Source organism: Meriones unguiculatus (genome assembly GCF_030254825.1).
Source record: "Meriones unguiculatus strain TT.TT164.6M chromosome 13 unlocalized genomic scaffold, Bangor_MerUng_6.1 Chr13_unordered_Scaffold_33, whole genome shotgun sequence".
Lineage (NCBI taxonomy): Eukaryota > Metazoa > Chordata > Mammalia > Rodentia > Muridae > Meriones > Meriones unguiculatus.
In genome coordinates, this window is record NW_026843645.1 from 9,010,108 (window position 1) to 9,082,196 (window position 72,089).

The 72,089-nt window shown below is 38.9% G+C and overlaps 1 protein-coding gene across 1 annotated transcript; it reads left to right on the top strand.

Annotated features, from left to right (window-relative positions):
* Positions 1–35,465: 35,465 nt before the first annotated feature.
* On the top strand, positions 35,466–36,755 carry LOC132650799 (zinc finger protein 84-like; the record flags this gene model as incomplete). Its single annotated transcript, XM_060376119.1, has 2 exons — positions 35,466–36,498; positions 36,628–36,755. Coding segments are annotated over 2 exons (1,161 nt in total), but the record flags the coding sequence as incomplete, so codon positions are not given.
* Positions 36,756–72,089: the final 35,334 nt, after the last annotated feature.

Sequence of the window (72,089 nt, forward strand, 5' to 3'; positions counted from 1 at the left end):
AATCCTGCTTCTGGAAATACCTGTCTTCTCTCTATTAATTCCGTGTCAACTGCATCAATTTCGATATAACAGACACTATAGCATGCATTGAGGAAAACAGGAATCATAGGTTCATATTTTAACTCTTCTTTCAAATAAACATTCAAATGTAAAATATAAATTGGTAGAGTTCTACATGTATAAAATCTAACAAGATTAAATCAAGATGAAGTAAATTATTTAAACAGACATATAACAACCAAAATAGAAAAAGTAATTTAAATTTTTCAAATAAAAAGAAAAAAAATAAAAGAAAGCAAGCATAGGTTTAGATTCAGCATGAATTCTACAAAATTCTCAGAGAACTCACTGCAATACTCCTTAAAGTATTCCACAGAAGGGAAAAGGAAGAAACACTTCTATATTTTGGTAAGACACCAGTATTATCCTGATAACAAAAAGTCAACTCCTGAAAATTAGTAACTAAACCTAATACTGTGATAACTAATTCATAACTCATGTTATTAAAGAACTTCTGTATAGGTATACAGTTATCTGAACAAGAGACATATTAACTCACTGAACATATTATGACTAGAAGCCATGATTATAGACTATGTCAATATCTATGTCAAATATTACTTATTCCCATAACACTAAGTTACACAGTACACTAAAGATTCAGAGTTCATCTTATATTTACCTATCATTGACTGAATGAAGAGATCTTGAAGAGACTTGCTCAACAATATTCTTGATGATACCCTATTTGGAGGTGATCTCCAAGGCTTGTTAAGTGTAAATGAGTCCTAAGTTTATATATTGTTTGTTTAAAATCCTCATATTACATTTATCACCAATACAATGAAATACGTCCCAGGCTCAAGAGCACTGTCTGTATTCCAAAATTTCATAATGGAAGCAGTTTTGGTTTCAACTTCATCTTACTTTACTAATACTAAATAATACAAAATACTAAATTAAAATTTGAAAGCAAATTACTTTTCAGTTACTGTTGACTCTAGGACAGAGTATTTATTGTCCACAAAAGGATCTTCTTATGTCTTGTGTCATAAATATAGATTGTAATTTTGGTGAAATGGCTACTTTGGATATGATCTCCTTGTTTATATCTTATGGTGTTGGACATATTCCATGAAATATAAAAAAAATTGTTACTGAACTTGCTATATTTTTGCAATGATTACACTTACAACTTACAGAATTTTATCTCACATTGGAGAAACATTTATTGAAACATATTCAAATTTAATGTCTTGAAATTGGTGCTTTCAGTCTCAAAATCATGTAAGATAATTATATTCATACATGCATACATTGTAATAGTTCCCTTTTCCATTTGAACTTATACTTTTAATTATAAGATGAAAATGCTTTATTGGCTTGACCACAATAACTAACTTACCAATAATGTAAGATCCTGGTGCTTCTCTTGCTTATGGGTGAGGCTTACCAACCATGGTAGAAGTCCACCCTTGTTTTTGTCTTATTTAGATCCAATTTTTTTATTTCCTCAAAAGCATTTCATGGACGGTATAGGCCACTGCATACACTACATTCCATATAGAATGGCTGGGCTCAGAATTGATCATTACAGCCATTTCTTCTAGATTAATCTTCATAGAAATATGTTCTGGGTATGGATTACAATTTCTACAAAGCAAAGCTGGATGCGAGCAATCAAAATTGTCAATCCAGGATTTAGGGAAGTAAGAATCTCCTGGGTACTGGGTAAGTCTAGGTAGGTACCTTGAGAAAATGCTTTAAGCAAGGGATGGTTCTTGTCTTTGAATATGTGAAGCTTCCTCTGAAAGTTCATCAAATCATTCTAATTTGATACAGACTCTAAATACAATGTGCTGCTTTGCCATGTTCAACAACTTCCTTCTAGTTGAAAATGTTATTTGCCATGAGGAAAAACATCAATTATTTATATAACTATAGAGAACGTGAACATTTTCCTATGTATTCTGGTTCAAGTTCAGCAAATTAACACCAAATATTACCCAAGTTTCAAATAGGTGGGAGTTTTTTTGAAAAAAAAATCACAGACTGATCGATCTTTCTTCTTTCTTTCCTTCCTTCCTCCTCCACCTCCTCCTTTTTCTCTTTGCCCATGTGTGTATGCCTTCAGGTCAGCAGAGGTGGCAGGATTCTTATGTACTGTGTACCCAGCACCCTAACCACTAAGCACAGAGCAATTTTCCTACTCAGCCCCTAACTCCCTAAGCGTTATTTACAGTGTCCTGCCTGCTCGGGCACCTGCAAGACAGCAGAGGGCGCCAGAACACCCTTTATAAGGTCGTGTACAACCTCAGCCCTGGCAGGGGTAAACCCATTTCCCCAGGATGCACGCAGGTAGAGTGGGAGAGGCTTGTGCCTCTCTCTTCCCGCCATCCCCCTACCTGTGGTCGGCCCCACGCACGAGTCACTGGAGGACTCTAGGCAGGCGGGCGTTGGACTGGGAATCCCGCAACCTCCTGATTGTGGAGTTCTGGCGAAGAGCTTGCATAAAGATGCTGACCTGGAAAAACCCGCAAAGGTACTGGCGCACCTATTGCGGAAGTCCCACCCCTTCCGGCTTTGTTTTCGAATCTGCCCTGCAGAGAGCAGAGACTTCAGGGCTTGGAGGCTCTGAGTCCCCTCCCCCACCCCCTTTCCACTTCCCAGAATCTCCCTGGCCTCGGACACAGGTTCGTAAATACAAAGCTTCTAGTCACAGACCAACCATTGTCATTGGTTTCCCACTTGGGAGCGCTCACTGGTCAGTGAAGTACCAACAGTCCCAAGATGCATCGCGGCAGAGACCCACCTGCTTGAGAACTACAAACATGGCTTCGGAGCAAAGACTTCTGGGATTGTATCTGAGAACTACAAAAATGGCGTCCGGTCGCGCGATGCCTTCTCCCGCATACACCGTTGCCAGGGTACCGCCTACAAATCCCAGAACACCCCGCGTGCTGTACCCACCATCACATGTGGGCGTTCCTGGGCTTAACTCTCGGGTGGTTAGGCGAGTAGCCCGGCAGTAGGCCCAGTAAGCCTCTTCACCATGCTGATGGCCGCTGTGGCACAACGTCGTCCTCAAAGCCCACAGAGCCTTTCCCCTGGTCGGGGTGTATGTAAATCTCCGTGCCACGGCATACTGATTCTAGCATCACGATTGGTCAGAAGCTTTGTGATGTCACCGCCCCGCCCCATGTCCCGTAGTTAACACACTTAGCTGCTGTTTCTGCTTCTGCTGCTGCTGCTACTACATACAGTAATAAAGGCCCAGGCCCTGGTAGCTGGAGAAGGAGTCCTTGGGTCTCCTTTAATTACGTCATTGGGAGTCAGACACAGATATTCTCTTTCAAATATTAAAAAAAAAGATGGATGAGGCGGCACACGCCTGTCATCCCAGCATTCCTACAGACAGTGCGAGGAGCGTCTCTGAATTTTATTCACTGCAAAAATTTCACTATCTGATGAATTGTACCATTTTGTTTGACAGTGATTGTACTATATTTTTAAAATTACATAATGAACAGTGGATAAAGCAGTGTCTACTCTTCGAGGTGAACCTAGGTTCAATCCCTAACACCTACCAATATCTGTGAATCCAGATCCAGGGTATATCACACCCTCACACAAACAGGAAGGCTGAGAGATATTTTTTTCTAAAAATATAAAATAAAATTTCTTAGTCATGAGAATAAAAGCTCTGCTCCGAGAAGTACTGTGAGAAAGGCAGCAATGACTGATTTAACATCTATGCACCCACAGACACACACACTGATAATAATAATCAGAGGTCCCCTCATTCACACACTCAGAAACTTTTTAAAAAAGATTAGGATATATGAATCCCTCCCTTAAACAAATTCTTAAAAGTCTAAGGTCCTGCCAGGTGTGCTTGCACAAGCTTTTAATACAGGCACATGAGAGGCAGACACAGACCAATCTCTGTGAATTCAATGTCTGTCTGGTTGGCAAAGAGAGTCCAGGATAGACAGGCCTACACAATGAAACCCAGTCTTAAAGAAAAATAAGATTAAAACAAAAAAAAAAAAAAAAAAACTGAGCCAGGCATGTTGGCACATGTCTCTAATCCCATCTCTCCAGGAGACACAAACATGCTGCTGTATGAGTTCAATGTCACTGGGGTCCACAAAACAAGTCCAGGACATCATGGCTACAGAGAGAAACCTTGTCTAAAAAAACAGGTTCCTTTGCACCCACACGACTAGATATGTCTGAAATCACATAGTGTGCCTTGGCTATAAGAAAGTCTTGTTAGGCATGGTGGTACACATCCTTTGTCCCAGCACTTTGGAGACAGATGAAGGTGGGTCTCTGTGAGTTCAAGGTCAGCCTGGTTTACAAAGAGAATCGTGGACTGGCAACGATGCACCGAGACACCATGCCTCAAAATTAAAACACATTAAATTAAATTAAATATTAAATTAAAAGAAAAATCAAAGCCTGGACTGGTAGCAAATGCTTCTAACACCAGCATTATGACTGGCAGAGGGAGATGGATCTGTGTTAGTTCAAGGCTTGCTTGGTCTAGAAAGCACGACAGGTCAGTCAAAGCCATTCAGAGAATCTCTTTCAAAAAAAAAAAAAACATCCTAGGATGTAAACAAAAACATTCTAATGATGAAAGATAATTTCTGTTCTTCACTTTTTAAAAAATTTATTTATGATTTTATAAATTACAGTTTATTCACTTTGTATCCATGTGGTAACCCCATCCTTCTTCCTCTCTTCCTCTCTTTAACCATCCTTCCAAACTTCCTCCCATTCCCACCCCCAAGTCCACTGATAGGGAGGTCCTCCTCCACTTCCTTTTGATCCTAGCCTATCAGGTCTCATCAGGACTGGCTGCATTGTCTTACTCTGTGGCCTGGTAAGGCTGCACCCCCTGAGGGGGAGGTGATCAAAGAGCCAGACACTGAGTTCATGTCAGAGACAGTTCCTGTTCACATTACTAGGGATCTCAGTTGGAGACTGAGCTGCCATGGAATACATCTGGGCAGGGGTTGTAGGGGTTCTAGGTTATTTCCATGCATGTTCCTCAGTTGGAGTACCAGGCTCAGAAAAGATCCCTGTGCTCAGTAGTTTTTCATCTGTTGCTTTCCTTGTGGAACTCCTGTCCCCTCAAAAGTCTTTCTTAGTTATCAGAAGAAAATGCAAATCAAAATGACCCAGAGATTTCACATTACACCCATCAGAATGAATAAGATAAAAAACTCAAGTGACAACACATGCTGGAGAGGACGTGCAGAAAGCAGAACCCTCCTCCACTGCTGGTGGGAATGTAAACTTGCACAACCACTTTGGAAATCAACCTGGCACTTTCTCAGAAAATAAGGAATAGCGCTACCTCAAGATCCAGCACATGTCCAAAATATGCTCAAGTATAAAACAAGGACATTTGCTCAACCATGTTTGTAGCTGCTTTATTTGTAATAGCCAGAATCTGGAAACAACCCAGATGCTCCTCAGTTGAGGAATAGTTACAGAAATTGTGGTACATTTACACAATGGAATACTACTCAGCATTTAAAAATAAGGAAGTCATGAAATTGGCAGGCAAATAGTGGGATCTAGAAAATATCATCCTGAGTGACTTATCCCAGGAGCATAAAGACACACAGGGTATACACTCACTCATAAGTGGGTATTAGACATATAATACAGGATAAACATACTAAAATCTGTACACCCTAAGAATTTAATCACGAAAAGAAACATTTTTTGATCTGTTTTTCATCATAGCTTTGGAGGAAGTAAATTATTTACCATGTTCACTTATAATGTAATGGAGGAGGTCACCAATTGTGGTTTGTGTGCTATATTTTGAAACATTGGTGTAGGTATTGAAGTTTGCTGTATGTGTATCAAATCCAATCACAGAAGCTTATTAGGCCTTTCTGATATTATTTCTGTGGCTGTTGTTGATCTAATGCATTTCTACTTGGTGATAGGTATTTTTCTCCTGCAAAGTATAGAATGGAATTCCCATCATCTATATAATCCATTGCTTATTAATATTAGGTAGAGTGTGATCATGCTTTTCAATGAAGGGTCTCTGAGAAAGTGTGGTGATTTTTTTTCATTTTCACAAATTCCTCTAAGATGTTTGTTTTCAAGCCTGATTTGGATGTCAGTAATTAGGCAAAGCTACATTTGAAATCTTGATTATCATGTGTCAGCCATCTGAGTACACGTCCAAGGGTGGAAGATGTTCCCCAATGTGTTCTATTTTTACCAACGTTAATGTTAAAATGCTTAATAGTGTGTATGAATGTATGACTGTATATATATATATATATATATATATATGTGTGTGTGTGTGTGTGTGTGTGTGTGTGTGTGTGTACAGTTTGAAGTTCCATTCTTCTTCATGTTCCCTTTAGTTACTATATGGCACCTAATGTTGAAGTACTGCCTTCTGAATGAATTAGCTAGAGGTGCTAAATAATGTAACAGCAATTATATTTATTTCAAAAAAGGATGTTATGGTGTGTAATGTTATTATGGGTTCTTAGGCCATGACAGATGTGTGAAGACCTGGTGACAGCTTTGTGGTGCTTATTTTGGTCATTGTTATATGATATTCAAAGTCATGTTGCCAGTTTTGCTTACCACAGACATTCTCCACTGATTTCATTGATACTCAAATAACCTTAAATGAAATATTACATCAGTAAAATATTGTCTTCTATCCAGATTATAAACTTATTGTTATATAAGGATGGAATAACATGAAATAATTTGAATAATAAATGCTATTTACAAATTAAAATTATATAATCCTTTTGTGTTTTGGAATATGTTTGTTCAGTCTTAGGAGTAAAGACTTGCTCATGACACTGTCTCAGTTCTATAAGTGAATGTCAGAGAACTGTCTCAGTGGGAATAGTTGGTTGTTTCTGAGCCTGATAATTTGAACTCAATTTCTGGGTAGCCCATATTACTCCTATAGATTTTTCTAATATTTCTATACTTGGTCACTTGTATATACAAATTCACACACCAGCACATACATAAATCATTTTTAAACCTAAATAAGGGCCAGTTTTTTCACTGGTCAAAAGACTCTTTGGGTTTCATGTTGAAAACTCATATATGGGATGCAAACAGATAGCAAACAGCAATAAGTTGTCCTCTCACTGGCAGATACGTACTCAAACATTTTTCAATGTATGAAATTAAAGTAAAGGAGAAAACTCACCTATTGAGAACATCAGAAATGATTTGCAATTGTAAATAAATGTAGATATTGAAGACTTATTACTGTTCATTAAAAGAAAAATGGTAGCTTTGTACATCTTATTTTATCCTTTCATTCCTTGATTCAAGAATAGGTCATTAAAAATATCTTAGCTTGGCTCAGAGGTGCATCCCTGTCATCCTAGACCTGGGAGTCCATGGTAAGCTAATCTTTCTGAGACTGTGGTCAGCTTGGTCCACAGAGTGAGTTCTCTTTGGGTTTGTTCATTAGTTTCTATATTTGTTTGTTTGTTTGTTTAGACAGAATTTATTTGGTGTAAGCTTGGATGTCCTACAGTCACTTTATAGACCTGGCTGGACTCAAATTCAGGCCGCTTCCTCCCTGAGTGCTGGAATTTCAGGTGTGTGCCACCATGCCCAGCTCCAAAGATTGAGTTCTAAAACAGGCGTGCTATGTAGACATATCATGTATTTAAATGATCCACCAAAATGTACTCTATATCTCAAATTATAGGTCCCCCCGCTCAGAGATAGTGCCCAAAAAGCTGGGTCTTGGTATTGGTCCTGGTCCTTGACCTCAGATCCTAGCCCTAGACCCAGCTGTGGCCCCAAAAGTCTGCTGTCAAGTGCTGACTCTGTTGGGCTTTCTCTCTGGGACTCAATCTATCCCAGTAGACCCCCTGGGCACCAACTGCACACCTGGCAGCATTGTCTATAGATGGATGCGCATGCCCAATTCACAGGAAACTCTCAACAAAAACAGGCTCCATAGCTCTTGGCTTAGTCAGGAACACACCCCAGGAATGGCTCCAACCACTGTGGGCAAATGGGGAGGCCCCATTTCCAAATATATCACTTAAGATGAGTAAGCAACACCTTTTTAATAATAATATGAAACCAATAACAATAATGCAACAGTGAAAAACAGCAATTTAAAAATATACAAAATTAAGGCAATCTTTTCTCTAATGGGAATAGGCGCTGGGTGTGCTCAGTCGGTGATTGTACCAACTATATGTCTACCTTGGGCAGTGAGTACACAGGATCAGGTGCCCCCAAGTGCACCACATTGGAGAGAAACAGTAGCTCACTCTCCAAGTCCACAAGGGACTGTGTGTCCTCTGATACTAAAGCTGGAGGTTGCACTGGTCCAGGTTCTAGCAAGACTGGGGGTCCCGCATAGTCCAGCAGCCACCTCACAATGGCCAGTTCCGGGACTCCAGAGAAATCCTGGGGGAATTTCTGCAGCCACTGGGACAAGAACGAGAAGATGGCACTGTGGGTGAGAGCAGGGCAGAGGGACACAGGATTGGGAGCCTGGCCTAGCTTCGCTGCTGCGGGGGGCGGGCATTGGTATCCTTTCCTGTCCCTCCCTCTGCTGCTCAAAACCCAGGAGCCTGGTGTGACAGTCCCTAGGGAGAGAACCCCAAAGGTGAGGCTCCTGGCCAAAATTGGCCCTCCACCCTGGCCTCAAACGTCCCTCCCCGCTCACCTCCCCCTCCACCCCAAGCCCACTCACATCGTTGTCTGCTGGTCCCCATCACAGTCTGACCTGAAGGATCTATACCTGTGACAGTCCACGGGGGTGTTACCCCTAAGGCCCTGTGTCCCCAACCCACCCAGACATCTAGAAGGAACTATTATAATCTTCCAGGGTGGGGCACGGGGGTGCTAGGGGCTCCATCCATAACAAACACTGCAAATGGGGTCCAGAATCCTTTACACAAACGGGGAAAGGACGCCCAGGGAATGAGAAAGGGTGGTGTCTGACATTCCCTGGGGAAGGTGAATGGCACCTGCTAGAGCCCCACCTCTGTCCCAATTGCCATGTATGGACATGTCACTTTAAAGGGCTAGGCCCGGCACCTAGGCTGCTGCAACTCCGTCGTCCCGGTTCTGTGTGGGCACAGGCCCTAGGAAACAGCAGGAGGAGGACTGAGGGCTGCCTCCCTGGTGGAGCCGCTCAACTGCCTTTTCAGGATCAGGTCCAGAACCACTCCTGTGGTCGCAAACTTTGGATAAAGGGCCAGAAAGAGTGGTGGGCAAATAGGGGATCATCTGCTCCACGAAGTTCACGCCATCATTGCTGAGCAAAGGGGATACCATGCTGGAAGGCTCGCTTCCTTTCTCTCTGAGAAAGGACCAGGGCAGGAGGTAGGCGTGAAGTGTGCAAACCCCGAGGGGCACCAATGACTTCTTTGCCTACACCAAAGCGGGCTTGAAAAGTGTTCCTCAGTGACCCAATAGGAACACTTGCCCAGGCCGCGACCACGGTGGATAGGGGGTGAGAGTGGACCAGAAAGCTTCCCCACCACATAGAGGCCGTGGTTACCTTGGTCTCCCGGTGGGGAACAGGCCAGAAACGTGTCAGTGAGCGCACCATATGTCTCCAGCAGCGGCCCAGGCGACCACTGCTGACTTCCAAGAGACCTGAGACCCTGGAAGTCTGGAAGCAGAAGAACAGATTCATCTCTCCAGCTCCTCTGGACCAGCTGGTCTGTCCAGGCAGCTGTTGCTGCTCCTGGCTTCTGGTTACCTGGCAACCAGGGTTCCGAGTTCCACCTGGAACAATGCTGAGGAAGCATGGTCACTTCCTGGAGTCACCTGCCCAAGCCTCCCCAACATGGGCTCTCCCTGGGAGCCACCAGCCCTGCAGGCTCTGCAACAGTTCCAGAGAGAAATGATGGAGAAGTTGCCTCCCATCACCACTAGAGGGCACAGAGGCACATGAGAGGGTGCAAGGATGAAAAGAAAAGCAGCAGCAGAGAGGGATGGCTATCATCCCTCTTTAATCTTTTGTCATTATTATTATTATCATCATCATCATCATCATTATCATTCCTTTCTTCTTCCCTAGTATACTTCAAACAAATTCACCTTCTTTCATTTCCCCTATTGAACTAAAATGTTCTCATCTCTCAGCCTTTGAATATGTATGCTCTTTATCATTTCTGGGGTGTTAGGTCCCTCTTGCTTTCCTTTAGGTTTCATAGTGTAATTTATAGTGATGTAAACATTTCTATGCATGGTCTCTGGGTTTGTTTATGGTGGATTACCCCACAAGACTGTAAGCTTATAGAGAAAGAGTGGTGTTTACATCAATCATTTTGGTGTGTTTAGGACTTAGCACAGTATTGGGTACCTAATTCACAATTTGTCTTTCTGTGGAAGGACTAATAACCTTTTAAACAGTAAATTCCTTTAACAAAATCTTCATAATCTCATAGTACTACAGAATTCCCACCTAAAGGATGGGGGCATGTAGCATCTTATTTGTTAATGCCAGCCATTGTGCCATCTGTAAAAAACTTTTCCTCAAGTCTTTTTATCTTGTTCTGTTACTGCTGTTACTAGGACAGCCTCCTCTATCCCTGTTGCCTTCTCTGTGTTCTCTTTAATTTATCCCATAATAAGTTACTTCCTCTAAGCTTTAGTGAGCTTTAGCATCTGGGTTTATTATATCTAAAGACTATCTGTTTCTGCCTGTTTTGTACAGAAGGCAGGAATACAACTCAGAGGTAGAACATTTGCTTCACATATAGAAGGTAAGGAAGGAGAAGAAAGGGGAGGAGAAAAAAAGGAAGAGGAGAAGTGAAACATTGCTTTTCTTTATGCAGATGCACTTCCTTAAATACAGGGGTTAACAGTCTTCTTGTCTCTGCATTCCAAATAAAGTAGAAATTCCAGATACAGCAACAGTGGTACTTATTTGGTGTTAGTTTTTAACCTGATCCTTCTCCTGACATTTACTCTGTACCTGCTTTATATGTAGTTGGTTTATGTACATGTTCATTTTCTGGGAAGAATCATTTTTTTTCATTAGGTTTTATGAGAAGTCATATCCTCAGAAAGTGTCCTGGGCTTTTAGTCCTACCATACTTATCCCTAGGAGACCATATCTGCAATGGTGATTATGTCCTCTCTGTACATAATTTGATATTATGACTTCAGGATGCATCTTGAACCTTTTTTTCAAGAGAATGTTATAAACAAGCCTTAAGCTTAACAGGCATTTGTGCCTCATGAAAAAATTTTCATCATAAAATGTCCTGTCTGAAAAGAACATCTGAGATCATTGTAAAATGCACTCTCTTACTTTCATTTTAGTCATTAACATTATTAGTACTATTTACTGTTCTTCATTATTTTGTTAGAGATCCAAATATGATGACTCAGGTGTAAGAGACTGTGTACACACTGTTAACTAAAAAAATAAAACCACACATTCAAAACAAGTAAAACTTCCAAATATTGATAAGAATTAGGTTTAGATTTAGTGCCCAAAAATAATTCAGTTGCAATGTGGGAAAAACATTGAAACACCATTATTCAGCAAGCATTTAGAGTATATATGTAAATATGATGAAAGGAATGTACACATAAACACAACTTAAAAATTCTTGGCACACGGTATATACTCACTCATATAGACATATAATATAGGATAAACCTACTAAAATCTGTACATCTAAAGAAACTAATCAAGAGGGAGGATCCTGACTAAAATGCTCAATCCCTATCCTGTAAGGCAAAGAGGATGGACATCAAAAGAAGAAGAAAACAGGAAACAAGTTAGGAACCTGCCACAGAGGCTCTCTAAAAGGCTCTGCCCTGCAGACTATCAAAGCAGACGCTGAGACTTATGGCCAACTGTTGGGCAGAGTACATGGAATCTTATGAAAGAAGTGGGAAATAGTAAGATCTGGAGAGGACCGAAACTCCACAAGGAGAACAACAGAATGAGAAAATTTGAATACCAGGGTCTTTCCAGAAACTCATACTCCAACCAAGTATCATGCATGGAGATAACCTAGAACTCCTGCACAGATGTAGCCCATGACAGTTAGTGTCCAAGTGGGTTACATAGTAATGGGAAGAGGGACTGCTTCTAACATAAACTGATTGGCCTGCTCTTTGATCTCAGGCCACAGAGGAAGACAATGCAGCCACTCCTGATGAGACCTAACAGACTAAGATCAGAAGGAAGGAAATGGAGACCTCCCCTATCAGTGGACTTGGGGAGGATCATTCATGAAGAAAGGGAAAAGTAGGTGGGATTAGGAGGGGAGGAAGGAGGGGTTTATGGGGGGATACAAAATGAATAAAGTGTAATTAATAAAAGTTTAAAAAATTAAAAAATATTTAACACAAAAAAATTAAATAAATAATAAAAAAATTCTTGGGCACACATACAAAAAGTGGGACTTCATTAAGATTTTTTTTTCATTTTTGTTTTCTTGACAGGAAAAGTTTGAACATGTTCCTCTCCTGTCATCCTTTTTATTCTCCTCCCCTCCCCTTCCCTTCCCTGCCTTCCTTGCTCAGTGTGAATTTACAAACATTGCACTTGAATGGATGCAGTTCTTCGAAAGCATTGCCAAAAGGACCCCTGCAGCCTCACTTCTAAACTTTGAACCTCAAATGCATTCTAGCTATTTTGTTTTTCTTGCATTGGTGATTAAGTAAAGCAACTCATTTTCTGGGGTGTAGGGGTAGATACCCAGACATGGTGAATTCCTCATCTACCCCTCCCCGTTCCCCATGCTTACGTCCTTTAGCACTTTGGGGAGCACATTGATAGAGGTTCCCCACCCATTCAAACCACAATCAAACATGTGCTTTCTAATATTTTCTAATAAAATTCTTTTAGTTGCCAGTATGAGACCTTGACTAAAAAAGAATTGGCTTCATTCTCAGGTGACAATCTCATGAGTACAGCCAGGCTAATAAGTGACATATCAAGGTGCTCAGGTGGGTATTCTGTGTACAGTGCTAGTACACAGGCTCAGACCCAGGAGCTCAGTGGAGCCAAGCCTTCCCTATTTAAGTTCGGTTCACTTCCTTGTTGAAGCCACCTATGGGTTAAAAAAAAAAAAAAAGAAGTTTGTGGGATTGGGATTGTAGCTCAGTTGATAAGTGGTGAAGCAGAAGAATCAGAAATTCAAGGTCATCTCATAGCTGTTTAGTTTAAGGCCAGGCTGGGCTACAGAGGACCCTAACCAAATAATAATAATAATAATAACTACAATACGTTTCAGCTAAGAGCATAATTTGGCGGTCATTGTTCCAAGCCAGAGCTATCCTCAGGTCACTGACCTTCCTCAGAGAGATAGCAAGGAGGCAACAAGGTTGAGCCCAGCAAGATTTTCTGTACACAGACCCCTCTCCAACCGAGCCTTCCTAGCCAAATATGTGGAAATATGTGTTCCCACTGATGACCAGAGGTGCCCCAGCTTGTAGTGTTGGGAACATGGGGAAGGCAAAGTCACAATGGAGCACAGCTGTTTGATCACCAGCCCACTGAGACCATCACAAGCAAACAAAATCACAAAAGTACAACAAAGGAAAAAAATGTACTGGGTATAATGTGCTCAAAGAGTATGGAAGAAGAAAATACCAAAACTCAGAACAGTGGCCTGTCTCTCTATGGGCCCTCTATCCTGTTCCATTAGTGGTGACCCACCCCCAAATCAGGCTCCACCCAACTACACCCGAGTTTGGAATGGTGACCTGCATTCAGCCAGACCAGAGAATGGAGCAGCAACATATCTGTTGATCTCTGTCTACCAGACCACAGGCCAAAGCACCAGCCAAACTCTGCCAGACCAGAGACCACAGCAGCAGGAAATCTTTCCGAGATCAGAGTCCAGAGCAGGGGACACGCTCTGCCAAACCCGAGGCCAGAGTAGTGGATAAGATCTGCCAGACCAGAGACCAGAAAACATTGGCAGAGGTGCCAAGCTTGGGTCTCTACATACTATATCAATCCCTTGCCACCTCCTTGCCACTCTCACTGGAACTTATGAAGCATGGCTTAAGCCTCCCTGAAATGGGAAAGAATCAGGTCTAGGGGGATAGAAGGATTTTGTCCCATGTCCTCAGTCAGTCCCAGAGACAAAAAAAAAATGCAGTGAGAGTCAAAACAGTTAAACAAGACACAGACTAGATCCCATTGCTTGTGAAGCAGAAAAATACACAGAGCCAGACAGCAGATCCCACCACTCCTGCAGTGGAAAAATGAAAGTATGATATCAGTGAATCCCTGATGCAGGAGCTACCTGCATTGTCCTTGTCCAAAGATCCAGAGATCACAGAAAACTGGGTACTCTACCACCCTTTACAGATAGGGGCACATTCCTCCTCTCTGAGGTCCAGAGAACACAGAAAAGTGGATGCTCAACTCCCTTTACAGATGTGGCCCTTCAAGGGGGGGGGGTCTGGAATATCTTCCAGGCTCCCTGAGGCCCACAGTTGTCCAGAGCATCAGCTCTAACCTTTCTGACCACATAGATGCATTTTGCCCCATGGCCCGAAAAAAGAAACTAGAGAAACACAGAGACAGACACAGACAGATACAGACAGAGTGCTCACTTACTGGCTGTTGTTCAGTTCCTTGTGCCCGGGGTGCTTGGGAGACTTGAGGATCCAATATGAGACCCCACATGTTATGCGCAGATCTTAGGGTCCCCAAAGATCATCAGGAGCTGGACCACATATGTAAGAGCAAAGAATTTTATTTGGGCTTAAGCTTGGTCTCTCCAACATCACCAACAGAGTGGATCAGAGAGCAGAACCCTGAGCAACTGCATGGCAGGGTTTTGACTGGGGTTTTAGGAAGGACCAGGAAGTTCCAGTTTAACAGTTACAGGATTGGGTGACATTCAGCAATGGCAAGCTTTTTATAAAGTGATTGGCTAGCTAACATAACTAACATTGAGCAAGCTATCTCTAGGCCTCAGGAATGTTAGGTATTTTCTGTGTCACTGAATGTTCTACTACAAGGTTGGTAGGGTGCTCAGCACATATATCCCACTTTAAGATACTTTTCCATCCTTGTGGTTATCCTCAGACTGTTCCTTGGGTAAGGAATCTTACAACATGCCCCAATTCCTGGTGACCTTATGGTAGAGTCACTAGTCTGGTGACCTTTAAGTGACCTTTTAAGGCCTAGTTCTTGGTGTCCTTTGGGAGGTGTCAGATAGGTTCTCTCAGTTCTAAAAGATCCATTTGAATTTTGTGGGGGTTGTAAATGGTATGTCCTGTGTCAGAGAGCACTCCAATATCAAGCTGTGATATAGAAGAGTAGAACTGATGATGTAAAGGATTTACTATTGCTGAGAAACTAGTGGTCCCGTTAGAATTTAGCTGAAGAAAAGCTGCCTGTAAAATACTTCACAGATAAGTAGTATGCTAACCAGGCCTGTTAGAGATTAGGATCCTGGATTATGTAGAAATGTGGCAGGGTGAGGTTTTTTAATTTGTAATTTTCCAACGTGTATTTATTAATTCATGAATGTGAATGAAAACAGACCAGATTGGTGGGTGTTCAATTTGGGTCAGGTTGCTTGATCCAGTGAATATTGAATTTCAAATTAAGGGACTGTCCTATGCCCATATGTCCAATCCTGATTGACACAGTAATGTCAATTCAAATTTGAGACACAGGCTATTGGCTAAAGCTGTTTCTGTCAGGTTACAGGTCTTAGCAGCTAATATTGTACACAGGGGCAAGGTCAAATAGTATCTTATTAATTGCTTTCCCTCTATAAGAGAATGACCTGTGTTTTTCAAAGTCAGTATACCTATGTGTTTTGTTTTTGTTTTTGTTTTTGTTTTTTTTTTTCAACTAAGAGGTTAACAGCACTGGCTGCTGTTCCAGAAGTCAAAAGTTCAATAAACCACTGATAAACCACATGGTGGTGACTCACAACATCTATAATGAGATCTGGTGTTCTTTTCTGGCATGCAAGTATACATGCATGCAGTACACTGTACACGTAATAAATGAATATTTAAAATAGTCAGTTGTTGGTATTGTTACATTTTGTTTTGTTGATGCTCTAGTCTCTTATTAGTTAATATTCTCTGATAATCCCCAGTCATTAAGAATTTCATTTCTTTTCTCTAGTCTTTGACATTTGTTTTTGTTTAAAGCAATGACTCCTGTAGATAAGCCTTTCACATGTTTTGTAGTTTACATTTTATTTGAACACTGAATGCTACCTCTAATGTCCAGTGCTTAGAACATAGTTCTGCAACTCTTTTCAGGTGTACCCTGACTGGTCAGTGTGAAGTAAAGAAGACCAGTGAATGAGTGTCCATTGACTTTCCTGGTTGGTTTGTTTGTTTGTTTTTGGAGGTGGGTAATTACAACTAAAGAGGGACCTGTGTAAGAACTGAGTTCACTGACCTACTTTGAAGCTTTAGTTACAACACAAGAAGGGAGGGGGAGGAGGGAAGATGGCAATGAGTCAGGTAATCAACTTTAGACAGTAAAAGTGAAAACTGTACATTTGGAGGGATTCATATACAGTGAAATCAAGAATATGGATTAGGAGCTGAGCTTGTTTCTGGAAAGCAAATTTCTATAGTTGAACTACAGATCTGGAGAAACTCATGTGGTAATTCCTAACAGGAATGTCCCTTCTGTCCCTGTTTGAAAATGCACAACCTGAGAGGAAAAAAAAAAGGTTTGAGTAATAATTGATGTGCCCTAATACATACCTGAAGTACCTGAAGAATATTGGACCATAAGGCCATTTTCAACTTTTAAAAATAATTTTTGAGATTATAATGAAATCATTTCATCCTTCTCTCTTCTCTCTACTCTTACATCTCAAATGCTGGGATGAATCGTTAAGGAGGCTACTTAACAATCAAAGCAGACGTGGCTGTCAGGTTCTCCCAGCATCCCTCAGTCCTCACCTGTTATAAAGTATGGGTGTCATACACAGATCTCTAGCCCAGGAGTTGAGTTGCCCTCCTCCCAGCTGTCCTTATTATGTATTCTAAATGTTTTGGTTACTTGGTCTTTTTCATTTGTCGTTTATCCTCCTGGCCCTTTGTTCAGGCTCTCCACTTCTCTTTCTCCTCTCTTCTCACATAGCTCAGGGTCATGTCAACTCTAGACTGTCCCAGATTTCCCTGTGTCTGACTATGTTCTCTCGTCTATCTATAATAAACTTTCTACTCCAACATACGTAGGAACAGCCACATCCTTTTTGTTTTATATCTCATTTTCATTGAGCTCCCATTAACTACTCCTTTCTTTCAAATTCATGGACATTTGTTTCTTTATTGGTTGTTACTCTTTGGCTTTGACTGGAGTTTGGCTGATGGACTTCCCAACTATGAGGTAGAGATGAATTCACTGGACACTGAGTGTGTAACATAAATTACCTGTATCTTGGAAAATGAACAGGTGCCCTGGGAGAGTGGAAGATTGAATTTTAAATCATTTCCAAGATGAGGGTGTTGGAGGATATTTGATCCCAGGGTGATCCCTGAGATTGTGAACTGTAAAAACCCGTGCTTTGTTTGGTGTGGGTGAGCCCTAACACAAATCTTAATTCCAAGAATTTACAATTTATTGTAAACAGGTGATTGTGGTATGGTTCCGTCAGCCCTAGAACATGCCTTTAATTCAAAAGCTCTCTGTGCACAGGATTGAATAGTGTTAATTCTAGGTCAAGAGGCAAAGCAAGAAACCAGCTGACAGATATTAAAGAGTAAGTGGAACTTTCAGCTGAAATATATTTAAGACAGAGGGTAAAAGTGGAAGGAGTTTTAGCTTTGTAGATTTTGGGCTTTTTGAACTTTGAGCTAGAAGCCTTTGGCCTTGGGGTCCTTTAGCCTATCCTCCCTGAGCTGTCATCTGAACTGGTGAGCTTTTGGGGCTTTTTCCTCTTAGAGGTGAGGTGAATAGCAGGGTCAGATGGATGCTTTCTTTGCCTCTCTGCACTAGCAGATTTTAAAATCGAATAATTGGGATTTTCATTCTTTTATAACAACACTAGGTTTCTGTGTGCCCATAGGGTTTAGGACAAAGCTAGAATGCCTCTGCTATCTGCATCATTTGATCTTTGATCCACTGGTAGAGGAGCTACTACTGTCCTGAGACTCAGCTCTATTGTTCAAGATAATGATGTATTCTGGGGAGGGCTAACAATCAGGAGCAACAGTGGGAGGTAGTTTATGGGTTTGTTCTGGGATTTTCCTCTGATGTAGCTCTAAAGAGCTGTGAGTGAGACCAGACCATGTCATGCTGAGTGTGGGGCCATTGTCCCCAGGCCAGGAAGAGCAGGCTGCTGAGCTATCACAGCCTGTTCTGCTTTGAAAGAGATGGACTGTGGTTCAGACTGTGGTTCAGGCTGTGGTTCTGTTGGTCTCCATGTGATGATCTCGGCAGAGACCCTTGGCCTCCAACCCTTCTTGAGTGTCCAGAGAAGTGAGGACTTTGTGGCCTGGGCAGTAGAAAGTTGTGGTGCTTATAATATCACTTTCTAGTGTGTACACACATGCATTGGTTTTGCAGTGGACAGATTGGAAAACTGAAGGTCTCATTTCTAGAAATGATGAATGTTGTTTTCCACATACAGCTTTGAGTAACAAATTTTACAAATCGTTTTGAAACTGGAAGAAAATAGGTGGTGGTGCTCATCTTTCAGGAATACTTGATTATGTTTTTTTTTTTTTTTTTTTTTTTTTTTTTTAACTTTCAACTACCACCAGTCACAATGGCATGCTTTAGAGAAATTCAATTCCAGGGTACAAAATGAATTTCTGAGATGCAGAATTTTGTCAGGTGTGCCTGGTTTTAGGTAAGTGGATAGGGCAGATTCCACATCTTGTGACATAATCCATGCATCAGAAAACATATTAAATTATTCTCCAACATTGCTTTATGTGTGACTTTTGGCAAGGGCTGGGTTGTGCCTGAACTCACCAGGGAACATGAGGGACTGCAAGCCATAGCTTATCTTTATGATCAACTCCATTTTCCACTTCCAGAGCAAAAGGGCTCTCTGGAAAGGAGGTTAGTAGTACATGGAGGGTTAGAAATATAACAGTTTAGGTGTCACTTTGAGTTTGTCTTGTGTGATTTGTGAAATCTGTGTTTATTTGATTTTTATTAAAAAACAATCAAAGTTATCTCTGGTCCAGTGCACATTTTTCATGTTAGAGTTTCCTTAGGTCTTTTCATGTAAACTTGGCTATATTTTAGGCTTATGTTTTTGGCTTTTTCTCTCACCCCTTCATTCTTTCACAAACACTGTACACATTCTTAATTATTGAAGTTTGTGGTAAGTACAGAAGTCACATAATGCCAGAAGATTATGAGATTCATGACAATAGAATCATCCCTCATTTTTCTGTTTTCCTCTGTTTCTTACCAGGTGACTTTTCTGATATGAGATAGAGATTTTGGATTGTTCCTTAGCAATCACATAAAGACAATTTGCACTATGTCTGTAGAAGGCAGAAGAGACAACATGAAGGTGAGTGATACCAGTTGGACAGTTTATTCTTTCCTTTTGACAATTTCTTTTGGTGATCTGTCATTTTCTTCAGAAGTTTCATGTGTCCAGTTGTCTCCATATTCATTAGTTGGAAGATTTTATTCTCCTGAAAAGATTAAATCAAAACCTGCCCCATCCCTAATTCAGGGGAGAGGGTCCTACCTTTTTAGGCATGTTATATCTTTTATAGGGCAAAATGGTTTTTTGGAAATAGAAAAGGTATAATATCTCAATTAAAGTTAAAAGATCTTTGAAAGTTTATAAATATACCTTAAAGTGTATTTATTTCTAGATAATAAAGTGCATTCACTTTGATTTTCAGCCTGTCTTTTACATGTAGCTTTTAAATGAAATCAATGTAAATCATATGTGCCTGCCTCTGCTTCCCAGGTGGTATGTAAAAGGCATGTGCCTCCCAAATGCTGGGATTAAGGCTGTGAACCACCAACACCCTGTCATTGTAACTCCTGAATTCAGAAAACAACTAATTAATAGTGAACTGCTTGTCTCTGCTGGGATTAAAGGCACTGTCTGTCACTACACTGCTCAAAAATTTTATATTCACTCCAAATTATTCCATCTCAAACAAGTTTATAACTTTGAATTTACTTAAAACATTTAAACCTCTTAACTGTTTTTCATATGAAACAACAAAAGTATCCTTTTTATTTAAGAAGAAAAAACTAGTCTTTATAAGTTTGTGTGGACTCAATGACCAAGCTGTCTGATGAACAGTTACCTCTGCTTATTCAGGGGATCTCCACTATTCAAATCTAATCATTATCAATTTTGATAGGATCCACCATTCCTTTCCTGTGGAGACATTTAGTTTTACCTGTGAAGACACAGTTCAACAGTTTCTCATTGTCTACTCCTTTTAGTTTTGTTTACTTCTTTTTGTTGTACAGTATTTAGGTGTGCTGTTAAGTTGCTAGTAAGAGATCTTGCAGATTTTTTTTTCTAAATGTACTTAGTGCTATGAACTGTCTTCTGGTCAACATTTCTATTGTGTACTATGAGTTTTGATATGTTATATATTCATTTCATAGAATTATTGCAAGTTTCTTATATCTTTTGATACTTCCACTGTTCAAGTATATCATCAGTTTTGGAGAACAATGTATGAGTTGCTGAGAAGATGGAACAATCTTTTGTGCTTGGGTGGATGTTCTGTAAACATCATTTGGGTATATTTAGTTTTTGGATGTTAGTTAGCTGGAGCATTTCTCTGTTTAGTTTGGTCAGGAGTGTCCATTGGTGAGAGTGATATATTGAAGTCTTCCTCTATTGGTTTATGAGGGCCAGGATGTGATGCAAGCTGCAGAAGTGTTTCTTTTATAACTTGGGTGCTCTTAGGTTGGGGGCATAGATGTTAAGTGTTGAGATGTTATATTGCTGGATGTTTTATTTTAATATGTCATGTCATTTGCCATCTTTTGATTAGTTTTTTTTTGGAAACTGTTTCGTTACATATTAAAATTTCTATACAAGCTTGATACTCTAGTCCATTTATTTAGAATATCTTTTTCCAACCCTTTACCTTGAGATAATGTCTATCTTGATGTGAAGCTTTGTTTGTTGTACTTAGAAGAAGGGTGGATTCTATTTTATCATCAATTTTGTGAGTCTGTGTCTTTTTATTGGTGAATTTGGGTTGATGTTATTAAGAAATATCATTGAACAGTGATTGTTATTTTTGTGGTGGTGGTGGTTTTAGCACCTTGAGTGGGGCTGTATTTATAGATACATATTATTTAAAATTGACCTTTTTATGGAACATCTTATTTTCCCCATTTGGTGATTGAAACTTTCTGGGCATGGTTAGTAATTTGTATTGTATTGTATTGGCTTCTGCAGTTTTTTAGAGTCAGAAGCACTCTGTCTAAGCCCTTCATCTTCTAGCATTTTTACTGAGAATACAGGATTAATTCCAAGAGATCTGCCTTTTTTGTTTTTTGGTTGGTTTTTGTTTGTTTTGGTTTGTCGGATTGGTTGGTTAGTTTGGTTTGTTTGTTTTCAGTTGCAGCTTTTCATATTCTTTCTTCGTTCTGTATATTTAGAGTTTTGATTATTCTCTGGTAAGAGGACTTTCTTTTCTGATCCAGTATCTTTGGTATTTTGTATGCTTCTTGTGCTTTGATAGACATCTTCTTCTTTAGGTTAAGAAATTTTTCTTGTATGATTTTGTTGAAAATGTCTTCTGGACCTTTGATCTCATCCTTCTTCTTCTAATCTGATTATCAGCATGTTGTGTGTTGTCATAATGTCCCAGAGTTCCTGGATGTTTCCTGAAAGTTTGTATGTAGACAGGCTGGTTTTGAACTTCTAGCTCTAACTCCAGTCGACTGTTGGGCTTAAATGTAGGCCAACATGCCTGGCATCAACATCACCATCATTGGCTGCTGAGCATGGAATATATGGTTTTAGGTATTCATTTTGTTTTGTTTTGTATATGTAAGCATAGGCTATTGTGTTGATTTTCATCAACATCATGCATTTGAAATTTGGCAGGGAGTATATTTAATTTCTTAGGATGGCATTTAATGATGACACTAACACTATCTGAGCTTTCTGAGTCATTGAATTGTGGGTTTGTGACACTCTCCTTACCTGTTGTATTTTGTTTTTTTTAATTTTATTTGTTTGTTTTATTCCCATTTAATTCATTTTTAATTTAAATTTGTTTTTTTTAATTTATTCTCTGACATGAACTCGAGTCTTTTATTACCTCCTCCTGAGTGTTGCAGTCTTGCAATGCCACAGAGGAACATGATGCAGCCATCCTTGATGAGACCTGATAAGCTAGAAGGGAAGGAATTCCTCCCCAATTAGGAGACTAGAGAAAGGGCATAGGGGCAGAAGAAGGAGGGTCGGTGGGCCTGGGAGGAGATGAGGGAGGGGGCTATGGCAAGGATACAAAGTGAACACATTGCAATAAATAAATTAATTAAATTAAAAAATAATTTATCCACTAAACATCCCAATTGTAATCTTCTCCCTTGACTCTTCCTTGTCTCACCCTCCATTCTTCTTTCCTCCTTATCCCACTTCCTATATCTCAGATACAGGGAACCTTCCTCTCCTACCATCTGAACCCAGCCTATCAAGTCTCACTACAACTTCCTGCATCCTCTTCCTCTGTGGCATAGCAATGCCCCCTCCACCAAGGGGAAATGATCAAATAGCAGACAACAGAGTCCATGTCAAAGCCAGCACCTTCTCCCCTTACTATGGATCGAACATGGAGACTGAGCTGCCTATCAGCTACATCTGAGCAGGGGTCTGGTTCCTCTTCATGAATGGTCTTTGGTGGGTCCATCAATCTCTGCGAGTCCCCATGGGCCCAGATTTGTTGTCCTTGTTGGTCTTCTTATGGAGGTCCTGCCAGCTCTGGGTCTTTCTACATTCTATTCTCCCACTCTTTCCTATGATTCCCTGTACTCTACCCAAAGTTTGGCTGTGAATCTTAGCATCTGTTTCGAACCCCTAATGGGCAGAGTCTTTTGGAGGATATGTATGTTAGGCTCTCATCCTCTTCCCTCTCCTCAGTCACTTCTGGTGTTGATTCTATTTCCACTTTTGCATAAGAATTGAGCATCTTTCATAGGGTCCTCCTTTTTATTTAGCTCCTTTAGGTCTGTAGATTGTAGTATGTTTATCCAATATTATGGCCATTATCCATTTACAAATGAGCATATACCATGCATGTCTTTCTGGTTTTGGAATAACTCACTTAGGATGATCATTTCTAGTTCCATCTACTTGCCTGAAAATTTTATAGTTTCCTTTATTTTTTAAATACCCGAGGTGCACTCCATTGTGTAAATGTACTACAATTTCTGTAAAACAATGGTTTGGTTGAGAGACATGTAGTTTGTTTCCCTGTTAAGGCTATTATGAATAGAGATGCTATGAACACAGTTGAGCAAATATCTTTGTTGAATGGTGGATCATCTTTTTGATATATGCCCAGGAATGGTAGAGCTGGGTCTTGAAGTAACACTATTTCCAATTGTCTGAGAAAGCATCGGATTGATTTTTATAGTGGTTGTATAAGTTTGCACTCTCACCAGCAATGGAGGAGTGTTCCTCTTTCTCCACATTCTCACTAGCTTGCTGTCACTTCAGGTTTTGACCTTAATCATGATGGGTTTAAGATGGAATGTCATTTTCATTTCCATTATTACTACAGATATTGAGCATTTAATGTCCACCATTTGATATTTCTCTGTGGAGAAATCTCTGTATAGTTCTGTACCACAGTTTTAAATTGGAATATTTGGATTATTGGAGTTTAATTTCTTCAGCTCTTTATATATATTGTTTATTAGCTCTTTCTGTTGTATGTAGGGTTGGTGAAGATCTTTTGCCAGGCTGTAGGCTGTCATTTTGTTCTGTTGACAGAGTTCTTTGCTTCATAGAAGCTTTTTGTTTCATGAGATCCTATTCCTTAATTCTTGATCTCAGAGCCAGTGTTCTTGGTGTTCTGTTGAGGAATTTATTATCTATGCCAATGAGATCAAGACTCTTTCCCACTTTTTCTTCTAACAGATTTAGTGTATCTGGTTTTATGTTGAGGTCTTTGAACAACTTGGACTGTAGTTTGATGTGGGGTGATAAATATGGATCTATTTTCATTTTTCTACATGTAGACTTCCAGTTAGACCAGCACCATTTGTTGAAGATGCTGTCCTTTTTCCATTGCATGGTTTTGGCTTCTTTGTCAAAAATCAAGTGTCGATAGGTGTGTGGGTTTATTTATGACTCTTCACTTCAATTCCATTCATCCACCATTCTGATTTTATTTCAGTACCGTGCATTTTTTATTACTATTGATTTATAGTAGAGCTTGAGATCAGGGATGGTGATACCTACTGAAGATCTGCTATAGTACAGGAGTGTTTTAGCTATTCTGGCTTTTTTATTTATCCATATGAAGCTGAGAATTGTTTTTTTCAAGTTCGTTAAGGAATTGTGTTGATATTTTGATGGGAATATTATTTAATCTATAGATTGTTTTTGGTATGATAGCAATTTTTACTATGTTGATCCTACTGACCCATGAGCATGAGAGATATTTCTCTCTTCTGGTATCTTTTTCAATTTCTTTCTTCAGAGGCTTAAAGTTGTTTATTTTTTTTTCATGCAGGTTTTTCACTTGCTTGTTGAGGATAACTCCAAGATACATTATGTTCTTTTCTTTTTTTCCTACCTATTGTGAAGGGTGTTGTTCTCCTAAATCGTTCTCAGTCCATTTGTCTTTTGCATACAGGAGTGCTACTGATTTTTTTTTTAGTTAACTTTATATCCAACCACTTTGATAAAGTGTTATTCAACTGTAGGAGTTTCCTACAGTAGAATATTTGGGGTCACTTTTATATACTGTCATATATGTGAATAGCAATACTTTGACTTCTTCCTTATCAATTTGTATCCCCTTGATCACCTTTAGTTGTCTTATTGCCCTAGATAGGACTTTGAGTACTGTACTGAAGAGATTTGGAGAGAGTGTGTGGCCTTGTCTTGTCCCTGAATTCAGTGGAATTGATTTAACTTTTTTTCATTTAGTTTGATGTTAGCTATAGGACTGCTGTATATTGTTTTTACTATTTTTAGATCTGTGCCTCTGTCCCCAGTCACTCCAAGACTTTAAACAAGAATAACTGTTGGATATTGTCAAATGCTTTTTTGGCTTCTAAGGAAATGAACCTGTGCTATTTTTTTTTCAATTTGTTTATATCATGGATTAAGATTCCATATATTGGACCATCCCTGCATGCCTGGAATGAAGCCTACTTGGTCATGTTGGATGATATTTTTGGTATGTTCTTGGATTTGGTTTGTGGTTAATTTATTGAGTATTTTTGCATCATTGTTCATAAAAGAGATTGGTCTGAAGATTTCTTTCTCTTTTGGGGTCTTTTAGGATTTATCAAGGTAACTGTGGTCTTACAAAAGGAGTTTGGTCATGTTGTGTCCATTTCTATTTTGTGGAATAATTTGAAGAATATCGGTTTTCACTCTTCATTGAAGTTCTTGTAGAATTCTGCTCTGAAATCATCTTGCCCTTGGCTCTTTTTTTGGAAGGATTTTGATAGCTGCTTCTATTTTTTTAGGCAGTATAAGTCTCTTTAATATCTTTACCTGATTTTTATTCAACTTTGGTAAGTGGAATCTAACAAGAGAATTGTATATTTCATTTAGATTTTTCAAATGTTGTGGCATATAGGCTTTTGACATAAGAGCTAATGGTTCTTCAGATTTTCTCAGTGTCTGTTATCTCTCTGTCTTCCTTTCAGACTTTGTTGATTTGGATAGTGTCTTTCTGCCATTTACTTAGTTTGGCTAAGAGTTTGTCTATATATTTGATTTTCTCAAAGAACTAGCTCTTGGTTTCGTTGATTTTTTTAAATTATTTTCTTTGTTTCTAATTTATTGATTTCAGCCCTGATGTTGGTTATTCCTAGTGGTCTACTCCTGTTGCGTGTGTTTGCTTCTTTTTTTTCTAGGGCTTTCAGGTGTGCCATTAAGTTGCTTGTATGGGATGTCTCTAATAGCTTATGAAGGCCTTTAGTGATATTAAAAGTCCTCTTAGGACTGCTTTCATTGCATCCCACGAGATTAGGTATGATGTGCATTCATTTTCATTGAACTGTAGGAAGTTCTTTCTTTATTTCTTTCCTCACCTAGATTTCATTGAGTAGGGAGTTGTTCAGTTCCCACGTGTGTGTAGGCTTTTTATTATTTCTGTTATTGTTGAGGTTCATCTTTAGTCCATCATGGTCTGATAAGGTACAAGATATCATTTCAGTCTTGTTGTATCTTTTGAGGCCTGGTTTGTGACCTATTGTATGGTCAGTTTTGGAGAAGGGTCCATGAGGTGCTAAAAGAAGATAGATTCTTTTCTTTTTGGGTTTAAAAATTCTCTAGATATCTGTTAGGTCCATTTGATTCATGACATCCATTAGTGTCATTATCTCTCAGTTTAAGTTCTTTTCCATTGCTCTGTCCCTTGATAATAGTGACATGTTGACTTCTTCCACTATTAATGTACGGTGATTGATATGTTCTTTAAGTTTTATTAATGTTTCTTTTACAAATGTGGGTGTCCTTGTATTTGGGGCATTGTTGCTCAGAATACAGATGCCATCTTGGTGGAATTTTCCTTTGATGAGTATGAAGTAGTCTTCCTCATTATTTATTTATTTATTTATTTATTTATATTTAGGAGCAATAACTGACATCAGGCAATATTTTCATAGTTTGAAACTATGTGTAACAGCATAGTTTTTAAAAAATCTTTCAACATTTTATTGTGTTCTTTTTACATTTTTATTAATAACAGTTTATTCACTTTGTATCCCCCCTGTACCTCCCTTCCTCCTCCCCTTCCAATCCCACTCTCCATCTTTCCCACCCCTGGTCCTTTCCCAGTCCACTGATAAGGGAGGTCCTCCTCCCCTTCACTCTGATCCTAGTCTATCAGGTCTCATTAGGAGTGGCTGCATTGTCTTCTTCTGTGGCCTGGCAAGGCTGATTCCCCCTCAATGGGAGGTGATCAAAATCAAAAAGCAGGCCAATGAGTTCCTGTCAGAGACAGTGCCTGTCCCCATTACTATGAAGCCCACTTGAATACTGAACTGCCATAGGCTACCTTTTGTGCAGGGGTTTCAGGCCATCTCCATGAGTGGTCCTTGGCTGGCGTATTAGTTTCACAAAAGACCTCTGTGCCCAGAATTTTTGGAACAGTTACTGTCCTTGTGGAGCTCCTGTCCTCTCCAGGTTTACTATCTCCCAGTTCTTCCATAAGATTCCCTGCACTCTGCCCAAAGTTTGGCAATGAGTCTCAGCATCTGCCTTGACACCCTTCTGGGTTAGAGCCTTTCAAAGGCCCTCTGTGGTAGGCTCCTGTCCTGTTCCTTTGTTCTCCATCATCTGATGTCCATCCTCTTTGCCTTTTTGCATGGGGTTTGAGCATCTTAACCAGCATACTTCCTGATTAACTTCCTTAGGTGTACAGATTTTAGTATTTTTATCCTATATATTATATTCTATATCCACTTATGAGTGAGTATATACCCTGTGAGTCTTTCTGCTTCTGGGATACCACACTCAGCATGATCTTTTCCACTTCCCACCATTTACCTGCAAGTTTCATGTTTTCCTTGTTTTTCATTGCTGAGTTATATTCCATAGTATAGATATACCACAATTTCTGTATCCATTTCTCAACTGAGGGCCATCTCTGCTGTTTCCAGCTTCTGGCTATTACAAATAAAGCTATTACAAACATAGCTGAGTAGATGTCCTTGTTGTATACTTGAGCGCCTTTTGGATATATGCTTAGGAGTGGTATAGCTGGATCTTGAGGAGGCGCTATTCCTAATTGTCTGAGAAAGTGTCAGGTTGATTTGTAAAGTGGTTGTATAAGTTTACATTCCCACCAGCAATGAAGGAGGGTTCCCCTTTCTCCAAATCCTATCCAGCATGAGTTGTCACTTAAGTTATTCTTCTTAGTCATTTTGATGGGTGTAAGGTGAAATCTCAGGGTGATTTTGATTTGCATTTCCCTGATGACTAAGAATGTTGAACATTTCTTTAAGTGTTTCTCTGCCATTCTATATTCCTCTATTGAGAATTCTCTGTTTTGCTTTGTACCCCATTTTTTAATTTGGGTTACTTGATTTGTTGCTGTTTAACTTCTTGAATTCTTTATAAATACTGGATATTAACCCTCTGTCAGATATAGGGTTAGTGAAGATCCTTTCCCAATCTGTAGGCAGTCGTTTTGTTTTGAAAACAGTTTCCTTTGACTTATAGAAGATTTTCAGTTTCATGAGGTCCCATTTATTGATTGTTGCTCTTAGAGTCTGCACTGTTGGTGTTCTGTTCAGGAAGTTGTAGCCTGTGCAAATGAGTTCAAGGCTCTTCCTCACTTTTTCTTCTAACAGGGTTAGTATGTCTGGTTTTATACTATACTGAGGTCTTTGATCCACCTGAACTTTAGTTTTGTGCAGAGTGGTAATTATGGATCTATTTTCATTTTCCTACATGTAGACATCCAGTTAGACCAGCACCTTTTGTTGAAGATGCTATCTTTTTTCCGTTGTATGGTTTTGGCATCTTTGTAAAAATCAGGAGTCCATAGTGTGTGGGTGTATTTCTGGGACTTCTATCCAATTCCTTTGATCCACTAGTTAGTGTCTATGCAAGTACCATGCAGTTTTTATTACTTTTGCTCTAGAGTACAGCTTGAGATCAGGGATGGAGATACCTCCAGAAGATCTTTTATTATGGAAGATTGTTTTAGCAATTCTGGGTTTCTTGTTATTCCATATGAAGTTGGGAATTTTTCTTTCAAGGTCTGTAAAGATTTGTGTTGGTAATTTGATGGGAATTACATTAAATCTGTAGATTGAATTTGGTAAGAGGACCATTTTTACTATGTTTATCCTGCCAAGCCATGAGCATGGGAGATCTTTCCATCTTCTGATATCTTCTATTTCTTTCTTTAGAGACTTGAAATTTTTTCATACAAGTCTTTGACTTGCTTGGTTAGGGTCACACCAAGGTACTTTATGTCCTTTTTGACTATTGTGAAGGGTGTTGTTTCTTTCTCAGCACTTTTGTCATTTGTATACAAAAGGGCTACTGATTTTTTGAGTTGATTTTGTATCCAGCCACATTGCTGAAAGTATTTGTCAGCTTTAGGGGTTCCCTGGTAGAATTTTGGGGGTCACTCAGGTATACTCTCATATCATCTACAAATAGTGATACTTTGACTTCTTCTTTTCCCATTTGTATCCCCTTAATCTTCTTTAATTGTCTTATTACTCTAGCAAGGACTTCGAGAACTATGTTGAAGAGATATGGAGAGAGGGGGCAGCCTTGCCTTGTCCCTGAATTCAGTGGGATTGTTTTAAGTTTCTCTCCATTCAGTTTGATGTTGGCTATATGTTTTCTGTATATTGCCTTTACTATGTTTAGGTATATGCCCTGTATCCCTGATCTCTCCAATACTTTAAAAATGAATGGATGCTGGATTTTTTCAAATGCTTTTTCAGCATCTAAGGAGATTATCATGTGTTTATTTTTCTTTCAGTTTGTTAATATGGTGGATCATATCGATAGATTTTTGCATATTGAACCACTCCTGAATACCTGGCCTGAAGCCTGCTTGGCTGTAGTGGATGATATCTTTGATGTATTTTTGTATTGGGTTTGCAAAGTATTTTGTTGAGTATTTTTGCATCAATGCTCATAAGAGTGATTGGCCTGAAATTGTCTTTATGCTGGGGTATCCAGGGCTGCTTGCTCCTGAATGACTGGGTTCTGGAGATGCCATATTGTTTGTCTTTTGTTGGTTGAGCTTTTACACTGGCCTCTACCCATTGGTATATCTTAGGTGTTGGGTGTTAGTTTCTGGTACTTCCTGGAATCCTGTGGTGGGTCGAATCCCCTTGGCAAAAGGATTTTTCCCAAAGGAGCTCTCCTCCGTTTTTTAGGTATGGTCAATGAATGGCAGGTGTTTTTCAAGAATTGCCACAGCTCATCTCAGGCATACAGACCTGAGTAGTAATTGTTGCCTTTGTTAGTAAAGGGGGCTATCCTCTCACCCAGAGAAGTTCTGGAGACAGCTGCCCTGCTGCTGGGTTTCTTGCTGTAAATTTAGTGAGCTGCTGCTGTAACCTGGGTGCCTTCTGGTTTGGTCAGTTTAGTTAGGGAAAACTGGTTGTCCTTTGGAGCAGTATCTGGGGGTTGATCTCAGTGAACCCAGGCTTCTGTAGGTTTGAGTTTGGAGCTCTATACCACAGTAGCCAAGTGGTAATCAGTGGCAGGTGAGCACCACTTTCATGTATACAGCAGGAGGCTAGAGTATGGATCCTGTGGATAACTAGAAAGTTTTCTGGAGCTAGGTGTCCTGAGGTAGGGCCAGATATTTTCCCCACCTTAGGGTTTTCTCCAAATAGGAAGACTCAGTCTGTGGTGTTTGACGTGGTGTGTAGAATGCATAGGCACTTGCCAATGATGGCTCCAAGCTGGTGACTGGGAAAGAAGCTGAGAACTTTTCCAAAAATGTTCCTGTGTATGGTGGATGTAGTGTGTGTGTGGAGAGTTGGCTGAGTTCTCTAAGCTGGGACCTGCTGTTTCCCTGCCTGTGAGGTTTTCTCCAGACAGGGAAACCCAGCCTCTAGTGTCCGGGGGCACACAATTCTGTGATGGAGAGTAGGGCATATAAGCCTAGCAGCTGGAGGCACACTCAGGCCTGGCGGCTGTGCACCCACCGGTCTGCAGAACCTTTCCAGGGATAAAATGGGTGACCTGAGGTCAGTCCTGCTTTCTTCCCTGTTTTTTTTTCCTAGACTGGGGCTCCCAGTCTATGGTGCCCTGGAGAACATAATTTAGTCTGGAAAGTTTATCAGGACAGAAAGGTGTATCCTGGGACCCGGGATATCTTCCGGGTTCTTGCTGAGTGACCTGAGAGTGGACCTGACTGACTCCCACACCGTGGAGTTTCCTCTCACCTGGGAAACAGGATCTCTGTTGTTTTAGGGCCCAGAGTTCAGTCTTTTAGTTGCTGTACCAACATTGCTGTCCTACTCCTCAGACCCAATGTCCTTCTGGCACCACCATCTTGGATTCCCCCCTTCCTCATCCCTTTAAATTAATTTTGGTTGAAAGTCTATTTTATTAGATATTAGAATAGCTACTCCTGCTTGCTTCTTGGGTCCATTTGCCTGAAAACCTTATTCCTGCTGCAACATCCCAGGAACTTTCCCAGAGATTAGCTGGGTGCTCTGAGGTTGGACCCGATTGTTTACCTCATCATTGGTTTTCTTCTTACATTTGAAACACAGTCAGTTGGGACCCACAGATCCAACTATTGGATGCCATGCAGTCTCTGCTACCCAGCTTATCAGACACAGTATGCAATCATCCCAACCATCTGGGATCTATTTTTTTTTTACAGTTTTTTTTCTTTATTTTTTTTATCAGTTACATTTTATTAACTCTGTATCTCAGCCGTGTCCCGATCCCTCATTCCCTCCCAGTCTCTCCCTCCCTCCCTCATCTCCACCGTGCCGCTTTCCAAGTTCACTGATAGGGGGGACCTCCTCCCCATCCATCTGATCCTGTTTTATCAGGTATCTTCAGGACTGGCTACAAAGCCCTCCTCTGTGGCCTAACAGGACTGCTCCTCCCTTCAGGCTTGGGGAGACCAAAGAGAAAAAAGATAATCAATTGAGCGGACATGGGGTAAGATGATCAATCCTCATTTAGAAAGACAGATTTGATGTGCATTGAACGTATGACAGGAGTCTACTGAGCACATCTGAAAGACTCTAACTAGCAGTGTTTTCAAAGCAAAGACTCATGACCAAACCTTTGGCAGAGTACAGGGAATCATAAGAAAGAAGGGGAGTTAGTCTGATGGGGAAAGGATAGGAGCTCCACAAGGACCAAATATATCTGGGATCTATTTTTAATTTTTACTGAATATGAGTATTTTGATTGTATGCATGAATATGCACCTCTTGCGTGCCTAATCCTCACAGTAGTCTGAAGATGTCTTCAGAACTCATGAACTTATAGCAATTGATAGTAGTGGGTCCCAGGTAATCACTGACAATTGAGCCCAATTATTTGAAAGAGCAGCAAGAACTCCTCACTGCTGAGCCATCTGTCCTGTTTTATGTTGCTTATTTATGATCAGCATTTACATTTACATGTTAATATTTTCATCTTTCTATTTTTAGGTGTTTAAACATGCATTCCCTTTTAGTAAGATATCATTGAAGTTACAGTTTAAGCTGTGGCAGTGCAATTTCTGGAGAATAAATATACAACAGGAGTGAATGTATAATTCCTTGTAGGAGCTTCAGTAAAGACCTCTGAGTTCTTTCAATATTTTGTGTTTGTTTGATTGACTTTTAGAGGAGGCTCTGTCTTACTCTATAGGTCTGGCTGTCCTAGAACTTTTTGAATAGATAATGCTGACATCCAGTTCAATAAGATACAGCTGCGTCTGCCTCCTGAGTGATGGAATTGAAGGCATGACAGAATACACCCAGCTTGTCCACCATTTTTTGTAGTTAATAACTGTTAATAAATTTCTCTGATCTGTACTTAGTATTGATCATCTGTTAATTTCTCTCTCTCTGTGTCTCTGTCTCTATGTCTGTGTCTCTCTATTTCAAACCCTTCTCTCTGTTTGTCTTTGTCCACATTAATTGCCATGTCTATTACAAAGCTATATCCTCTTCAAAAAGTTCATATATGATAGAGTTAAAACTTGTTATTCCGTTTTCTTCTAAAATGACTTAGTGATAACATTAATACTTCTTTTTTAATAGAAAGTTTTAATCTTTATTTTTAATCTATAGACTACATTATTTAGTAAGGAGGATATACAAAACAATGATCAAAGAATAATCGTGTGTTCTATTCCTTTTCTTTTGTCTGGTCACTCAGAAATATGGTGCTATTGGCTATGATTGTTGTTGCTTGCCACTCACATTATTTTTATCCATGTATTCACTGTAGTCCACTTTCCCTTCCACAAATATATGAGTCCCCCTCTTCACATACTGATATGCCACATCCCTGAGCCCTGGTCAAAACATAATATTCAGTACCATGTTGTCTTTTGACTGATGTTACCCATCTATTCAGTGTCCCCTGATCAACACATCTCATTTGTTGCTATATAAAATATCATGACTGTGTTTTGTCCTTCCACCTTTCTCATGACAGGGTCCTGACCTACTCACCCAAGTAACTGAAAATGATTCATAGATTGCTCAAGTACCCAACTAATGGCTACTTTATATTCATGTCTTACAAACTGATGAAACACAGGTTTTTGAAGCACGTCTTTGTTTTTTGTTTGTTTGTTTGTTTGTTTTTTTTCAATCTAACCTTTAGGCTTTTTCATCTCCCCTACTTCACATCATGCACAGCACCCAACTGTATAACATTCGCACTTCTGTGTCAGAAAATAAATGGAAGAAGCAGTAGAATTATATGATTATATTGACAATGACGTATAAATCATATCATTGCCACTGTTTCTGTTGTACAAATGTATGGCATATTTTAGAATTCAGTGACCTTCAATGATGTGCATGTGAAATTCAGCCAAGAAGAGTGGGCCTTGCTGGAACCTTCCCAGAAGCAACTCTACAAAGATGTGATGCTAGAGACCTGTGAAAACCTCACTGCTATAGGTAAGACTGCAATTTTTCTTTCACTTTTAAAATAAAGAGACAACTCTTACTTTGTTATTGATCCTCTTCTGTAATTCCAATTGAGAATGAGGAGGAATGTGGTAAATAAATCAGGCATGATTCTAAGGGTCACAGAAGATAATGATTTAAGTTTTGCCTTAATAATAACATGTTATTTCCAATAATATATATTTTCTCGTACTATATTTTAGGCTACAATTGGGATGACCATAATATTGAAGAACATTTTCAAAGTTCTATAAGTAATAAAAGGTAACATTATGTGCACACTGATACAGATATGAATCTTAAATTTTAATGTGTCCTGGAAGTTTGGTGTTTTTTGTTTGTTTGTTTATTGGCTGTTTTTCATTTTCTGTTTTTGAAATAGATTTTTTCTGGGTATCTGTGACTTTCTTAGACTTGCTTGTTAGACCAGCCTGACCTCAAAATAACAAGCAAAATATGCCTGCTTCTGCCTCCACAAGTGCTAGGATTGAAGGCATGTACCAGCACACATGGCTGTGTCCTGGAAGTTTTAAAGAAAAGCAACAGTGTAAAAACAGCACTGCTTTACGTGTACTGATGATCATTAAAATCTCATAATTCCATGTACTTCAATGTCAGGTATCTGATTTGTGTTTACAAGGCACTTCCCTAAGATAGAAGAAAATAAAATAATATTGTAACAAAAATACCATTTGAATCATATGGACATTACAGCTACTGACTTGAACTGCCAATCTGTTTAGTCTCATTCTATCTACTCAGATATTGTAAGAGGTATGCACACTGAATTGGTGATCAGTATGTGTCCAAAACCTTCTAATAAGCAAAAATTTCATAGTAGAACCAGTATTACTCATTTTCGTGCAGTAACTTTGTAAAGTTTAGTGAAAGAAGCAGCTTATGAGAATCAAGAATATTGTTGTGGAGAAACCTTAATCCCTATATGACATATCTATGATGAACAAAAAACAAACTGTGTTAATTCAATGTGGGAATCTTTATTATTTTTGTAAATTAAACTGGTATATCATATGTCAAAATGATTCTAAGACACATGATCATAGGGATATTGAAAGAAGCAGTGTCCCTGTCTTTCTCCAAGAACAATTGATTTGGTAGTAGTCCCCACTGTGAGTAAATTTTCTGAATGTGATAAATGGTTACTGTTAATTGGCTTTGCAACTTCACTGAGAATTTATCAGCAAACTCATATTGCTGAAAATACCTATGAATACTAGGAATTTGGAACTTCTGCTTTTCCTGGCTCACTTTGTAAATGAAGTATCATTCATACAGTACAAAAATTTGTGAATGGGATTGCTGTGGTAAAACTCTGAATTCTTAAATACTCTTCATATATAGGAGAAAACCTCTTACAGAAAAATGATGCTATAAAAGTGATCCACATAACAAATTCTCTTACCATCACAGGGATCTTCAAAAATACCCATAATGAAGAGGAATACTGTGAATGTAAATAATGTGATAAAAATTTTAAATTTGATTCTTCTTTACCATTAGACCAAATTATGAAATTAATTCATATAGATAAATATATTTATTAGTGTAATGAAATGACGGTGTTAAATCTTTCACATGTGCCAATTTTCTTTGCAGGCATGAAAGCAGTCATACTGGAGAGAAACCCTTTAAATGCACTCTATGTGGGAAAACCTTCCCCTATATCACTGTTCTTATATGGCATAAAAGAACACACACTGGAGAGAAGCCTTACAAATGTAATCAATGTGGTAAAGCCTTTGCAAAAAACAGTCATCTCATGAGCCATAAAAGAACACACACTGGAGATAAACCTTATGAATGTAATGAGTGTGGCAAAGCCTTTGCAGAAAACAGTACTCTCTTAAGCCATAAAAGAACACATACTGGAGAGAAACCTTATGAATGTAACCAGTGTGGTAAAGCCTTTGCACAAAACAGTCATCTCATAAGCCATAAAAGAACACACACTGGAGAGAAACCTTATGAATGTAATGAGTGTGGTAAAGCCTTTGCAAAAAACAGTCATCTCATGAGCCATAAAAGAACACACACTGGAGAGAAACCTCATGAATGTAATGAGTGTGGCAAAGCCTTTGCAGAAAACAGTACTCTCTTAATCCATAAAAGAACACACACTGGAGAGAAACCTTATGAATGTAACCAGTGTGGTAAATCCTTTGCAGAAAACAGTCATCTCATAAGACATAAAAGAACACATACTGGAGAGAAACCTTATGAATGTAATGAGTGTGGCAAAGCCTTTGCAGAAAACAGTACTCTCTTAAGCCATAAAAGAACACACACTGGAGAGAAACCTTATGAATGTAATGAGTGTGGCAAAGCCTTTGCAGAAAACAGTACTCTCTTAAGCCATAAAAGAACACACACTGGAGAGAAACCTTATGAATGTAACCAGTGTGGTAAAGCCTTTGCACAAAACAGTACTCTCTTAATCCATAAAAGAACACACACTGGAGAGAAACCTTATGAATGTAATGAGTGTGGTAAAGCCTTTGCAAAAAACAGTCATCTCATGAGCCATAAAAGAACACACACTGGAGAGAAACCTTATGAATGTAATGAGTGTGGCAAAGCCTTTGCAGAAAACAGTCATCTCATAAGACATAAAAGAACACATACTGGAAAGAAACCTTATGAATATACCCAACCTGATAAAGCCTTTGCACAGCAGAGTAGTCTCCAAAAACAGGAAAAGACACACAGTGGAGAGAAGCCTTGTTAGGGTAATTAGTGTGATAAAGCCTTTGCATGTAACAATCATCTCCTAAGACAACAGCACATTCTGGAGGGAAACCATATGAATATAACTATGTGGCAAAGCCTTTGCACATAACATCTCCTAATACATAAAAGAACACATTCTGGAAAGATGTCTGACAGTAACCAATGTGAAAAAACTTTTGGACTTCAGAATCATCTTCACACTCATGAAAGAAATCCTAACGGACAGAAAGCCTGTGAGTGCTTTAAACATGGTGAAACCATTCCACATTTGTATAATCTTCATCATCATGAAAGGATTCATAATAGAGGAAAAACTTATGAATGTGTTAAAATGGTGAGGCCTTGCATAAATCTAGAATCATCATCATCATAAAAGTATCCTTACTGGAGAGGAATTCTGTGAGTATAAGCAATTTGGAAAGGCCTTTGTGTACTTTGGTCCACTGAGATGCAACGGAACTGTAAAACTAGCTCAATGGAAATGACCTCCCTTTTCTGAAGGGAACATGCAACAGTATTATATATTAAGGGGCAATAGGAACGGAGAGTAGTCATGGGGCAGAGAAGGGAGGGGGATTACTATTGGAATTTAAAGTAAATAAACTTATTTTTTAAAAAGAATACAATGAATGGTGAATATCAATTACATGCAACAGTATTATATAATAAGGTATTTACGGAAGACTTATTGATAATCCTGATTCTCAACATTTACTGTTTTCAATTGCCTCAGTTTACACAAGAAACTTTTAGTCCAGTGGATGAATATGTAGGGAATGGTGAATTAACACCAGCCAGGAAGTTCTCTGAGAGTATCACAACAGTGGTAGCCTGTAGAAGTTTCTTTGTGTACACAAACCTATTGTTCCAGGGGTTCTATTGAAAAACATCACAACCCAGACTGAAGTTTGAGATGTGAGGGAGGAGGCTTTCTCTTCTATGTATGACCCTGCTGCTGGCCTAGTTGTATAACCATGGCAAGGATGGGTTTTCTCTGCCTGACATCATCTGGAGAGTGTCTTTACACATAGATGCCATCAATCAAGTTTGATAAATGGCCTTTGACACAGATCCCTGATAACTCTCCCCTCCCTTCAAATATAGGATAATTAGGTTCCATGTTCTTGTTCACATGATAGGAATGTGCTTTTTAATGCAAATCAAGCATCCTTGAAGTGCCCAGTTTTAAACAATTATCTACACCTATCCTTAGAGCATCCTAGTCACTCCCCAAGGGGTACATACCCTCTGTTTTCTGGAATTAAAGTTTAACTTACTTTCTGAGGTGGTTCCCAGAGTGTTCTGATCACTGTTATGCTTGTGGGTCTTCCAAGCTTTCTACCTCATCTTCTGGCCCCTCCTTCCTTTCTGGGCTGGTGAGAAACAGTCTCCAGGCAGCAAGAAAACCACGTTCTCTGAAATGCTTGTGATAAAATGTTTTACATTTCATAGCATTTCAAATTTCATGTGTTTCTGGATATGAGATGGTAAATAAAACAGTGTCTTTGGGATGGGACTCTTTGAAATGAATTATACCTAGTGTTGATTTCACTAAAAGCTTGCAGGTATGAAATCTTCTGAGTTGAGCACAGTGGCCTATGGAGGAGAAATAAGAGCAGAAATTTTTTTTTCCTGTTTTTAATAGCTGAGTAGTGTTCTGATAATGTATGGGTAGATGGCAGAGGAGGGGAACTTCTCTTTTCAGTGGACTAAGGAAAAAGGATTGGGGGAAAGAGGGAAGGAGGGTGGGACCAGTAGGAGTTGAGGGAGTAGCATTTAATAGGGATATATAATGAATAAATTGTGAAAAAATAACAATGATTAATAAAATAAAAATGAAGTAGAAAAACAAAACTTATAAGCAAAACTTCGAGTCCAGTCTGGGTACCCCCCCTCCATCAAAGAAAAGAAAGAAGATATAAAGAAAGAAAAAAAATTAGAAAGATATAAAGAAAGAAAAAATATTTTCTTGTATCTGTTGAGACTTTCTTCCTTGTGAGCTCATTTTTTAATCATTGCCTAATGGAGAACATGCTGCTCTCTCTGAAGTTTATATTTCCATAAACATAGGTTTCATACCTGGAACAAATGGCAGAGGTTCATATTTAACATATCAAAACAGACATAGCTGCTAATTTTCTCCCAGCAATCCCTAAGTCCTTCCATGTTATATGGTTCTCCAGGCTGGCATAGTGCACCCAATACCCTGAATTCTTCCCAGGGCCTGAGCTAAACTCATTTCCCCCTTCCCCATATGTAGGCAAACTATTTTGGCTTCCTGGTCCTGTTGATAGCCATGCAAGAGTAACAGCAAAACATCTGTAGCACTCGTGGAATGTGGCTCCCCCGTTAGCATAGTCATGATGAGTTTGTCTTGGAGAAGCATAACCCCAAGAACTGCTTATACTGAGGACTTTGTGCTGTTGTGGAACATAGCTCTATTTGATGCCATTATGATGCCCATATTCCTCATTTGGTGTCTGTTGTTATGCCCCCATTTTCATTTCTTATGTTGCTGATTTGCGTATTTTCTCTCTGGCTTTTAGTTAGTTTGGCTAAGGGTTTGTCTACCTTGTTGATTTTCTCAAAGAATCAGCTCTTGGTCCCATTGATTGTTTGAATTGTTTTCTTTGTTTCTAATTCATTGATTTCTTAGTTTGAATATTTCCAATCATCTACTCCACTTGGGTGTGTCTGCTTAAGTTGAAGTCACACCATAATTCTTCCAGACATTTAAAAGGAGCTACAATAATCCTTCCTAAACTATCAAGAAAAGAGAAGATAAGAAAAAAGGAAAAGAAACAGAAGGAACCCTTTGAAACTCTTTCTAGAAATCCAGCATTGCTGTCATAAGCAATCTAGTAAAACACAAAAAACAACTACAAAAGAAAACTACAGGCCAAAACTGTTGATAAAAATATACTTTCAACCAAAGTTAAACAAAAAAGATAAGGAGGGGGTGCTGGAGAGATGTCTCAGAGGTTAAGAACTGACTGACTGCTCTTGGAAAGGTCCTGAGTTCAATTCCCAGCAACCATATTTTGGCTCACAACCATCTATAATGAGATCTGGTGTTCTCTTCTGGTGTGCAGTTGTACATGCTGGCAGAATAATGTACACATAATAAATAAATAAATAAATAAATAAATAAATCTGAAAAAAGAAATTAAAAAAAAGATAAGGAGGGACAATTCATTCTCATCAAAGGAAAATTCCACCAGGAGGACATCACAGTCCTGAACATCTATGCCCCAAATATAAGAGCACCTGCTTTTGTAAATAAAAACATGATTAAATCTTAAATCACACATCCCAACACCTTAATAGTGGGAGACTTCAACACTCCACTCTCATCAAGGGACAGATCATCTACACAAAAGCTAAATAGGGAGAAATGACACTTACAGAGCAAATTTACTGAAGCAAATAGACCTAATGTCTACAGAACTTTTCAACCAAACACAATGGAGTATGCCTTATTTTCAGTACCTCATGGAAATTTCTCAAAAATTGACCACATAGTCAGACACAAAGCAAGTCTCAACACATGCAAGAAAATAAAAATAATTTCTTGTATCCTTTCAGACCACCATAGCCTAAAACTGGACCTCAACAACAACAGAAACTACAAAAGCATACATACATATGGTAACTAAACAACTCTCTACTCAGTGACAGCTTTCTCAGGAAAGAAACAAAAAAAGAAATTGGAGACTTCCTAAAATTCAATGAAAATGAAGGCACAACATACCAAAAGTTATGGGAAATGATGAAAGTGCTCCTAAGAGGAAAGTTCATAGCACTAAGTTTCTTCAAAAAGAAGTTCTAGACAAGCAATTTAATGGCAAACCTAAAATCCCTAGTATAAAAAGAAGTAGACACACACAAGAAGAGAAGATGATTGGAAATATTCAAACTCAGAGCTGAAATCAATGAATTAGAAACAAAGAAAACAATTCAAAGAATCAATGTGACCAAAAGCTGGTTCTTTGACAAAATCAACAATATAGACAAACCCTTAGTAAATCTAACTAAAAGGCTAATAGAAACTATCCAAATCAGCAAAATCAGAAATCAAAATGGGGGCATAACAAGAGACACTGAGGAAATCCAAACAATCATTAGGTCATAGTACAAAAGCCTACATGCCACAAAATTTGAAAATCTAAATGAAATGGACAATTTTCTTGATAGATTCCATCTACCAAAATTAAATCAAGATCAGGCAGAAAGATTGAATAGTCCTATATCCCCCAAGGAAATAGAAGCAGTCACCACAAGTCTCTCTTCAAAAAAAAAATGCCCAGGCCACATGGTTTCAGCACAGAATTCTACCAGACCTTCGAAGAAGTGCTAACTCCAATTCAACTTAAATTATTCCACAAAATAGAAACAGAAGGAACATTACCAAATTCATTCTAGATAGCCACAGTCACCTTGAAACCTAAACTACACAAAGACCCAACCAAAAGAGAGAAATTCAGACCTATTGCTCTTATGAGAATTGGTGGAAAAATATTCAATAAAATATTGGCAAACCTAATTCAAGAATATATAAAAGATATCATCCACCATGACCAAGTAGGCTTCATCTCATGCATGCAGGGGTGGTTCAGTAAATGGAAATCCATCATTTAAACAAACTGAAGGAGGAAAACCACATGATCATCTCCTTAGACATTTGACAAAATCCAACATCCATTCATGTTTAAAGTCTTGGAGAGATCAGATATACAAGGCACATAGCTAAACATAGTGAAGAAAATACACAGCAAGTCTATAGCTAACATCAAACTAAATGGAAAAAAAAACTTACATCAATCCCACTGAAATCAGGGACAAGGCAAGGCTGCCCAAGTACTGGAAGTCTTCGCTAGAGCAATAAGACAACTAAAGGAGATCAAGGGGATACAAATTGGAATGGAAGAAATCAAAGTATCACTATTTGCAGAAGATATGATAGTCTACATGAATGACACCAAAAATTCATCCAGAGAACACCTTCAGCTGATAAACACCTTCAGCCTTGCCAGGCCACAGAGGAGGACAATGAAGTCAGTTTGGATGAGATCAGATAAGCTAGGGTCAGATGAAAGGGGAAGAGGACCTCCCTTATCTCTGGACTTGGAGAGGAGCATAGGAGGAGATGAGGAGGAGTAGGTGGAATTGGGAGGGGAGGAAAGAGGGGGCTACAGCTGGGATACAAAGTGAATAAGCTCTAATTAGTATAAAAAATAAAAACTTAATTTAAAAAATTGAACAGCAAAAAGTTTAAAGAAAAAAGTTGCACTTAGCACTTTTGGAACTGAATACAGCTGGCAGCCTTCAACAAAGATAGTGGTAAAACCATGGCTCCACCTTCTTTATCTATGAACCAACATGGTGGCTAGCCATGTGTTGCTGCATACTGTGGCCGCCAATGCAAAACAGCCATTAGGTGTCACTGATGGTGTTACTACAGCCTACAGTATAGCACTGTGGAGCATTTACAGTTCCCCATAACTAAAATTTCTAAAATTGTAATCAAATACGTTTTAGAACCAACTGCATAAAAGAACAGTACTTTAACTATTCTGGCCATACCAAACCTGTCAGCCAGAAAGAAACGGCATTAATCCATTCACTCAGGAGCTGGTGGTAGGTATATAATGGTTAACAATTACCTGAATACAACCCTGTATAACCCTATGGTAACATGGAGCTGCAGTTTTATTCTCCTGTTAAAGAGCATAAGCAGACATTTTGCATCGAATAATCTCCAGCCTTTTAAGTGAAAAACAACATATTTTACAGTTCTTTCTCAAATCATATTCGCAGGAACGCAAAACCAAAGCAAATACAGTTCATATGTCCTCTGGCTTTCTATACATACTCTGATCTTCCATAAAATTCTATATAACTTCCGGTTACTTTGGACAAACTATTCCTTTCTTTTTTTTCTTTTCTTTTCTCTTCTTTTCCTTTCTTTTCTTTTCTTTTCTTTTCTTTCCCTTTCCTTTCCTTCCCTTTCTTTTCTTTATTGTCACAGTCTCTTGCCTTCTCTCTTGCTTTTCAGACAACATAAAAACCTTCATCAAAATCCTCTCAACATTTCTTTACTAAGCCATGGGTTTTTTTACCATCTTGAGATGATACACTGTAAAAACTGCACTTTTCTTAATTGCTTCAAACAATATGGCTTAGTTTCATTTGGTAAAATGAATAAAATAAATACCAAGGTCTCTTGACCTTCCCAAAGGGTCAAGAAACTGTTCTATGTTCTTTGTTAGATAGCCCAAGGTCATTATTTTAAATGCCTGATAAACTTTAAAATGTGTCATAGTCTTAAACATTTAAACATTCTCCAAAACTTGTTTTTGCTATATGAAAATAAATTACTCTTTTTATGAGTAAAACCACAAAGCATAACCATAGTTTTGAAAGTCAGAATCAAATTTTAAAACCAAATTTTACCAGTGCGAACAATCTAATCTCTAAATTCAATACCAATTTAGAATGAGTCTTGTTTTCTTAGTCTAAAAGGAAACGGGATAAACAAAATTCATTTTGACTAAGAGGTTCTGTAACCACTCTTTTCCTTTGTTCTATCCCACGTGGCAATTTCAAAATGGTGGAGTCACATCACAATGCATGAAAAGCCACATGGTTGCTATTTAAAAACATCTGTGCTTCTGTAGATCTAATAAACACATATGCACACATATATGTTCAAAACAAGAGTATGAATTTAATCTTTAGACATATTCAATAACTGTTAAGCTATAAACAAGACATACAGAGCATATTAACCATTTAAGATCAGTCAAAAATATGAAGTGGCAATATATACATTTAAACTGAGAAAACTTCTCTTACTCCATCCAGCTGTAATTGCCCTATCAGTCTGAGAAAGCTCTCACAGCCCACCCTGCTCTTGGGTGTCCTCTCTCTGTCCCGCCCCGAGGCATTCTCCTACCAAAGACCAAAGGCTTCCCAGCTTATAGTGCTAGGAGCATGGGGCAAGCAAAGTCACCATAGTGCATAGCTGTTTGGTCACCTGCCTACTGAGACCATCATAAACAAACAAACAAACCCATAAAAGAAGACAAGAAAATAATGTACCAATACAATGTATACAAAAAGAAAGGGAGAGGAAAGAAAACCCAAAGGGGTAGTGGACCATTTCTCAATGGCTCTCTTCCCTGTTCCATTAGAAGGTGGCCTTCCCCCAAATTGAGCTACATACAATTATACTAGCCTGAAATGGCAGCCCGTTATTATACCAGACCAGTTGATCTGAAATCTCAATTCCCTCAGCCCACTCCTGCCATGCTGCCCCCACCATGATGAAAATGCACTCAACAATCATAGCTCCTAGCTGGGCAGGAGCAGTCCTGACAATTTCATTCCCAAACCCACCCTTGCATTCTCTCCCTCTGGCTGCCAGAATACCTGATTCTGCCACAGCAGGATGTGGGGAAGGTGAACAGCATGAGGGTGGAGGGGCTGAAAGGAACAAGGAGGGATTACAGCAAGTCTGTCTCATAGCATCATCACAGTCCCATACTCCAATATAAACAAACATTCATAAACACAAGGAACAAAATAGACAGACAAATGCATGCATACTTGCTGCTACACTACTGAAAACAAAACCAGAACCAAGTGTTTGGTTTTTGTTCATGGTTGGAAAGGCAAAAGCAGAAACAGGTTCTTCCTCTGGGAAAGGCACATCTGTGCCAAAGAAGTTTCTAAACACAAGGACTAAAATAGGACAGGTGCAGACTGAGTGGCCGTGTAGCCAGATCATAAGGTAAGCTCAGATCCATGGAACTTTAGATCACTGCTCTGGTTTCCCTGCCAGAAAAGCTCCAGAGCAGTGTGTGATTCTGAATCACCTCCCAACCTCAGGACTCTACCCAAGTGCCCACCAAAAAAAAGAAAAAAGAAAAAAGAAAAGAAAAAGAAAACAAACAAACAAACAACAACAAAAAAAACCCCACAACGAATCCAGGGGTAATCCCCTGACTTTGGCAGCTGTGATTACCCTGAAGTCTTCCTCTGATCACATCCTGCTGCCATCACCAATATGAACACCTGAGGATTTTTTAGAATAGAGGACAGAAAGTAATCACACACATGCACACTTAGATACTTACGAGCCGCAATAAGACCATCTAGGTCAGGGTCCTGGAGTCTTGGGGATCCTGATGAGCCCCGCAAATGTTATTCTCAGTTCATGAGACCCCAAAAGGTCACCAGGAATGGACTCCACTGAAAACATATGAGGGTTTATTTAATACAAGCTCGAGTCTGGGTCACAACAACCTCCTTGGTGAAGAGGAGGAGTATGGCAGGGTGGTCTAGGGCAACAAGGTTTTTAAAGGGAAAAGCCATAGGCAGTGAGTTACATGCCTTGGAGTTACATGACTGTGTAAGAGAAATTTACTTTTGAAATGATTGTTTTACTTTACATGCTAAGACACTAAATTGTTCTGGTCTGAAAATCTGGTCTGGTAACCTAGCAACTATATCTCTACTGGGCAAGAAAAGAATGTGGTAGGGCTAGTTCACCCCTGAAGGTGGCTGGACATGTATACACCTGTCTGGTCTTTCTTCAGTCTTATGCTTTAAACTTTAAACCAAAGCCCCTCCCCAAAAAATTAAAAAATAAAACCTAAATTTTGATTCTTTGGTCTCTCACTGTGTAGTAATTCCTTTGTCTCAGAAATGTAAAAACTATGAAGCCCACTGGAATTTGCTTCACCCATGTGATGTAAATATGTAAATATGTATATTGATGTGTTTGCATGAACTAGGTCAGTCTGTTTTTTTGGTATATTTTACATGAGTGTATGTCAATTATCTGGCTATAAGGAGTTCCTTTTTCATCGTCCATGGAATATGTGCAAATATATACAGATTTATATATCTGATCATTTGTCTACATGTATGTATGGGAGAACAGGCCACAACAGCCGGTCAGGGAAGATGTTTTCTTAAAGGGAAGCGTGAACTTGCTACAGTTCCTGCAGAGGACATGCTAGCTGAAATCAGCATCATCGTCATAAGTAAGCTTGTAGGACTTTGTTAGTAAAATTTCTTGTTTCACCCACTTTTTTCAGTGAGTGTGTGTGCCTGTGACCTCTATCTTTTCTATCCATTTCTCTTTAGATCATGGAGGGTTAATGGGACCCTAAAACTCTACCAGACCTCTGAGCCTGCCTCAGAGACAGGAAAGATGATTGCCACTGAGCCCATAGTGGCCTGAAGAGTATCTCGGGGTAAACAAGCCTGGAATTCTTTGTCAGTCTAATTAAGACCACCTGTTGTTAAGCAATAAAAACATTAGGGAAAGAGTGACTTTGTTGTCAGAGTGACCAGAAAGCCTTAAGTGGCTCAATTGGTAAAGCACTAGGCTCCAAGTAAGGAGACTGGGGATTAACACCTAAATAAAACTGCTTTTGACTTCATCAAGATGCCCAAATAAAGTTTAGATATACAGAAAGAGACAAATATCAGTCCCTGACCCTGAATTCACATGCTTCAGTCTTTCCAAGCTGGGTATTCAATTCTGGATATTAACAATTATCAATTATTTTGAGGCTAAAATTTCATCGTGAAATTTCTTTCTTCCCTTTTCTTTCTCCAGGCCTTCCCACACACTGCCCCATGCTCACCTTCAAATTCATGGCTTCTTTCTTCATTGTTACTTCATGTGTTATATATACATGTATTTTGAAATATAAACTGCTTGTTTTTTGAAGTATATGCAAATTTATTGTCTTTAATCAGTGCTTTCAGTTCCAAAATCATGTAAGATAATTACAGACATATATACATAAACTGTGACAGAACCCTTTTCCATTTTAACTCATATTTTTAATTATAAGATGAAAATGTTTTACTGTCTTGACCACACTAAATTACTTACAAATGATGTAAGATTGTGAAGCTTCTCTTGCTGATGAGTGAGGCTTACCTGCCATGGTAGACTCTCACCCTTGTTTGTGTCTTCTTTAGATCCCGTTTCAGTTTTGCTCAACAGCATTTTCTGGAGGGCATGGGCCACTGCCTACACTACATTTCATATGGAATAGCTGGGCTCAGACTTGGTCATTCCATCATTTTCTTCTGATTTAATCTGTATTGAAATGTTTGCTGTGTATGGTTTATGATTTCTACATAGCAAAGCAGGTGAGTAATCAAAGTTGTCAATCCAGAATTTATGGAAGAATCTCCTGGGTACTGCGGGGATATAGGTGCCTCGAGAAAATGCTTTAAGCGAGGGATGGTTCTTTTCTTTTAACATGAGAAGATTCCTCTGAAAAAGTTTATAATATCATTCTTATTTGATACAGACTCTAAATATAATGTGTTGCTTGGCCATCTTCCACACCTTCCTTCTGGTTGAAAATATTTTATTTGGCATAAGGAAAACACATCAATTATTTATATCACTATAGACTACCTGTATATTTGCCTGTGTATTTTGGTTCAAGTTCAGCAAATCAACACCAACTAGTACCCAAGTATCAATTAGCTGAGATTTTTTTCCGAAAACAGACACACACATAGATTGATCTTTCTTCCTTCTTTCTTCCTCCTCCACCTCTTCCTTTTTTTCTTGGCCCATGTATATATGCCTTCATGTCAGCAGAGGAAGCCTTATGCACAGAGCTTACCACTGAGCACAGAGCACCTTACCTACTAAGCCTCCAGCACACCAAGCATTATTTAGTGTCCTGCCTGCTCACACACCGCTGGCCAGCAGAGGGCGCCAGAACACCCTAAACAAGGTCATGATGCCCAACCTGAGCTCAGGCGGGTTGGACCAATCCCCCCAGGATGCAGGCAGCAGTGTGGGAGTGCAGGATTGTGCATCTCTCTTTAGTCACCCCCCGCCTTCTGCGGTTCTGCCCCACGCACGAGGTGTTAGGGGACTCAGGCAGACGGACTGACAGATGTCGGTGGACAGGGGAGGGATTGCTTGCAGTCAAATATCTGAGTCCCCCACCCCGTCTCCCTCATGAATCCTGTCCCTTGTGCTGCCTATAAAGCCCCTGCGGGCTAGTCCCTAAATCACGTGCCAGGGTCCCTCAGCTTTGCTCATGGGTGGCACGGCAAAAAGCCTGGAAGTAGGCTGGGGAAGCCTCTTCACGCTACTGCAGGCCTCAGTGGCATACAGCCAACACAGCCTTTCCCCTGGTCCCTGTGTTGGTAAACCTAAGGTCTTGCCAGACAAGCTTGCAATAGCCTTTAATCCAGGCACATGGGATGCAGACACAGGATGATCCTTGTGATTTCAATGTAAGCCTGGTTGGCAAAGACAGTCCAGGACAGTCAGGCCTACACAGAGAAACCCAGTCTTAAAAATCAAATCAGAAAATAAGAATAAAACAGAACATTTGTGCTGGGTTTGGTGGCACAGGCCTTTATTCCCAGCAGTCTAGCAGGCAGAAGCAGGCTAATCTCAGTGAGTTCAATATCAGCCTGGTCTACAAATTTAGTCCAAGTTAGCCAGGGCTAAAACAGAGAAACTCTGTCTCAAAATACCAAATCATTCATGTATATAAATTCATGCATATAAATTTTAATATATATTTAAATACATCTTTAATATATTTATTAAATATAAAGTTATTGAATGTATTAATATGAGTTAATGTTTGATAAATATATAATGTAGTTAATATGTTATATATTTAATATATATCAATACATATTTTGTTTTAATCATATATATAAAATCTGAGCCAGGCATGGTGGCACATGTCTGTAATGCCAGCTCTCTGGGAGGCACAACTATGCTGATCTGCATGAGTTCAATGTCACCCTGGTCTACAAATCAAGTCTAGGACATGCAAGGGAACAGAGTCTAATAAAACAGGGTCCTTCACACCCACATATCTAGAGTTGTCTGAAATAACAGAGTGTGACTTAAACTATGTTATAAGAAAGTCTTGCCAGGCATGGTGGCACACATCCTTAGTCTCAGCACTTGAGAGGCTGAAGAAGGTGGGTCTCTGTGAGTTCAAGGTTAAATTGATTTACAGAGAGAGTCCTGGACAGGCAACAATGCACAGAGACACCATGTCTCAAAAAAAGCACATTAAGTTAAATGAAATGAAATTAAAAGAAAATATCAAATCCTGGCATATTGGCACATGCCTTTAATACCAGTACTCTGGCTGGCAAAGGGGGTGGATCTATGTGAATTTAAGGCCTGCTTGTTCTAGAAAGCATGTCCAGATCAGTCAAAGCCATACAGAAAAAAACTGTGTCTCAAAAAACAGCTTCCTGAGATGTAAACAAAAACGGTTAATTTCTTTACTCATTTCTGAGGGCTCAGGTTGGAGCTGAGGACAGAGATCTACTTGAGTGGGAAAATGACCTCAGGCATGTGTCTTTCTTTCTTTGTTTCTTTGTGTGTTTTTATTTTTAAATTATTCACATGGCCCAGGGTCATGTCCACTTTGGATTTTCCCAGGTGTCCCTGCTCTGTCTACACTCTTTCTCAGATCTGAAATAACTTACTCCTCCCCCATACCTAGTACCCATCAGGTTCATTTCTTTTATATTTCTTTTTTATTCACTGAACACTTCTAGTCTCTCACTCAAGGGGGAAGAAACTTTTCATTTTCCTGTAGAGACATTGAACCCTCCTAAGCTGACCAGGCTGGAAACCCAGTCCCCAGCAAGCAGCCGGAAAGAAGAAATGTTAATATTTACAAGAAATTGTGAACATCATGATTTATTGTACATAAAAACATTTTCTGGTCCTGGAATTACCATGATTAGATGAATTTTTAATGCTGTGACAGTTCAGGCAGACTGTTGGGTGAATGTTTTGAAAGGCAAATGTTGTTATAAACAAAAATAAAAATTCCAAACATTCTATTTTACCAATAAAGATTCAGGAGCCAGATGCTGCAGAGAAAAGCTTCTAGCTCAGAGATGCAGATAAAGCACCCAGCTGGCCTTCCTTCTCAGCTTCAGTCCAAATGGAGAAAAAAAAATGTTCACTAGCTCAACTCATGCCCAGGAGAAAAAAAGCCAAAAATCTTGAGGCCAAAGGCTTCCTAGAAATTCCAGGGTGCTAAGGAGCTGAAGCTTAAGCTAAAGCTAAAGCAAAAGTCTGAGATAAGCCTTTGCACACTGTCTTAAATACCCCTCAACTCAAAGTCCCTCCTGGTCTTTAATGTCTGTAAGCATGTTTCTGGCTTCAATTCTTGACCTAGGGTTCACTTTAGTAAATCCTGTGTCCAGAAAGCTCTTGGATTAAAGGTGTTTGCTAGGGCTGAACAACACCATGATCACCTGTTTGCAATAGACAGAAATTTCTTGGATTGAAAGTGTGTGTAGGGCTCAACCATACTGATCAAAAAACAGTGTTTTACCATTCACAATTTTGGGGTTCATAATGGGATCAAATATCCTGCAACATTTCCCCTTTTGGCTAAATGAAAGACTTCTCCCTCTAACATCAATAAACTATCTACTATCAGGTATAAATGACATTAACAATGTCTAGTCTGTATGTAATTAGCAAACTTGAAAAAAGTATTCTACTCTCTATCTTGATGAATCAAAAGTTCTGTACCAATTTTAGTAGGTTTGTCCTCTTTTATATGTCTATATGAGTGAGTATATACAGTGTGCATCTTTCTGCTTCTGAGATAGCTCACTCGGGATGATCCTTTCCAGGTTCCACCATTTACCTGCAAATTTCATGATTTCCTTGTTTTTTTATTGCTGAGTAATATTCCATTGTGTAGATATACCACAATTTGTGCATCCATTCCTCCACTGAGGGGCATCTGGGCTGTTTCCAGCTTCTGGCTATTACAAATAAGGCTGCTGCAAACATGGTTGAGCAAATGTCTTTATTGTGTACTTGAGCCCCTTTTGGGTATATGCCTAGGAGTGGTATAATTGGATCTTGAGGAAGTGCTATTCCTAGTTGTCTGAGAAAGCGCCAGATTGCTTTCCAGAGTGGTTGTACAAGTTTAAAATCTGTACACCTAAAGAAACTAATCAAGAGGGAGGACTCTTGCTAAAATGCTCAATTCCTATCCAGAAAGGCAAAGAGGCTGGACATCAGAAGAAGGAGAAAAGAGGGATCAATTCAGGAGCCTGACACAGAGGACCTCTGAAAGGCTCTGCCCTGCAGAATATCAATGCAGATCCTGAGACTTATGGGCAACCTTTGGGCAGAGCGCAGGGAATCTTATCAAAGAAACAGGAAACAGTAAGATCTGGAGAGGACAGGAACCCCACAAGGAGAGCAACAGAACCAAAAAATCTGAGCACAGGGGTCTTTCCTGAGACTGATACTCCAACCAAGGTGTATGCATGGAGAAAACCTAGAACCTCTGCACAGATGTAGCCCATGGCATTTCAGTATCCAAATGGGTTCCATTGTGATAGGAACAGGGACTATCTCTGACATGAACTGATTGTCCTGCTCTTTAATTACCTCTGTCTGAGGGGGAAGCAGCATTACCAGCCACAGAAGACAATGCAGCCACTCCTGATGAGACCTAATTGACTAGGATCAGAAGGACAAAAAGACCTCCCCTATCAGTGGACTTGAGGTGGTGCATGCATGCAGAGGGTGGAGGAGGGGAGGGACTGGGACAGGAGGAGGGAGTGAACCACAGGGGGGATACAAAGTGAATAAAGTGTAATTAATAAAGAAAAAAAATTTAAAAAAGAGTTGAGAAAAAAAGTCCAATAATAGTCGATAACAGAAATGGAGAAACTTGAAAGTATATATAAGTGTAGTATGAAAGGGTTGGTGGATACCAAGAAAATACCCAAATCCCTAAATTATGATCATAGAAAGAGGAGAAGAAAACATTAGCAGAGGCATAGAAATTATCTCCAGTAAAAGCGGTGAAGAAAATTTCCAAAAGCTCCTGAAAGTGATGCCTACCAACTATAACAGAACTACCTAACACCAATTACATGAGACTTAGAACTCAAATTCTCCAGGGTGTATTGTCACCATTCGTTTCGTGAAAGGAGCTCTTTAGGCAAAGGGTCCTTCTTGAAGGTGATCTGTGATGCACCCCAGAATTGCTTCCAACCCCTGACAGCACCATCATGCGCCTGCTGCTGCAACTCACTAAAATCTGGCGTGGTGTGAACTGTCACTCTCTGGGCATTTACCCACTCTGATTGATAAATTTCCTACAGGATCTTCTCGAACATGGATTGATTCCTGAGTCGGAATTCCTGATGCAAGTTCAATTGCTTTAGAACTTCTAAAACAACCTTAGCAAATATACGGCTGCAATAAATACCTTTGTGGTCCTCCGGGGGCCTCAGTAGGAGACGGGTATGAGGCACATTTGTGACCTTGGATAACCTCCGTTGCAGATGGCGCCATGAATCCTGGTATACACCATGAATATGGGCAAGTTGGTTTAAACTTCCCACGAACCCAAAATATCATGGGGCTACCAATAAATGTGTAAATTAAGTACGAGTCTTGAAATCGTTAAATTCAAAATATTTCATTGTAATTCCTTATAACAAGTCAGCTAATGGCATCATATACTGTCCTTTTAAATTAATCTTGTTCCTTAGAATGAGAGAGAGAGAGATAAAATTATTGTCCTGAGCTCACTATAAACTTAGAGATAGCTGAAACATGAGTAGCCAGGTCAGTCCTGATTGAAAAGACATATATACTTGTAACTTTGAGACCTTGGTTGAGCTTCGTCTTTCTCAACTCATCATGAATGCATGTCATGGATGCATAGATAAAAAAAAGTTTACTTTTAAAATATGTAACCTGTTGTAGTTTAGACTTCAGTTGTTTTTGTGACTAACTGCCTTTTTTTTTTTACTGTGATGTAATTCCTTTGTCTCCAAAGCATTAAAGTATAAACAGATAATACATGAGGTTTGGAGATTCATGATTTTATATGGGTGCATGTCAATTGTTTTTATGTAGGGAGCGACAGTTATATCATCCATGGAATGTGTGTAGGACTATGAACAGGTCTGTATGTCTGATTGTGTTTCTGTGTGTGCATGGTCGGATACTGTCAAACCGGCAGGCTAAAACTGCAAGTTAGTTTTAGTTTCTAAAAGAAATATCATCGTCATATACAAACTTGTTAAAATGTGTCAAAGTCGAACTTTGAGGTTTTCATTTCATCACCCTTTCCCTTGAGTGTGTATGAACCGTCTTTGCTGGCTTCTCTCTTTTTCTTTTCCTGTTAATCCACGAATAAGTGAGTTTATTCAGTAGGACTCTGCAGAGGTCTTCTCCTTCACAGGAGCTAATCTCAGATCAAACCTGTTTACAAACCTTTGCAGTTTAGTCCAGAAGCTGATTTTTACTTATTCCTAGAGAAGAATCCTAAGCTCCTTCCAATATCCCTTTTTTTTTCCTGGTGATACTTCTTAACCAGTTGCTGGTGACCCGAGAGCTAACGTCCTGTCCTTAGTATTATCTAGAACCCTGGAATCCTCCCAAAGCAGATGGAGAGAGAGAGAGAGAGAGAGAGAGAGAGAGAGAGAGAGAGAGAGAGATTGTTACATGAATTTTAACAATGGATTGTAGTTAAAACATTAGACACACAAAATTAAAAATGTTATCAAAACTTGAATGGAAAAAGATGAATGAGCTTACAAAGGTGGTGAGCCTGCTAGAATAATACATCAAATTTAAACTCAGAAGGAAATCAAAACACAGAGCCTATTAGCCAAGAGGTTATCATCTGCAATGGTATGTATTAAAACCGAGAGAGGGGAAAACATTTGATGTGTCCAGAGATGGGTCTGTAGAGAAAATGAGGAGGAATGCCTCCACCTAAGGAGAAGAATTAACACATCCGAGATGTCACAAGGTGCTTAAAGATGTTCCTCTGCAACGTTAGGTGGTCGAATCAGCCCAAGAAAACAGCATGAGGTCATGAACATGACAGGAATCAGCATACATCTTTCGACAATAACTCAATAAGTGGTCTAAAATTCTCAATAAAAAACACACGAACTACCAGACAGTCTAAGACAGGATCTGCCTGTTTTCTACTTCCAAGAGCATCCACTCTACATTAGACACAGAAACTGACTTGTGGTCACAGGCTTGAAAGAATCACAGGGAGGTGGAACCGGAAAACAACCATATTCTATCATCTGAGAATATTTTTATTTTTTGGTCTGATAACATGCACTTTGAGTCAAAAGTAGTCAACAGGGGAGATCCAAAATGGAGGTGTGAGTGTGCAGGGAGTTGTGAGCATGAAGGGAGGTGTGAGCATGCATGTAGGTGAGAGAATGCAGGGAGGTGAGAGCCTACAGGGAGGAGTGAACATGCAGGGATGTGTGAATGTGCAGTGAGGTGTGAGCATGCAGTGAGGTGTGAACATGTTAGGAAGTGTGAACTTGCAGGGAGGTGTGAGGATGGTATGAGGTGTGAACTTGCAGGGAGTTTTGAACATGTAGGGTGAACATGCAAGGAGATGTGAACATGTAGACAGGTGTGAATGTGCACGGAGGTGTGAATGTGCAATGAAGTGTGATCATGCAGGGAGGTGTGAGTATGGTAGAAGGTGTGAACTTCCAGAGAGGTGTGAGCATGGTATGAGGTATGAACTTGCAGGGAGGTGTGAACATATAGGGAGATGTAAACATGCAAGGAGGTGTGAATGTGCAGGGAAGAGTGAGCATGTAGGGAGGTGAGAGCATGCAAGGAGGTGTGAGCATGGTAGGAGGTATGAGGGTCCAGGGAAGTGTGAACCAGCAGGGAGGTGTTAGCAGGAAGGTGAAAGCCTACTGGGAGGTGTGAAAGTGCAGGGAGGTGTGAGCCTGGTAAGAGTTGTGAACATTGTAAAAGTTGTGATAGTTTTAGGAGGTGTGAATGTGCAGGGAGGTGTGAGCATGCAGGGAGGTGAGAGTGTGGAAGGAGGTGTGAGCATGGTAGGAGGTATGAGGGTCCAGGGAGGTGTGAGCATGCAGGGAGGTGTGAGCATGGCATGAGGTGTGAAAATGCAAAGAGGTATGAATGTGCAGGGAGGTGTGAGCATCCAGGGAGGTGTGAGCATGCAGGGAGGTGTGAGCAGGCAAGTAGGTGTGAGCCTCATAGGAGGTGTGAGAATGCAGGGTGGTATGAGCATGGTAGGATGTGTGAACTTGAAGGGAGTTGTGAGCATGGCATGAAGTGTGAACCTGCAGGGAGGTGTGAACATGTAGGGATGGGTGAACATTCAAGGAGGTGTGAAAATGCACGGAGGTGTGAGCTTGCAGGAAGTGTGAGCATGCAGAAAGTGTGAGCATGCAGGAAGTGTGAGTGTGCAAGGAGGTGTGTGCGTGCAGGGAGCTGTGAGTGTGGTAGGTGTGAGCGTCCAGGGAGGTGTGAGCCTTGTAGGAGGAGTGAGTGTGCACTGAGGTGTGAGCATGGTAGGAGGAGTGAACTTGCAGGGAAGTGTGAGCTTGTAGGGAGGTGTGAGCATGCAGGGATGTGTGAACGTGCAGGGAGGTGTGAACATGTAGATAGCTGTGAACATGCATGGAGCTGTGAATGTGCAGGCAGGTGTGTGCATGCAGGGAGGTGTGAAGGTGCAAGGAGGTGTGAATGTTAAGGGAGTTGTGAGCGTGCAGGGAGGTGAGAGCATGGTAGGAGGTGTGAACTTGAAGGGAGGTGTGAGGGGAAGAAGGTGTGAAGTTTTAGGGAGGTGTGAACATGTAGGAAGGTGTCAATATGCAAGGAGGTGTACGTGTGCAGGGAGCTGTGAGCATGATATTTGTGAGCATCCAGAGAGGTGTGAGCCTTGTAAGAGGAGTGGGCGTGCAGTGAGGTGTGAGCATGGCAGGAGGTGTGAACTTGCAGGGAGGTGTGAGCTTATAGGGAGGAGTGAACATGCAGGGATGTGTGAGCATGCAGGGAGGTGTGAACATGTAGAGAGGTATGAATGTGCAGGTAGGTGTGTGCATGCAAGGAGGTGTCAGCATAGTAGAAGGTGTGAACTTGCAGGGAGGTGTGAACATACAGGGAAGTGTGAATGTGCAAGGATGTGTGAATGTGCAGGGAGCTGTGAGCATGGTAAGTGTGAGTGTCCAGAGAGGTGTGAGCATGGCAGGAGGTGTGAACTTGCAGGGAGGTGTGAGCATGCAGGGAGATGTGAGCATGGCAGGAGGTGTGAACTTGCAGGGAGGTGTGAGCATGTGGAGATGTGTCAGTGTGTGGGGATGTGTGAACATGTAGGGAGGTGTGAGAGTGCAAGGAGATGTGAGCGGGCAAGAAGGTGTGAGCCTTGTAGGAGGTATGAGCATGCAGGGAGGTGGGAGCATGGTAGAAGTGTGAACTTACAGGGAGGTGTGAATTCAGGGTATTGGGTGGGCTATGCAAGCCTTGAGGACCGTATAACATGGAAGAACTGAAGGATTGCTGGGAAAAAAATTGGCAGCTAGTTCTGTATTGATATGTTAAATATGAACCTCTGCCTTTTGTTCCAGGTATGATACCTACATCTATGGAAATATAAACTTCAGACTGAGCACTTGGTCTCCATTAGGTAATGATTAAAAAATGAGCTCACAAAGAAGAAAGATGGCAAAGACAAAGATTCTATTTTTCTTTGCTTTCTTTATATCATCTTTCTTTTCTTTGAGGGAGGGCGGGTACCCAGACTGGACTCAAATTTTTGATGTCAAGTTTTGCTTTTCTAATTAATTCGTATTTTATTAATAATTTTTATTTTTCACAATTTATTCATTGTATACCCCTTTTAAAGGCCACTCCCTCAACTCCTACTGGTCCCATACTCCTTCCCTCTTTCCCCCAAACTCTTTCCCCTAATCCTCTCAAAGGGGGAGTTCCCCTCCTCTCCCATCCATCCACACATTATCAGAACACTACTCAGCTATTAAAATCAGGAAAATAAAATTTCTGCTCTTATTACTTCTGCATAGGCCACTGTGCTCACATCAGAAGATTTCATACTATGAAGCTTGCCTGAAAGCTTACTGTGAAATAAACACTAGGTATAACTCATTTTAGAAAGTCCCACCCCCAAGACACTGTTTGATTTACCATCTCACATCAAGAAACATGTGAAATTTGAAATGCTATGAAGTGTGAAACATTTTTTTCACAAGCATTTCAGAGAACGTGGTTCTCTTGCTGCCTGGAGGCTGTTTCCCACCAGCCCAGGAAGGAAGGAGCCCCAGAAGATGAGGTATAAAACTTGGAAGCCACCTAAGCATAACAGTGATCAGAACACTCGGGGAACCATCTCAGAAAGTAAGTTCAACTTTAATTCTAGAAAACAGAGGGTATGTACCCCTTGGGGAGTAACTGGGATGCTCTAAGGATAGGTGTAGATAATTGTTTAAAACAGGGCACTTCAAGGATGCTTGATTTGCATTAAACAGCACATTCCTATCATGTGAAAAAGAACATGGAACCTGATTATCCTATATTTGAAGGGAGGGGAGTTATCAGAGATCTGTGTCAAAGGCCATGTATGAATTTTGGTTGGTGGCATCTATGTCTAAAGACACTCTCCAGATGAAGTCAGGCAGAGAAAACTCACCCTTGCCATGGTTATACAACTAGGCCAGCAGCAGGGTCATACATGAAAGAGAAAGCCTCCTCCCTCACATCTCAAAATTCAGTCTGGGTTGTGATGTTTTTCAATAGAACCCCTGGAATAATAGGTATGTGTACACAAAGAAACTTCTACAGGCTGCCACTGTTGTGATACTCTCAGAGAACTTCCTGGCTGGTGTTAGTTCACCATTCCCTACATATTCATCCACTGGACTAAAAGTTTCTTGTGTAAACTGAGGCAATTGAAAATAGTAAAGGTTGAGAAACAGGACTATCAAAAAGTCTTCCGTAAACACCTTATTATATAGTACTGTTGCATGTAATTGATATTCACCATTCATTGTATTCTTTTTAAAAATAAGTTTATTTACTTTAAATTCCAATTGTAATCCCCCTCCTTTCTCTGCCCCATGACTATCCTCTGTTCCTATTGCCCCCTATTACCTTTCCCCTTCAGAAAAGGGAGGTCTTTCCATTGAGCTAGTTTTACAGTTCTGTTGCATCTCAGTGGACCAAAGTACATAAAGGTCTTTCCACCTTGCTTATACTCACAGAATTGCTCTCCAGTAAGAATACTTTTATGATGATGATGACTCTAGATTTGTGCAAGGCATCACCCTTTTAGCACATTCATAAGTTTTTCCTCTATTATGAATCCTTTCATGATGATGAAGATTATACAAATATGGAATGGTTTCACCATGTTAAAAGCACTCACAGGCTTTCTGTCCATTAGGATTTCATTCATAAGTGTGGATATTATTCTGAAGTCCAAAAGTTTGTTCACATTGGTTACAGTCAGACATCTTTCCAGTATGTGTTATTTTATATATTAAGAGATGTTATGTGCAAAGGCTTTGCCACATAGTTATATTCATATGTGTTGTTGTCTTAGGAGATGATTGTTACATGCAAAGGCTTTATAACACTAATTATACTCACAAGGCTTCTCTCCACTGTGTGTCTTTTCCTATTTTCGGAGACTACTCTGCTGTGCAAAGGCTTTATCACGTTAGGTATATTCGTAAGGTTTCTTTCCAGTATGTGTTCTTTTATGTCTTATGAGATTACTGTTTTCTGCAAAGGCTTTACCACACTGGTTACATTCATAAGGTTTCTCTCCAGTGTGTGTTCTTTTATGACTTAAGAGAGTACTGTTTAGTGCAAAGGCTTTGCCACACTGGTTACATTCATAAGGTTTCTCTCCAGTGTGTGTTCTTTTATGGCTTATGAGATGACTGTTTTCTGCAAAGGCTTTACCACACTGTTTACATTCATAAGGTTTCTCTCCAGTGTGTGTTCTTTTATGGCTTATGAGATGACTGTTTTCTGCAAAGGCTTTGCCACACTGGTTACATTCATAAGGTTTCTCTCCAGTGTGTGTTCTTTTATGGCTTATGAGATGACTGTTTTCTGCAAAGGCTTTACCACACTGGTTACATTCATAAGGTTTCTCGCCAGTATGTGTTCTATTATGCCGTATGAGCTGACTGCTTTTTGCAAAGGCTTTACCACATTGATTACATTTGTAAGGCTTCTCTCCAGTGTGTGTTCTTTTATGCCATATGAGTACAGTGATATAGGGGAAGGCTTTCCCACATAGAGTGCATTTAAAGGGTTTCTCTCCAGTATGACTGCTTTCATGCCTGCAAAGAAAATTGGCACATGTGAAAGATTTACCACAGTCATTTCATTACACTAATAAATATATTTATCTACATGAATTAATTTCATAATTTGGTCTAATGGTAAAGAAGAATCAAATTTTAAAGTTTTATCACTTTATTTACATTCATGGTATTCCCCTTCATTATGGGTATTTTTGAAGATCCCTGTGATGGTAAGAGCATTTGTTATGTGGATCTCTTTTATAGCATCATTTTTCTGTAAGAGGTTTTCTCCTATATATGAAGAGTATTGTAAGTATTCAGAGTTTCACCACACCAATCCCATTCACAAATTTTTGTACTGTATGAATGATACTTCATTTTCAAAGTGAGCCAAGAGAAGCAGAAGTTCCAAATTCCTAGTATTCATAGGTATTTTCAGCAATATGTGTTTGCTGATGAATTCTCAGTGAAGTTGCAAAACCAATTAACAGCAACCATTTATCACATTCAGAAAATTTACTCACAGTGGCGACCACTACCAAATCAATTGTTCTTGGAGAAAGACAGGGACACTGCTTCTTTCAATAACCCTATGCTCATGTCTTAGAATCATTTTGACATATGATATACCAGTTTAATTTACAAATATAATAAAGATTCCCATATTGAATTAACACAGTTTGTTTTTTGTTCATTATAGACATGTCATATAGGGATTAAGGTTTCTCCAAAACAATATTCTTGATTCTCATAAGCTGCTCCTTTCACTAAACTTTACAATGTTACTGCATGAAAATAAGTAACACTGTTTCTAATATGAAATTTTTGCTTATTAAAAGGTTTTGGACACATACTGATCACCAATTCAGTGTGTATACCTTTACAATATCTGAGTAGATAGAATGAGACTAAACAGATTGGCAGTTCAAGTCAGTAGCTGTAATGTCCATATGATTCAAATGGTATTTTTGTTACAATATTATTTTATTTTCGTCTATGTTAGAGGAGTGCCTTGTAAACACAAATCAGATGCCTGACATTGAAGTACATGGAATTATGAGATTTTAATGATCATCAGTACACTTAAAGCAGTGCTGTTTTTATACTGTTGCCTTTCTTTAAAACTTCCAGGACACAGCCATGTGTGCTGGTACATGCCTTCAATCCCAGCACTTGTGGAGGCAGAATCTGGCAGATCTGTGTGATTTTGAGGTCAGGCTGGTATAACAAGTAAGTCTAAGAAAGTCACAGATACTCAGAAAAAAATCTATTTCAAAAACAGAAAGTAAAAAGCAGCCAATAAACAAAAAAACAAACAAAAACAAACAAAAAACACCAAACTTCCAGGTCACATTAAAATTTAAGATTTATATCTGTATCAACATGCACATAAAGTTACCTTTTATTACTTGTAGAACTTTGAAAATGTTCTTCAATATTATGGTCATCCCAATTGTAGCCTAAAATATAGTACGAGAAAATATATATTATTGGAAATATCATGTTATTATTAAGGCAAAACTTAAATCACTATCTTCTGTGACCCTTAGAACCATGCCTGATTTATTTACCTCATTCCTCTTCATTCTCAATTGGAATTACAGAAGATGATCAATAACAAAGTAAGAGTTGTCTCTTTATTTTTAAAGTGAAAGAAAAATTGCAATCTTACCTATAGCAGTGAGGTTTTCACAGGTCTCTAGCATCACATCTTTGTAGAGTTGCTTCTGGGAAGGTTCCAGCAAGGCCCACTCTTCTTGGCTGAATTTCACATGCACATCATTGAAGGTCACTGAATTCTAAAATATGCCATACATTTGTACAACAGAAACAGTGGCAACAATATAAATTTATACTTCATTGTCAATATAATCATATAATTCTACTGCATCTTCAATTCATTTTCTGACACAGAAGTGTGAATGTTTTATAGTTGGGTGCTCTGTGTGATGTGAAGTAGGGGATATGAAAAAGCCTAAAGGTTAGATTGAAAAATAAAAATAAAAACCAAAGGCGTGCTTCAAAAACTTGTGTTTCATCAGTTTGTAAGACATGAATATAAAGTAGCCATTAGTTGGGTTCTTGAGCAATCTATGAATCCTCTTCAGTTACTTGGGTGAGTAGGTCAGGACCCTGTCATGAGACAGGTGGAAGGACAAAACACAGTCATTATATTTTATATAGCAACAAATGATATGTGTTGATCAGGGGACACTGAACGGATGGGTAACATCAGTCAAAAGACAACATGGTACTGAATATTATGTTTTGACCAGGGCTCAGGGATGTGACATATCAGTATGTGAAGAGGGGGGCTCATATATTTGTGGAAGGGAAAGTGGACGACAGTGAATACATGAATAAAAATAATGTGAGTGGCAAGAAACAACAATCATAGCCAATAACATTCTATTTCTGAGGGACCAGACAAAAGCAAAGGAATAGAACACATGGTTGTTTTTTGATCATTGTTTTGTATATCCTCCTTACTAAATAATGTAGTCTATAGATTAAAAATAAAGATTAAAACTTTTCTATTAAAAATAAGTGTTATTGTTATCACTAAGTCATTTTAGAAGAAAACAGAATAACAAGTTTTAACTGTATCATATCTGAACTTCTTGAAGAGGATATAGCTTTGGAATAGATGTGGCAATTTATGTGGACAAAGACAAACAGAGAGAAGAGTGTAAAACAGAGAGACAGAGACATAGAGACAGAGACACAGAGAGAGAGAAATTAACAGATGAACAATACTAATTACAGATCAGAGAAATTTATTAGCAGTTACTAACTACAAAAAATGGTGGACAAGCTGGGTGTATTCTGTCAGGCCTGGACACACCAGGGTAAATGAAATTCAAGAAGATGACCTTACATCTTTGCTTATGAACAGGATAATAGAGGAAAAAAAATAAACTGCGTAAAGACCTAGATGAATATAAAGTCAAACAGATTATTGCCATTTGCAAAGAAATGGAGGAAGATAAAGTCAAACAGATTATGGCCATCCTTAAAGAAATACAGGAAGTTGCAGCCAAACAATTTGTGGCCTTTAGAGAGGAAATACTTAAATCACCGAAAGATATTAAAGAAACAGAGGATTGTTCGAACAAACAGCTGAAGGAATTGAAGAAAAATACAGTCAGAGAAGTGAAGGAAATCAATGAAATGGCTCAAGACCTGATAAGAGAATTGGAAAAAATTAAAGAAAACACAAGTGAAGGAAACTGTGGAGAGAAAGAACTTAAGGAGGAAAAGAGGAACTACAGAGGTAAGCATAAGCAATAGACTACGAGAGATGGAAGAAAGAATCTTAGGTGTGGAAGACACAATGGAAGAAATAGATGTAGCTATCAAAGAAAATGTTTAATCTAAAAAATTCCTGACACAGACCATCCAAGAAATCCAAGACAACATGAAAAGCAAAACCTAAAAATAATAGGAATAGAGGAAAAATAAGATTCCCTCCTCCAAGGCCCAGAAAATATTTTCAACAAAATCATAGAAGAAAATTTCCCCAACTTAAAAGAGAAGTCTATAAGACTACAAGAGGCCTACAGAACACCCAATAAATTAGAGCAGAATAGAAAATCCTCCCACCACATAATAAACAGTAAGTCTACAGAACCAAGAAAAAATACTAAAAGCTGCAAAGGAAAAAGGCAAAGTAACATATAATGACAAAACAATCAGAATCACACCTGACTTCTCAACAGAGACTATGAAAGCCAGTAGGTACTGAACAGATATCATGCAGACCCTAAGAGAACATAGATGTCCACCCAGGCTACTATACCCAGCAAAAGTTTCAGTCATTATAGATGGAGCAAACAAGATATTTAATGACAAAAACAAATTTAAACAATACCTACCCACAAATCCAGAGGTATAAAAGCTCCTAGAAGGAAAACTACAACCCAGGAAAGCTAACTGCATTCAGGAAAACACAGGAAATAAATAATGTCACTACAGCAAAACTAAAAGTAACCAAGCACACAAACACTACCACAAGCAACATCAAAATAAAAGGAACTAACAGCCACTGGTCATTAATTTCCCTCAACATCAATGGACTTAACTCTCCAATAAAGACACAGACTAACAGAATGGACACTTAAACAAGACCCAACAAACTGTTGCATACAAGAAACACATCTAAGTCACAAAGATAGACATTACCTGAGAGTAAAGAGCTGGATGGGTCCAAGCAAATGGACCCAAGAAACATGCAGAAGTAGCCATTCTAATATCTAATAAAATAGATTTTCAACCAAAATTAATCAAAAGATATGAGGAAGGTCATTTCATACTCATCAAAGGAAAATTCCACCAAGAAAAAAATCAAAATTCTGAACATTTATGCCCAAAATACAAAGGTACCCACGTTTGTAAAAGAAACATTAATAAAACCTAAAACACACACAAATCCCCATAAATTACTACTGGGAGACTTCAACACTCCACTCTCAACAAAGTACAGGTAACCAACAGAAATTACACAAAGAATATCTCTAATAGATGTCATGTATCAAATGGACCTAACAGATATCTACAGAATCTTACACCCAAAGAAAAAAGAATTTACCTTCTCTCAGCACCTCATGGAAACTTCTCCAAAACAGACCATATCATTGGTCACAAAGTGAGCCTCAACCTATACAAGAAGATTGAAATAATCCCTTGTATCCTATCTATTACCGTGGTCTAAACCTGGACCTCAACAACAACAGAAATAGCAAAAAGCCTACAAACACATGGAAAGAGAAGAACTCACTACTAAATGACAGCTGGGTCAGGGAAGAAATAAATAAAGAAATTAAAGTCTTCCTAGAATTCAATGGAAATGAAGACACAGCATAACAAAACTTCTGGGACACAATGAAAGCAATGCTAAGACGAAAGTTCATAGCACTAAGTGCCTTCAAAAAGAAATTTATAACACCTCATACAGTCAACTTAATGGCTCACCTAAAATCCCTAGAAAAAAGAAGCAGACACACCAAAAAGGAGTAGAATAATCAAACTCAGGGCTGAAATCAATAAATTAGAAACAAATAAAACAATTCAAAGAATCAATGAAACCAAGAGCTGTTTATTTGAGAAAATCAAGATAGACAAACCCTTAGCCAAAATAACTAAAAGGCAGAGAGACACTATCCAAATTAACAAAATCAGAAATGAAAAGGAGGAGAAAACAATAGACACTGAAGAACTCCAAACAATCATTAGGACTTACATCAACAGTCTATATGCCAAAAAAATTAAAAAGTCTAAATAAAATGGACAATTTTCTTGATCAATTCCACTTACCAAAGCTTAATCAAGACCAGGTAAATCAATAAAATAGTCCTGTATCCACTAAGGAAATAGAAGCATTCATCAAAAATCTCTAATCCACCAAAAGTTCAGAGCCAGATGGTTTCAGTGCAGAAATCTAACAGACTTTCAAAGAAGAGGTAACTCCAGCTCTCTTCATTCTATTCCACAAAAGAGAAACAGAAGGAACACTACAAAACTCATTCATTGAAGCCACAGTTACCTTGTAACCTAAACCCAGAAAGACCCAACGAAGAAAGGTAATTTCAGGCCAATCTCCCTTATGAACATTGATGCAAAAATACTCAACAAAATACTTTGCAAACCCAATACAAGAACATATCAAAGATATCATCCACTATGACCAAGTAGGCTTCATGCTAGGTATGCAGGGGTGGTTCAATAAACAAAAATCCATCGATATGATCCACCATATTAACAAATTGAAATAAAAAAAAGCACATGATAATCTCCTTAGATGCTGTAAAAGCATTTGAAAAAAAATCGAGCATCCATTCTTGTTTAAAGTATTGGAGAGATCAGGGATACAGGGCACATACCTAAACATAGTAAAGGCAATACACTGCAAGCCTATAGCCAACATCAAGCTAAACGGAGAGAAACTTAGAGCAATCCCACTGAATTCAGGGACAAGGCAAGGCTGCCCATTCTCTCCATATCTCTTCAACATAGTTCTTGAGGTCCTTGCTAGAGCAATAAGACAATTAAAAAAGATCAAAAGGATACAAATTGGAAAGGAAGAAGTCAAAGTATCACTATTTGCAGATGATATGATAGTATACCTGAGTAACTCCAACATTTCTACCAGGAAACTCCTACAGCTGATAAACACCTTCAGCAAAGTGGCTGGATACAAAATTAACTTGAAAAAAAATCAGTAGTCTTTCTGTATACAAAAGATAAAAGGACTGAGAAAGAAATTAGGGAAACAACACCCTTCACAATAACAAAAAAGACATAAAGTACCTTGCTGTGACCATAACCAAGCAAGTCAAAGACAAGTATGAAAAAAATTTCAAGTCTCTAAAGAAAGAATTAGAAGAAAATATGAGAAGATGGAACTATCTCCCATGCTCATGGCTTAGCAGGATTAACATAATAAAAATGGACATCTTACCAAAAGCAATCTACAGATTCAATGCAATTTCCATTAAAATACAACAGAAAAAAAACATAATGTATCCTGATGTTATCCTCAACAAGCCAGTGAAAAACATATATATATATATATATATATATATTATATATATGTATATATAATATATATATTAAAAAAACAACTTCAAACCTTGAAACAACTACAAACCTTGAAAGAAAAATTCTGAACTTCATATGGGATGCAATGAAAGCAGTCCTAAGAGGAGTTTTAATAGCACTAAAGGCCTTCATACACTATTGGAGACATCCCATACAAGCAACTTATTGGCACACCTGAAAGCCCCAGGAAAAAAGAATCAGACACACCCAGCAGGAATAGACCACTAGGAATAACCAAACTCAGGGCTGAAATCAATAAATTAGAAACAAAGAGATTAATTCAAAGAATCGATGAAACCAAGAGCTAGTTCTTTGAGAAAATAAAAAAAAAAAACATAGACAAACTCTTAGCCAAACTAAGTAAATGGCAGAAAGACACTATCCAAATCAACAAAATCTGAAAGAACGAAATATAACAGAGAAAATACTGAGATACTGAGAAAATCCAAAGAACCACTAACTCTTATGTCAAAAGACTATATGCCACAAAGTTTGAAAATCTAAATGAAATATACAATTATCTTTAGATTCCACTCAGCAAAGTTGAATCAACATCAGGTAAAGCTATTAAATAGTCTTATACTGCCTAAGGGAATAGAAGGAGCCATCAAAATACTCCCAACCAAAAGAAGGGCCAGATGATTTCAGAGCAGAATTCTACAAGACCTTCAAAGAAGAGCGAATACTGATATTCTTCAAATTATAATACAAAACAGAAATGGATGCAACATGACCAAACTCCTTTCATAAGACAACAGTCACCTTGATAAATCCTCAAAGATCCCCCAAAAGAAAGAGAACTTCAGACGAATCTCTTTTATGAACAATGATGCAGAAATATTCAATAAATACTCACAAACCAAATCCAAGAACATATCAAAGATATCATCCACCATGACCAAGTAGGCTTCATCCCAGGCATGCAGGGGTGGTTAAGTATATGGAATCCCTCAATGTAATCCACCATATAAACAAATTGAAAAAAAAAACAGGATCATTTTCTTAGATGCTGAAAAAGCATTTGACAACATGCAACAGTTATTCTTGTTTAAAGTCTTGGAGGGACTGGGGACAAAGACACAGTCCTAAAAATTGTAAAGACAGTGTAAAGAAACTTCATAGCTATCATCAAACTAAATGAAAAGAAAGTTAAAGCAATTCCACGGAATTCGGGGACAAGACAAGGCTACACACTCTCTCCCAATCTCTTCAATACAGTACTCAAAGTCCTATCTAGGGCAATAAGACAACTAAAGGAGATCAAGGGGACACAACTTGATAAGGAAGTAGTCAAATATCACTATTCACAGAAGATATGACAGTATACAAAAATGACCCCAAAATTCTACTGTAGGGGATTCCTATAGTTGAAAAACACTTCAGCAAAATGGCTGGATATGAAGTTAACTAAAAAAAAAAAAAAATAGTAGCACTCCTGTATACAAAAGACAAATAGACTAACAAAGAATTAGGAAAATAACACCCTTCACAATAGCCAGGAAAAATAACATAATTTTATCCTCAACAAGCCAGTGAAAAACATATATATATATATTTTTTATATATATAAACTGCAGTCCAAGTTCTTCAAAGACCTCAACATAAAACCAGATACACTAAATCTGTTAGAAAAAATATGAAAAACATATATATATATATATATATATCTTCAAGTCTCTGAAGAAATAAATTGAAAAAGATACCAGAAGATAGAAATATCTCTCATGCTCATGGATCAGTAGGATCAACATAGGAAAAATTGCCATTGTATCAAAAACAATCTACAGATTCAATGATATTCCCATCAAAATATCAACACAATTCCTTAAGGAACTTGAAAAAACAATTTTTAGCTTCATATGGAAAAATTAAAAAAGCCAGAATAACTAAACCATCCTGTACAATAGCAGATATTTAGTAGGTATCACCATTTTTCATCTCAAGCTCTATTATAAATAAATAGTAATAAAAACTGCATGGTACTGTAAAAAATAATCAGTGGATCAGTGGAATTGAAGTGAAGACCCATAAATAAACCCACACACCTATGGCCAGTTGATTTTTGACAAAGAAGTCAAAATCATGCAATGGAAAAAGGACAGCATCTTCAACAAATGGTGCTGGTCTAACCTGAAGTTTACATGTAGAAAAATGAAAATAGATACATATTTATCACCCTGCACTAAACTGCAGTCCAAGTTCTTCAAAGACCTCAACATAAAACCAGATACACTAAATCTGTTAGAAAAAAAAGTGGGAAAGATCCTCGATCTCATTTGCATAGAAGGTAACTTCCTCAACAGAACACCAAGAGCACTTGCTCTAAGATCAAGAATTAATGAATAGGATCTCATGAAACAAAAAGCTTCTATGAAACAAAGAACTCTGTCAATAGAACAAAATGACAGCCTACAGCCTGACAAAAGTTCTTCACCAACCCTTCATACAACAGAGAGGGCTAATAAACAAGATATATAAAGAGTTCAAGAAATTAAACTCCAGCAATCCAAATAATCCACTTTAAAACTGGGGTACAGAACTAAACAGAGATTTCTCAACAGAGGAATATCAAATGGTGGACATTAAATGCTCCATATCTGTAGTCATCATGGAAATGCAAATGACATTCCATCTTAAACCCATCATGGCTACGGTGAAAACCTGATGTGACAGCAAGCTAGTGAGAATGTGGAGAAAGAGGAATACTTCTCCATTGCTGGTGGGAGTGAAAATTTATACAACCACTTTAAAAATCAATCTGATGCTTTCTCAGACAGTTGGAAATAGTGTTACTTCAAGACCCAGCTGTACCATTCCTGGGCATATATCAAAAAGATGCTCCACTATTCAACAAAAACATTTGCTCAACTATGTTCATAGCATCTATATTCATAATAGCCTGAATTGGGACACAAACTACAGTCTCTCAACTGAACCATTGTTTTACAGAAATTCTGGTACATTTACACAATGGAATGCTACTCGGGTATTTAAATACAAAAAGTAAACCATGAAATTTTCAGGCAAGTCGATGAAACTAGAAATGATCATCCTATGTGAGTTATTCCAAAACCAGAAAGACATGCATGGTATTTACTCATTTGTAAGTGGATAAGGGCCATAATATAAGATAAACATACTACAATCCACAGATCTAAATTAGCTAAATAAAAAGGAAGACCCTATGGAGGATGGTCAATTCTTATTCAAAAGGGAAAATAGAATCAACACCAGAAGTGACTGAGGAGAGGGAACAGGATGAAAGCCTAATCTTTCCTCCAAAAGATTCTACCCAGCAGGGGTTCAAAGCAGATGCTAAGACTCACAGTCAAACTTTGGGTAGAGCACAAAGAATCATAGGGAAGAGTAGGGGGATAGAAAGTAGAAAGACCCAGACCTGGCAGGACCTCCATAAGAAGACCAACAAGAACAACAAATCTGGGCCCAAGAGGACTTGCAGAGATTGATGCACCCACCAAAGGCCATTCATGAAGAGGAACCAGACGCCTGCTCAGATGGAGCTGATAGGCATCTCAGTCTCATGTGGGATCCATATTAAGAAGAGTAGGGGCTGGCTCTGACATGGACTCTGTTGCCTGATCTTTGATCACTTCCCCCTGGCAGAGGGGGCATTGCCATGCCACAAAGGAAGAAAATGCAGGTAGTCCTAGTGAGCCTTGATAGTCTGGATTCAGATGGTAGGAGAGGAAGGCTCTCCTTATCTGAGAATTGGAAATGGAATAAGGATGAAAGAGGAACAGAGGGGTGAAACCAGGAAGAGACAAGGGAGGGGGTTAAAATTGGGATCTTAAGTGGATAAATTATTTTTAAATTTTATTTATTTATTTATTAGAATTTATTCACTTTGTATACCCACTGTAGCCCCCTCTACCATCTCCTCCCAGTCCCACCCACTCTCCTTCTTCTTCCCCTATTCCCTTTTCATATTCTCCTGATAGTGGAGGAACTCATCCTCTTCTATCTGACCCTTGCTTATCAGGTCTCATTAAGGATAGCTGCACCATATTCTTCTGCAGCTTCACAAGGCTGCACCCACCCAGGAGGAGGTGTTCAAAGAGCCGAATTCATGTCAGAGAATAAATTATAGAAAAACAAATTTAAATTAAAACAAATAAAGTTTGAATAAAATAAATAGATAAATAAAGTCTAAAAAAAATAAAAACAAATACAACAGGTAGAAAGAATGTCACACACCCACAATTCAAAAAGCTCAGAAAGCTCAGGCACTGTTAGTGTCATGAATGCATGCCACCCTAAGAAATTAAATATACTCTCTGCCAAATTTCAAATGTAAGATGCTGATGAAGATCAGCACAATAACCTATGCTTACATATACAAAACAAAACAAAATGAATACCTAAAACCCTATATTCCAGGCTCAGCAGCCAATGATGGTGATGTTGATGCCAGGCACGTTGGCCTAGATTTAAGCCCAACACTCAACTGGAGTTAGAGCTGTAAGTTCAAAACTAGCCTGGTCTACATCCTGACTTTTAGAACAGGCAACGCTACACAGAAACTTTTTCTTCAATGTCAAAACAGAAACATCATTTTCTCTGGGAGCTTTTTTGATTCAATCAAATAAGTTCTGACCAAATTCACTAAAGGCTTATTGTTATCCAATGATGAAAATGTAGTCTAACTTCAACCATCCTAAGATTCTGCAATAGCTCATACACTATTCAAATGTCCAAAGTCTCTTCTGACACACAAGGAAATCTCTTGACTGCCACATCTTGTAACATCAGAAACAATTTACATCATTCCAACATAGATGCACAGAATACCCCTCCTCATTCCAATATAGAAGATTGTATAAATAGTGAGGGAAAACTGGACCAAGGAAATAAGATTAGCAAGGAAAACAACAAATCCTGTTGCTGTTTCAAAAGGCTTAGATGGTCCTATACTGGCAATGTCTTGTACATCTCCAAGTTTGGTTATTCCCACTCCCTACAGGCAGCACTCTATAGGAGGTGTCTCATAACTTAGGTATCTCGACATATTGTGGTGTCAAGATGCAACTCAGACTTCACCCTCACTGTTACATGCAGTGAACCTTTACAGTATCTTCACTGGGGATCAGACTCTGCCAAACAGATGGCTGGCACAGTGCTGAACTGAAACCACAAAGAAAGACTCTATTACTTTAAATTTTACATCTTTATTGTTTCCAGAACCAGCAGAACATGGGTGAGCCAGTCAAGTTGGATTCTAAATCTGGATAGACAAATTGGGATGGACTGTGCCACAGTTGGACCACATTTGGAACAGCTTTTATATGAAATTCCTTCCTGGCACTAGGAATCACTTTGCTTACTCCTTCCTTAATAGAAGAATTAGCCGGAGGGAGTATTACTCTATGGACAACATCTTAGGCTTCAAATCCAGAGCTAGAACCATCTCTTGGATAATCTCCTTGAAAACTCCTGCCTCTCTTTCAGCATGTGACTGCCATCTGAAACTACCTAGTTCTGCTTTTCTCTACAAACCAAAGAATTTACATTTAGTTATACTCCACTTGTCTCTTTCTTTGACTCTGGTCCTGAACATCTCACTAATAACCATTCAACAGATTCAATATTCCATCTAAGACATCCAGCCCACTATTTTTAAATTCTGCCTTACTCAATTTCAAGGCATGGACAAAATAAGTATGATTTGCAACTAAAATATCACACAAATAATCTCTAGCTTAATTTTCCATGGGGTCGATTGCCCACTTAAATCCTTTGACATACTGTCTGCAATACTCTCATCACTCTATCTTCTAGGTCATACCAGAAAATATAATGAAGCTTTCTATACAACTTTCTAATTAAATCTTAATGTTTTGCACATTCCTTAAAAAGAGAACATTCCAAGGTTCTTTCCAGCAACAAAATCATTCTGTGTATATAATTTTTTGTTCTAATTTGTTACTTTATTACTGTGACTAAATCCCCTAACCAAAAGCATCTCAGGTCATGAATGGGATTTCTTGTTTAGTTTGGTACTGTCAGATCATAGTCCACTGTTTTGGGAGTTTAGCATAGAAAGTCAAGCTTGAAGAAAATTAAGGAAAAAGCCATGGGCAAATGTTTCCTGGGTTGGTCTCTTGCTTCATCAGTGTCTCATGCTCAGGTAGTTGTCTTATGCAGCCCAGGCTCACTTGCTTAGGGATATTGCATCTTTCAGTGGAAGAGCCTTCCCACATCAATCATCTGTCAATACAATCTCTCACAGATATAGCAACCAGTTTCTCTGATGAGGGCATGCCCTTAATTGAGGCTCCCTCAGATGACTGTAGGCTTTGAAATGTTGACAAGTGAAGCTAATTAGGACACAGAGACAATATATGAGAAAGTTTTAAAAACTCAAACCAATGTGTTAACTCTATCCATCACTTAAGTAGCAAAATTTGAGACATTGATGATTGCAACAATTTGAAAACACAGATACACCAAGAAATAAGCCTTTATGATCAAGAACAGTAAAATTGTTTCTGTAAATCAAGTCTACAAATCAACAAAACTCAAGGAAATATAACATAAATTTTTAAAAGGCAAAAGGAGGTGAAGGTCTATCACTTTCAAGAGAAAGAATACAGTTATAACTAATCAAACCACACAATATACATAGCACCCCTGTCAAAAGGAAATACAATGATATGCCTATAAATATAACACAGTCCTATAAGCAAATACAATAGGATTAGAGTCAAAGAATTCCTTGGCCAGCACTGAACTTGTACATTCTGGTTCTTTCCTTTCCCAAAATAAAAAATGAATTAGGAAATACAGAGGTAAGGTTCACACAGAAAACAGA